This window comes from Rhinichthys klamathensis, unplaced genomic scaffold, assembly GCF_029890125.1.
Source record: "Rhinichthys klamathensis goyatoka isolate OS25496 unplaced genomic scaffold, OSU_Roscu_1.1 h1tg000330l_1, whole genome shotgun sequence".
NCBI lineage: Eukaryota > Metazoa > Chordata > Actinopteri > Cypriniformes > Leuciscidae > Rhinichthys > Rhinichthys klamathensis.
In genome coordinates this window covers 2,466,431-2,527,378 of record NW_026606845.1, presented here as the reverse complement: position 1 = coordinate 2,527,378, position 60,948 = coordinate 2,466,431, and the positions used below count along the sequence as shown (strand labels likewise).

Here is a 60,948-nt window from a genome sequence, read left to right as displayed (position 1 = left end):
TCAGAGACTTGAGACTTGACTTGGACTCTAGCTCAGAGACTTGAGACTTGACTTGGACAGTGTACTTGACAGTGTATCAGTTTGAAATATGTGGAATCTATACATGTGGAATCTTATTTGAGTGTTAGTTCGCCTTTACAAAAGTTGCAAAGTGCACCAAAAAATTCTTACTGAGAAAAAAAAAAACGGTGTTCATACTGTTGAAAGAGTTTCGCATGGTTATTTAGATTCCCTGACAAGAGTTCATACTGGAATGAAGCCACACCACTGGCTAAATCAGTATATCACACAATGAATAACTGGAGTCCAATACAAACAACTTATTCTTTTCAGTTTTTATACAGTCAGTATTTTCTTTATAAAATTACAACAAGTATTTTGGACAAAACAATATTATGAAGATTTATTGAAAGTTTGCAAGATATCTTTCATTTTCTGTAATCAACAAATGTTTATATAATTATGTAGCACATCCTTCTTTGAGGAGGCTATTCTCAACTTCAGAGATGCCGATGTACTGATCCCTGTATTCCCGAGTTTGGCTTTCCTGTTTTGTCGGCCAGTATTCAACCCAGGTGTGCTCTCCCAAGATGTACTGCAGACTAAAACAACAGAAAAGTGAAGACATGAACGACTTGGCGACACATGAATCATTTCCAGTATAAGGGTCAATGACAAAGAAGGATGTACAAGGTGATAAAAACCATTGTATTAAATTTTGTCATGTAGCTTGATGCTAATTGTAGCTCTAATGCACCTGTTGCGCCAGGAGCTATATATATTTAATGATTTTGTTAAAAGAATTCACATAAAGTCCCAAGAATACTTTTTTTGTTTCTTTTCTAGAAAGACTTCAGATAATATGTGGATTAATGTATCGTGGGATGAAAGTGGTATTGATGGACAAGCATTGCAATGGATATAGGCTAACAATGGCTGAATACAAACAAAAGAATAATGAAATTAAGTCTCATTCACAGCAGAAGTGTGAAAGGTTCGTTGTGTGAAAACAATAGAACATGAATTGCGCAGTTCTCCTCGTCAGATATTACTCAATAGACTGCAAATGGGTGTTTAAAGGTCAATAAAATATTTCAGTAGCATCTTATCAGCCTTCTCTAAAAACTCACGACATGGTCTTACAATATGCTTCATAACACACAGAATTTTAGAGATATCATCCTCAGAATTAAACTGAAGCATGACCACACTTGTGGCCTCACTTTAATTGTGGTTATAAGTTGTTATACTACATTCCAATAATATTTTTATACATTTAAACGCTATATTCTTAAAAGTCTTATGTTTGATCTTATGTATCTGCATATTTAACAGTTGGGGTTAATTCAGAAAATGTGTTCATTATAGATGTGTATTCAAGCCATTTTTTTCTAAACTTTATTTCTTAATGCATCTCTTAAATAACAGAACAGAACTTTAAATACATTTGAACAAAATTCTTCACATCACTGAGCCAAAAACAAGCTTGTACAGACTTTAAATACATAAAGCTCAGGCAAAATCCTGTTATTTACAGACACAGAGTGGACACTTACGTTCCTCCGAGCCTTGGCAGGTCAGTGGATTTGCCCATGATGAGGTACGACTTGCCTTCTTTCAATCCCAAATGATCTCTGCAATTGGGACGACCCAAAAATGGTCTGACTCTCCCCTCAACATCCTCATCAGTGCCTACAGGACAGAACAGTGTTTTAGGACACACTTTCACTGCAATGCAAATCAGCCTCATGCTGAATATGTATTTGAGAGAAAAAAACTGCATTTAACAAGAATCAGACAAATTTCATGAGCATGGAGAGACCATTGTACCTTCTTTCAGCACTTGCTCCACCTTCAAGTGAAAGATGTCAGAGTCCTGTGCCAGATCCATCCCCACCACTGAGACTTTATAAACTGTCAAACACACATGTTATATCGTTATCTACATGTAGAGCTGTAAGGCTCAGGTCAAACTTTTTAAAATTGCATTTACACAAGGGTTTAAATAGCCTGGTTAAAACCAGACCATTCTCAGTTGTAACTGAGTTATGGTCTGGCAAAGCGTCATAGACAAATCATTTCCAGAGGGGCGTCACCAACGGACGTCGCGGATAGACCTAAACCCAATCAGAGCGATGAAGGAGATGACGTATGCAGAGCGGCGGAGAAACATCTTCGAGTGTTGTTCTTTGCTCGGTTTTTATCAAAAAGGAAACGTTCAAATCGCTTAAAACAGACGCGATAGCTGATTCGAACGAGTGATGTTCGACGGCGGCATCCATCTTTGTAATGTAGGCTACAAAATCTGCTTCAAAATCCCAGCGCTGTCGTCATCGTGTAAAGCCCGCCCCAACGTTTCTGATTGGTGCCTCGATTTCGACGGATTGGAAATGGGCTTGAATGAGCTCTTTGCCAGACTAACTTTCAGAGCAAATCTAAATTTGCCGGAAGTTGTCTGGGTTTTCCCAGGCTAGCGTTTAAAGGAAGTCCACACAAAAACAAAAATTGTTATCATTTACTCCCATCATGTTGTTCCAGACTTTCTTCTGTAGAGCAAAACATATTTTTTCCCCCCGCAAAAGAAAAAAAGACATTTCAAAAAGATTCAGTAAAAAAAAAAAAAAAAACTCCATGTTCACTGCTCACTGATGATTCAGTTTCAGAGATTGTTGAGTTAACAGCTCAGTGGAAGGGAGTATATTCAGTGAATAACCACATGGATTTGTGTCTGTTCTTCAGTACACAAGTCAAATGTATGGTATGTTTGCCATTTTTAGAGCAGAACAGACAAGGTCATTATAAAAAGAGGATCAGATAACATTAAATAGAATTTTTCATTGTCGATTCCGTTTTTTTTTTTTTTTTTTTTGCCGATTCCGATACCGGTTGTCGATTTATTGTTTTCTTTCTTTGTTTAAGCAAATGTATTGTTTATTTGCTACAGGTCCTTCTCAAAAAATTTGCATATTGTGATAAAGTTCATTATTTTCCATAATGTAATGATAAAAATTAAACTTTCATATATTTTAGATTCATTGCACACCAACTGAAATATTTCAGGTATTTTATTGTTTTAATACTGATGATTTTGGCATACAGCTCATGAAAACCCAAAATTCCTATCTAAAAAAATTAGCATATTTCATCCGACCAATAAAATAAGTGTTTTTAATACAAAAAAAAAAGTCAACCTTCAAATAATTATGTTCAGTTATGCACTCAATACTTGGTCGGGAATCCTTTTGCAGAAATGACTGCTTCAATGCGGCGTGGCATGGAGGCAATCAGCCTGTGGCACTGCTGAGGTGTTATGGAGGCCCGGGATGCTTCGATAGCGGCCTTAAGCTCATCCAGAGTGTTGGGTCTTGCGTCTCTCAACTTTCTCTTCACAATATCCCACAGATTCTCTATGGGGTTCAGGTCAGGAGAGTTGGCAGGCCAATTGAGCACAGTAATACCATGGTCAGTAAACCATTTACCAGTGGTTTTGGCACTGTGAGCAGGTGCCAGGTCGGGCTGAAAAATGAAATCTTCATCTCCATAAAGCTTTTCAGCAGATGGAAGCATGAAGTGCTCCAAAATCTCCTGATAACTAGCTGCATTGACCCTGCCCTTGATAAAACACAGTGGACCAACACCAGCAGCTGACAGGGCACCCCAGACCATCACTGACTGTGGGTACTTGACACTGGACTTCAGGCATTTTGGCATTTCCTTCTCCCCAGTCTTCCTCCAGACTCTGGCACCTTGATTTCCGAATGACATGCAAAACTGAGCAACAGTCCAGTGCTGCTTCTCTGTAGCCCAGGTCAGGCGCTTCTGCCGCTGTTTCTGGTTCAAAAGTGGCTTGACCTGGGGAATGCGGCACCTGTGGCCCATTTCCTGCACACGCCTGTGCACGGTGGCTCTGGATGTTTCTACTCCAGACTCAGTCCACTGCTTCCGCAGGTCCCCCAAGGTCTGGAATCGGTCCTTCTCCACAATCTTCCTCAGGGTCCGGTCACCTCTTCTCGTTGTGCAGCGTTTTTTTGCCACACTTTTTCCTTCCCACAGACTTCCCACTGAGGTGCCTTGATACAGCACTCTGGGAACAGCCTATTTGTTCAGAAATTTCTTTCCGTCTTACCCTCTTGCTTGAGGGTGTCAATGATGGCCTTCTGGACACCAGTCAGGTCGGCAGTCTTACCCATGATTTCGGTTTTGAGTAATGAAACAGGCTGGGAGTTTTTAAAAGCCTCAGGAATCTTTTGAAGGTGTTTAGAGTTAATTAGTTGATTCAGATGATTAGGTTAATAGCTCGTTTAGAGACCCTTTTCATGATATGCTAATTTTTTTAGACAGGAATTTAGGGTTTTCATGAGCTGTATGCCAAAATCATCAGTATTAAAACAATAAAAGACCTGAAATATTTCAGTTGGTGTGCAATGAATCTAAAATATATGAAAGTTTAATTTTTTATCATTACATTATGGAAAATAATGAACTTTATCACAATATGGTAATTTTTTTTGAAGGACCTGTATATGACAAGCCAAACCGGCCTTAAAAAAATATCTGTACCCATTTGAAATTAGAGACAACCACTGAATTTAATCATGATCCAAACAAAGAGGCATGAGCAATTGTCTTTGATTTGAATTATGTTTTTATAATTTAATGCTTAAACACAAAGCATCGCGGCGCTTATAAACAGGCATTATGCATTATATAACAGGATTTATACATCCATTAACTTTGAAAAGAGCAGTGTCAAGAACTTTATTTTTGCATTTCAATGAAAAAAGGAACATTAAGGATTAGAAAAACATGAGGGCGTGTAAATAATAAAAACACATTTACCATAATCCATGCCAGCTTCACAGGCTTTATTCAAGCGCTCCCCATCTCCGACACCTTCTTTCCTCTGGTAACTGCAGTTTTCTGTGTTAAGAGAAGTTAACAGTTCATACTGTTATTTTTCCTAATTCACATTCAAGAGTAAATCATTACTGAATTTTTAACTCCGTTTCCAAGGGTTGAATCTAGATGTAGAGGAGATGATTTCAGTCATAACCTCAACCGTCTGTTCAGCAAATTAAAAGCCAGACTGTTTAAATTTTTTGTTTTTAGTTCTAAAATTAGTAGGGATGCACCGAATCCAGGATTCGGATTCGGCCGAATATTGGGATTTTTAACGGGGTTCGGTTTCTGCCGAACCTCAGAATTTTTTTCCACCGAACCGAACCCTAGGCTTGCACTACGCGCGCTACGTCGAAGTCACCGATCAGTGAATGACATCAAAGTACCGCGTGAACGAATAGAGAGCAGACGGCTCCATGCTTTTGAATTGCTCTCGCGGGACTTTGATGTCATAAACTCATCTGTCTGTGCAGCTCCGGTTCAAGTCGAACAAGCCTGTAGTGTAACGCGTTGTGTCAGGAAGAAAAATAGGGATAGCTCACAGCTAAAGTTATTGCAGAGGCCAGACAGACTCACGGAGGCGATTGGCATCTCACAACTCGCACTTTATTCCACAATCGAACTTGTGTAACTGTCTGTCACACGTTCTACCGTCCACAGCGTTACTTAACAAAATAAGGTAAAAATGAGCATCAAACAGAAATAACCCGCATACATGGGCATGTGTTCGAGGCGCACGGCACATACGGCGCGCAGTTCTTAAAGGGGCCACACCTTATTTCCACTCGTTACAGAAGGTGGACCGTTCGAATGCAGTAGGCTGTGAGAAAGTGAAAATGGAACTCGTGAGCAGAAAAAGTGTTGTTTGGCAGTACTTTCAGTGAAAGAAGGCAATTCAAGTCGAGCTACATGTTCAATTTGCAATGCCGATTTGTCTCATGGACATGGTGGCAAGGACTCTAAATAGGCTACACAACATCGCCGCTGTTAAAATGCATAATGTTGCTTATTCTTTTTTTTTTTTTTACAGTTATAAAAGTAAAAGTAGTGTTTATTATTTACAGTAATAAAATAAAATGAAAAATCCACTTTGTTTACTTCATTAATGTGTTTACTGTGTTAATGGACTGAGGATGAGAGTAGGATTCGGTATTCGGTTTCGGATTCGGCAGAATCTTAACCAGTGGATTCGGTATTCGGCCGAACCCCACAAATCTGGATTCGGTGCATCCCTAAAAATTAGTATATTTTTTTCTGACACTTTGACTGGCATTACTAGTGGACAGTTTGGAATAATAATAAAAAATCTACAACGCTAAAGGATATGGTGTTATTGTGTTCTTATGTGTGCTAATACCTTCTGCACACTGGCACATGTCTCCCTTACACAGTCTGTATAAAGCGCCATCTTCCCGCTCAGGGTGGAAGTACTTTGTACAGCGTGCATCTGGAAAAGAAACACATTCATGAGTTTAATTGATTTCATGAAATGTAAATGCAGTTTTGACCAGGTGTGACATAGTCAGGTGTGACTTATTTTCTGGAAGATGTGTTAATATTGTTACAATATTTGCTGAGAAAAACATCCAAATGAAGATTATTCAAAGGCATCATTGAGGCAGATGACTAAATCAGTGAATGGACTTTGTGCAGGATATGGAGCTGAGAAATAAACGGCCATGTTAATTTGAGAGCTCTAGTTTAATTAAACAGAAGTGTGTGTGTGTTTATGCACATGCACAAAAAACTTACTGGGTGAGTAATATTCATATATTGTGACAGCGGCAGGTTGAAGCAGACCCACATCAAGCATCTTGTGCATTCTGAAGGTGATTCTTTGTTTTTCTATACGCAAAACCTAATAATACAAAAACCAAAGCAAATGTATGATTACATATGTTGTGCACTGAAAGCAACGAATAGTTAAAAAAAAAAATCCAATAAAAAAATGAATCTATAGCTACAATTATTTGTCATAGTTGTACATTCTCTTGTGCTTTAAAATGTTGTGTGAAATATCAATTTTATACTCATAAGTGAAATAATGAGCACTTTGGAACATCTGTCAGCCAATCAGAATCAAGGATTCAAGAATTGCTTATAGAAATATAAAGCAAAGGTCCAAAAAAAATATTTGATGCAATGATCAGGCAACACAGTCTGCTGAAATACCTTATCTAAGTAGAGGATGAGGGATCCTCGCTCTGACAGCACTTTGTCCATCTCAAATTTCTGAATGTATCTCTCCTTCCCTGTGGACAACTGAGGACAAGAAAATGAGAAAAAAATAGCAATACATGATATGATCAAATGTCCTGTCTGTAGATGTTTATTAGATTCCTCATCTGTTTACATATAAGCTACTAGAGCTGAGACGCTCCACAGGGCTCGTGAGTTTTTGTTTCTAGAATAAAATCATTTACACAAATATGAGGCATCAGTTTATCAGCGTAATACCTCTTCAAGATCTTTGCTTTCCACTCTAAATCCTGTCGGTATGCCAATGTCCAGAATTGTCATGGTGGCATCGGTTTTATCGCTTTTGTAGCTGTGAAGGACAGATCCGGAACAAACTTCAGTTTTCCTCCATCAACTAATTCTACATTTAAGGCTGCTTTCACACTAGAGCTTTTTAGTCTGCTTGATGTCAGAATTATTATATTGTAGTATAAAACAGAGCTGATTGTCTCTAAATTATTATTTTTTTGAAGAGCAAGTTGCATCTGCATCATAACGCAGTGAAGTTTGAGTCTCCGCTGGTGTAACGGTGATAACCAGCTGTTGCTAGTAATCGTGTTCATGACGCAACTGTACTGTGGTTGTGGGAAAAAGTAGTGAATGATCGAACTCTGACCAAGTAAACAAACCAAGTGTGAAAACAGCCTAAATGAGCACATGCTGATTAATTACAAATAAAAATGGTTTCTTGACATAAAAATAAACTTATTAGGAAATGTGTTCACATACAAGAAATCCATGGTGAGCTTGTAAGTTTCAATGGCTCCTTCTTGTTTTGCTAAAGGCAAAAAAATGTATAATAATTAACGTAAATATCCAACACACATGGGTATGTTGGAGATTGCACTTTCAAAATGAATGGAAAGTGAATGAACTCTTTGTCAATCTTACTTTCAAAGTCTTGCACCATTTTAACAGTCAGATCAAAGAGTGTACAGTCAGACTTCTTCTCAACAGGTCTGGCATAGTACAGCGTCAGAACCTGAAACGAGCAGCACATCTCAGATTAGATGTTCAGACGCTTTAATCTTGCTGTCGACTAAATAAACGCTCATGAACACTCACTGAGAGAGTGGCCATTCCAGTTCCTTTAGCCGTCACATTGAAGTCCTTGTTGATCTCCACCTGTTGAGTGAACACAGATGCACTCGAGTCAGCAGCATAATGAAATGGAGATATCTGAAGACCTTATTATAGAGGAGAGCCAGTGGGTGGAGCTTGACATCCAGCTCCCCCTCTCTGGACATAATGGGTGGAGCTTGAAAGTACAGCCACACCCTATCTCCATTCTTACCCTTTCCCTAAACCTAATAAGGTTAAGCTCCACCCAATAGGTACACATAGGTGGAGCTGGACTTGGGGAAGCTCCACCCATTACCGTAAAACTTCAAATAATAGTCCGGGCTTTTATTTTCCCAAATCGCCGAACTGCACCGGCTTGTATTTGAGACAGGCGTCTATTTGAGACAGGCCTTTAATTTAGTGTTGAGATGTTGTTCATTGAGTGTAGGCCTAGAGATAACAATCCAAATAGCATAGGCTGATAGACGGAAGGCATGACAGTAGGTTACCACATTATATTACGTTTTATTTATAATTCGAATCTGTTTAACAAATCAGTTAATGTAAGAATTAACCTACTATGTTACCGTATGTCTAAAGGGGGTCACACACCGGACGAGAAGCGACGGCAACGGCTCAGGACCTTGTTCAAAATCCTGCCGCGTTTTATATTAAATTTACATTTATTTGTCTCAAATCGTCGTTATGTATCTATACTGACTTCACCCTGTGCTGCAATATACTTTTAGTTTTACATTCATTAACAGAAATCAGCTGGTTAAATGAAAATTGTTGATGTTAATGGATTTTCAGGTGATAGTATTCTCAATTCATTCAGTTAACGGACGCTCTGAGGTAAAGTGTTCAGACTGCAGACTTAGCAACGATTGTAATTAATTGTACAGTGCACTCATAACATAATCTTAATTCCATAATGTCCTTACACATAACAGTATTGCTGGCCATAAACTGACAAAGTGCGCGTCCGGTGTGCGATACCTCGAGTTGTCATAGACGCGACGCGGTGAGTGCCTTTCTTGCGCTAACAGCTCCGCCTAGATGCACAGGGCTCTCTTGCAAAAAAACAGACCAGGCCTTTATTTAATCAAACCTGTCGCCACACCAGGCGTGTAAAAGAGACAGGCGTCTATTTGGGACTCGGCTATTATTTGAAGTTTTACAGTATGTTGATAGAGGGCTAGCTGGACATCATTTGGCTCTGCAGTGAGCACCACTTGTTTTATTGACCGAACACAACGCTATTGACATAGACAACTAAATGTGATAAATGACGAATAACAAAACTGATACAACAAAAACATCCAATTGACGAGCAGCACACATTTTGAATCAGGTTGATGAGTTAATCCTCACCTTGTCTGATCGTGCAAGATGCACATTGTCTCTTTTAATAGTATATCTGACAGGTTTGCTTCTTCCTGCCACTGACAGCTCCACGTCCAGATTGAAGTTTTGTCGGTCCTTCACCTGCGTGCGATACTCTGCCACGGCCTGGAACACCATGATGGTCGCCTGGAAAGTGCAGAACAGCATTCAAAGACAAGTTCTGCATCTGTTAATCACAGTCAGATGATGAGATGTTAGTGTACCTGTGTGGTGCCAGATCCACCATAATGAGACTGTTGTGAACGCAGCCAGTAAACTGCTTCTCCTGCTTTATCAAAGTCTTTGGCCTTCACAAGTGCCAGCACAGCATAGGCCGTCGCCTCTAGAGAGTGATGACGCTGTCCAGCGACAGTCCAAAGCCTACCGGCTGATTCAAACACAAAGCAGGAATAGAAACAGGACTGTGTTCCATTACTGTTCTTGACACAAACCAGCAGCGATAATTACACTACAAAATTTGATCATTTTTCCATTATTTACACTGGGTTTGGATTAGAATAATTCCATATTGTATAAAGCAAAACACTTTTTGATGACTTGTTACTGACCGTCTCCTTGGGTGGAATGTTTCATCAAGATGTCTTTATCGAGTTTTTCAGCATTGGCCATGGCGTAGGACGTCATCGCAACAGCGTAAGGATTTCTTAGTTGTGGAAGTCGACCTTCTAAGAATACAACAGCCTTCCTGATACTTTCATGCAGACTCTATAAAAGTGTGTGCAAGAGGTTAAACCCAAGAAGAAGAAAAAAAGATAATTTATGAATTAATGTCTTTGATGAACAAAACAGTGGAAGAGCTGTACTTACACCAACTGATCCAGCACAGATCTCTCTGGCCTCTTGCATGGCAATCACAACAAAGGCCGTCAGAGAGGCATCGGCATCTATGCCTCGTACATCACCCTGGAATAAAGCACAAATAAAAATAATCCCAATTTTTTTTTCTAATTAAAGGAAAATTTACACATAATAATAATTTTAAAAAAAAAATATATATATAGATATATATATGTTTTGGCCGTTCATTTACACGACAACGAAATATTTGAAAACGGGTTTCAAAGTGCAAGTGTTTAAAAATTATACCATCTCCGTGTAAACTACAAAATTTGAATTCTATCAGGTCTATCGCACTTGTATTACATTACAGTTGTATTACATGTTCAGATGCAGAGTTTTTTTTTTTTTTTTTTACAAAGTGACATTGCCAACTACTGGCCTGGCAGCACAATGCAGCATTTTAGTAATTTTTGCAGATTGGTCTGAAGAGAGATCATTTTAACGTTGTCATCTGTACGTCAAAAATACAAAGGAAAAACGTTTCAGTTTTTATTACAATGTTGTCATGTAAACGTGCCCTGAATCAGCAAATGTAGTCTGCTAAAATATTTTTTACTAAGCCTATCAACCAATCAGTGGACAACAATTGAATCCATGCATAACTTTAACAAACTGAGTGTCACAATCACAGATTCTGGTACTTCCCTCTCAAGCCGTCAGAGGGCGCCTTCGCCCGAATATTAGCTCCTCCATTCATTACATTCATCTCGCACAGCTGTTCTGACTCCAATCATCTCGTACAGCTGTTCCTCATCTTCTAGGCTTTATAGCCACTACTCACACAGCGCTCTGTGCGAAGTTTTGTATTACTGCTGTGATCAATTCGAAGCATTTTCTCCTGTGTTTCGTCTACCTGGTTTGATCCTATCTTTGTTCCTAGACCACACCAGTTTGCTGCCTGCCTACATCGACCATTGCCTGGATACTGGATTCTGCTTCACTCGCTGCCTGCCTCGACCTTTGCCTGTAGACTGGACTCAGCCTGCTTCTTCCCATAACAACTGAACCCCGTTACGATGTTGTTTCTACATTAATTTGGAGATTAACTGTGAAATTATTACATTATAAAATATATAAAAATCCCAATAGGCTATGATTGCAATTTGCAATGGTAATTGAGCAGTTTATATATGAACACAAGCCTTTAAAATGTCATCATGTAAAGTGATCTCCTCAGAAGAAATTGCCTAGACTTTAAATGGATGGACAAAAAAAATGTATAATATTAAAAATATTTGTATGACAGTTGGTCTATATATGGCAGTTCTTCCCTGTGGTATTGAAAATCGATACATTTCAAGGTATAGTGACAACACTAGTGTAGGGTGAATTATCAAAGGGTGCCTTTACTGAAAAAAGGTTGGGAAACACTGGTACATACAATAATATTTTGACATAATTTGGTGTATTTGTGTATTACGTGCAAGAAGACACGAAAGAGAGCTCAATTCACTATTTATACCCTATATGAGGCAGCTTTTTGTGTGTGAGCTCTGGATGTGTAGCCTGGATGCCAGCCGAACTTAGCCTCGCCCACAACATTTGAGGTTGGGAAGTTCGGTCTGGACTTGATCTGTTGTGGAGCAACTATGTTTGAACCAGAGCTGGTCGGACCAATCAAATTGTCAGGGCGGGCTTTATACGATGATGGACAGATGATCAACAGTAACGTAATCATTCACGTCACCAAAGAGCGCTTGGGTTGAATTTGTTTACAATAAAGGGCTGCCGCTGGAGAATTGAGATAGAAGATATCAACAGCGCATTAATTTTAAAATAGGAACAGAGAACCGTGATCAAGGCATTTGTCGATCGGAAAGATGTTTTTGCCGTCCTTCCTACGGGATTCAACATACGTTACTTACTCCTTTGCTGTGATTAGTTGTAGTCCAATTGAGTGCAGAGGCATTTTCTTTCCTGGTTCGGTTGTAACATGCCCCATAATCATAGCCCAATGGAGCAGTATCAGACTCATATTCTGACTAGAATTTGAGTATGATGACGTCCGGCTACTGGATGTGCCCAGCACAGAAAAAAAAAACTTGCAAGTTCGAGTTCTGTTTCACTTGAATGGTTTAAAACCACATTAAAACGCACACACAGAAATCGATAAGCGGAATCGAAATTATAAATTTCGCAAACCTAGTCATAGTGACATTCAACTTACCACCATCTCTCCATGAATTACAGCTGAATCCTCTTTAAAGGAGCCGTCTGGCAGTTGTTTGTGGAGAACGAGCCACTTGAGGGCACTGCAGAGCACATTTTCCTCTATAGGAGCAAAGTTATTGGCCATGGCGAAGATTTTGGCCACATATGCTGTCAGCCTTTAATAGACAGAAACAAATGCAAATTAGTAACAAATAGTAATTTGTTACTAATAATCATAAAATAATCAAATATGACAGGAGAAACAGGGCATGAAAATACATAAAACAAATTAAATTGATGGAAATTAAAATACCATGTGCTGCTCTGCCTGTTTACCCAGGCAGCGTAGGATCCATCTGATTTACGGTAACCCAGCTGCCGTTGATAACCTTGATGCAAAATAAGTTAAAGAAGAAATACTTTGCTGTTTATTATTTATTCAATTTTCTTTTCTTTTATTTCAAATCATCGTCAAATTCTTTTATATCTATTGTATCCTGCTGACCTGTTTTGATATGATTAATGGCTTCATTACGCTTGTCCATACCAACAGTATCCCACTGATTTGTGCTGTCCAGATAATGAGTGGCAATGAGAGGTAGAGTCATGAAGATCATGTTCTGCTCTCCACATCCATGGGGCTGGACAATAAGGCGACCCATGAAGTCTCCACTGATGGCCTGCTCAACTGTCTGAGAGATCTCTTCACCTGGAAGGTGGAAAGAGGAAATGCAGGCTGAGAATTAATTGTTTGTTATCTTTGTTATGATGAGCTAAATAGTGTTGTCACGATACTAGAATTTCTAACTTCGATACGATACCTTGAAAAATATCGATATTCGATACCATTTTCGATACCACGGAGAAAAAACTGCCACAATATTAAGGGGGTATTTTTTTAATTTAAAGCTAAATATAACAAGTCTAGAACATGACAATGAGGTATATTTTACATGAACAAAAATGTCCTGAGTTCTATTTGTTTATATTTTTTAATTGGACCAGAGCCAACATGATGTATTTTTATTACTGTTATCAAAGATTAAAATATACTGTAACAAAAAAGCACTTAACAGTATCAAATTGGAGGATAGAGAGTCAGTAATGTATAATAATAAGATTAAACATTCAATTTTCAGTTAAAGGCATGTCATTATTGAATTTAGAGATGCCATTGTCTAGCTGTTTAGTTTAATTAATATCTGTGTAATCAAATTGATGATAATAGCTAATGAAGGAAAATTGCAGAATTAAATAATAATTTTTGAATAAAGTTAAATAGGCACCAGTTAATTTACATTTGACGGTTTTGACCACAGTTACAATATTTACTTGTCTAAGATTCCTCAGTCAGATTATGTTAACTTTAAGAATTAAAACGAGACAACACAGACTCTTATCAACAACAATACTAGGCCATCTTGGTTAATGTTTCAGAAAAGTTCAAATGGGAAGAGTTACAGTGTTTCCTTGAGGATTTTTTTTTAGCAGTGGGGGCAGGTCTGTCCAAACAACAAACACCCCTGATGCTGAGCATATGCTGCTAAATAGTAGCCTACCCCTGGAGCCTGTTCCTTAAGTCTGTTTTCACCTATACAATAATTTAAAAAAATGAGTGATGTGAGGGATTATTGATAGTCAAACAATCTGTTGGGTGCCCGCAGCCCGCTCGCGTGTCCGCGCTATCCTCCGACATGCCCGCTCGCGGTGTGTAGCTCGTGTCCGCGCTATTCCCATGCCCGCTCGCGGTGTGTAGCTCGTGTCCGCGCTATTCTCCGACATGCCCGCTCGCGGTGTGTAGCGTGTGTCCACGCTATTCTCCGACTCCAACATGCCCGCTCGCGTCCGCGCTATTCTCCGACATGCCCGCTCGCGGTGTGTAGCGCGTGTCCACGCTATTCTCCGACTCCGACATGCCCGCTCGCGGTGTGTTTTTTACGCGTGTCCGCGCTATTCTCCGACATGCCCGCTCGTGGTGTTCTTAATCAATCAACCAAAGCCGGTCGCGGGGGCGCGGCCCTCGCCATCTTTCCATTCACTTCACTTTTGCTATTTAACCAGAGCGAATGAGACGAGTGTGTCACGTGTGGTGTTTGTCAACGCGCCTTTTGAGAGAAGTGAAAGTGACTGCTCGGTATCGATACTTCGGGAAATTAGTATTGGTACCGTTCAGATATTTCAGTATCGATATTTATCGAAATATCGATATTTTTGACAACACTAGAGCTAAATTGATTGGATAATTGTGGTTTGCTATTGGTTGATCTCATGTCAGTGACTGATTGTCCTGCCCTCTTGCCAGTAAACACAATGTGGCAAGCCGGTGGTGTGATTACTAACGAGCATCACCTGCGCGTCGCAATGGTCCCCCACCCTCTTGAGAGATGTGAGCGCAATCTGTCTTATGCCGAGTTCAGACTGCACGATTTTAGCCCCGATTTTGGCTCGCCGACAGGTTTTGAGAAATCGCCGACAAATGCCCGAAATCACAGGCAAGTCGGTGCTCGTTCACGCGAGTGACAATCACGCAGTGTGAATGAGCAAAGACGCGATCTGAGAGAATCGCCGACGAGTCGCCGACGCCCGTGAGATATTTGGCATGCTAAATATCTGGACCTGTCGGCGATTCACAATCCTGCTGTGTGAATGTGTTCTGACTGAAAACAACATCGGCGATGACCGACAGCCAATGAGAGAGCAAGATACAAGGAGGAGGAGGAGGAGTTATAGACCAGAATATCAGTATTTTAATAGATAGGCCTATATTTACAATTATATCAAACAGAAACAAAGCACAAACATTTGCATGACCAGCAGCAACAGCAGGACATTTGCAAAATTATTTATTTACCCCCAACTCTCTTTGCAAAACACAGTCCTTGCTCCCCTCATCTTCCCAACCATTTCCTGCATAAACTGTTTATTTTATTTTTTTCATTTTCGCTACAAATCAGTGCACAGACAATTTGCAGGCTATCATTTTTAATAACAAATTCAGTGTCGCGCGAGAACTCCGGTCTCACGCACGCGTGATCTTCCGTTATTTCCTATCGCTTCTCGCGTTTGTTTGGTTGTGAAACGTAGTTTGCGGACCAGGCAGAAGTTGTCGGCGATTCTTTCTTTTGTAAAGTCATGCAGTGTGAAACCTCCTGTCGCCGATCCATCGTGCAGTGTGAACACAGCAGCAACTGAATGTTACCCCAGATAGTCATGCAGTGTGAAAACAACAGTGACCCGATTATTTTGAAAATCGTGCAGTCTGAACTTGGCATTACAGGCCCTGCAGAAAGATCTGTTTGAGCCTTTGCAATCAGTGGAGCTTAGTGCCCTTTCCATGAAAATGGCCCTCCAGATTCCGCTCACATCTCTCAAGAGGGTGGGGGACCTACAAGCCCTATCAGTGAATTGTGCCTGGAATTTAGGCCGGCTCATTCTCAATGTTATCCTGAAACCCGACCTGGATATGTGCCCAAAGTTCCCCACTACTCTCTTCAGGGACCAAGCACTCCTGATGAGGGAAACAAGAGCCCCTTCGTGGTAACCAAACCACGCCTTGAGTATCTACCTGAACTGAACATAGGGTTTCAGACAATCTGAACAACTCTTTGTCTGCTTCGCAGGTCAGCAGAAGGGGAAAGCTGTCTCCAAACAGAGAGTGGTCCACTGGATTCTGGACGGCATTCTCTGGGCGTATCAGGCCCAAAATGTACCGTGCCTGTTAGGAGTGAGACCTCACTCCACTCAATGTATTGCTGCCACTTTGTATCACTACCAGACACATGTAAAGTTGCGGACTAGCCTACACCCAATTCTTCACAAGATTTTATAATCTCCAAATGAAACCAGTTTCGTCTTGAGTTTTTGGTGATATTAGGTAAGTCTAGGACAAACTGGCTAGGTGTACTCCTTGCACAAACACCCTTTCCCTCTGTGAGATGATAACGTGCACTCTTTCAATCTAGTTTGAGTTTCCCGTGATTGGTGAACCCTAGGCCACCCTTCTCCATTATTTAGCACTCTTGCGGTAGTCGAGTTTCGTTAAGGAACTCACTACCAGTCCCTTTACTTGCAGTCTGCCCCTTTCAGGTGAGCCTTGTAGCCTGGATAGTGCTCTGTATTTAGTGGTTCCCTAATAGCGACCCCATATGATATATTCTTCCACTGTTCAGTTTCCCTGTCAGTGTACCCAGTGTCTTCCCCTGGAAGGAGCTAGCTCCGTCACCACTCACTATGGCAGGTAGTCTTCCCCTTGGTCGAGCCCACCATAGAGACTTTTACCTATGTAGTACTCCCTGCTGGCGAGTCCATAGGATGTATTTCCACATGTATACCTCCCCTTTGGGTAGGATGTGGTGTCAGTAGTGTTCGTTTCTTATGGTTTTCTTCCGAGACGCTAACTCAGCTCCTCAACTCAAACCTGAAGTGTTTATTGCATGCCAATGGGCTTATATACCTGTATGTCCGGTGGTGTGGCCTGGCATGCAAGCAGGGGCTACCAAGGACGTTCCCTCCATCAGGGAGCGAGTTACTGTCATATATTGGTTGTGCACTTGTGGACTTTTATGTTATTTCCTGTTGTGTGTTTTGCATTGTAGTTTTAGTTAGTTTTTGTCTGTGTATATATAGTGCTTATTTTTCACTTGTGGTTTGTCCGTTGTTGTATAAGGTTTCTTAGTTCCCTTGTGTTACCCTGTTTCCTTGTGTTTTTATTAAACTTCCTAGCATTTAGATTCTCTCTCATGCCTGCTTATTTTTACCTAGCATTACAGTTACCCTACCCAAGACATTTTATCCTAATCAGCTTCTAAAGCACGATACAAGACAGTGCAATGAATCTATTTTTGAATGGGTTCTACTTCTGCAACATATGTGCTTTGTATAGAGAGAACTGGCACAATCCTATTGAGGGCGATAATGGATTGCAGTGCGTGCATAGCTGCGTCCCAATTTAGAGGCTGCATCCTTTGTAGGATATGGCCACACCCTCATAGGCTGTAAAGGGTTGGACCGAGTGCTGTTAAATTGAATGGTCTAGCCCAGTGTTTCCCAACCCTGTTCCTGGAGGATCCCCAACACTGCACTTTTTTTTGTCTCCCTAATCAAACACACCTGATTCAACTCATCAGCTCATTATCACATGGGGATATATAAGGTCTGTTTGATTAGGGAGACAAAGAAAACGGGCAGTGTTGGGGGTCCTTCAGGAGCAGGGTTGGAAAACACTGGTCTAGCGCAGGGAGGACTGTTCTTGTAATCAACTCTTGACAGCTGCAGTTGGCGAGCGACAGTAACGTTTGTACAGCACTTTTTATATTCAACTGCCTGAAAACAAAACAGGGTTCAAAACCTGTCTAAATACATTCACCTTTGTGCATTTATGTACATAGCCTATTAAAGAGGATAATCTATATAAATCTTGGTAAGATATAAATCACCATTTGAACATATAGAAATATATAGATATTTGTATTAATTTTACATTCGTATCATTAGATACATATGATTATTTGAGTAAGTTGAAACCCAATACTTACATTTAAAAGTGTAATCCGGCAATTTCTCTCTAAAAATCCTGTAGGCACCACAGTGAATTCTAGGTTAGGGAAGACCGCATAGGATTCATCTGTTGTATCCTTCATTACCCACGAAAAGAAGGCAGCATTGGAAGGAGCCTTTGAATTGGGACAGCCGTTGTCGTGCCACGGTTATGTAATCGGCCTTCAAATGCGGCCTTAGAAGGACGCAGCTTGTGTGAGGGAGAGTTGAAATTGCGCGCTAGCTAGAATATATTTCTAAATATTGTATGCTACATTACTAAATGGCCTTTTTAAACTGATTATTGACTAATCAATCCTGTGAAGGGCGATAAAGAAGTTGTGAGGGCACGATAGAGAACTACTTATCCATTAATACTCCATATTTTTAAATATTGTATTACTGAATCACCATTTTAAAATGACTGTTGTCATATTTCAAGATTGACCCATATGAATCTGCAGGCTTTGTAATCAAAACTAAAACGAAGGAAAAGTTACACCGACTTAAAATGTTTTAATCGGATGTTGTGTTTACAAATCATACCCTGTCACTAGCAAAAATGTAAAAACACTGACAGTTAAATTAAAATGTTTTTAATCATTTTCAAATGACTAATGTAAAACCCTACTTTAATACCAAGTCCCACAGTTAAATGTGCTAATGTGTTAGGGTTCTGTCACTTCGGTCTAGTTAATTTCTTGGTTTTGTTAATTTCTTGGTTATTACGCTTGCTATATGTGCGGGGCATGGTGTTTGGATCCCGACACGTCTGTCTAGTTTTGTTTCGGTTCTGTGTCGGGATTCAGACATCCATGCTCCGTGTGTTTGTTTTCTGTTGTCAGCGCACGGAATGAGCTTTCACTTGTTCTCGTGCGCTCCGTCTTGTCACGTGAGAGCGCGGTTTCGAGTTCGCTTAAGCCGCCCGCTCTTCCGTCTGCGTGTGTTGTTGTGTCCTGTGTAGCACGCGGTTCGTGTTTTCATCGGCCGTGTCCTTTGATGTCATGTTTTGTCTTGTGCTGTATAGCACACAGCTTGTGTTTTGGCTGTGTGCTTTCATGTTGTCATGTTTTGTGTGAACACATGGCTTATGAGTGTTTTCATTAGCTGCGTGTTCATGTCTCGTTTGGTGTGAGCACATGGCTTGTAATGTGTTTCCTTGTGCCATGTGCTCTCCTGTCAATTGTCTAGCCCCTCCCACCTTGTTACCTGATTATGGATTAATTTGCCCCACCTGTCCTCCCTCGTTACCTGCCTTGTCTGCTCCATATTAAGGCCCTGTCCACACGGACACGGGTATTTTTATAACCGTGACTTTTTTTTTTACGCGGTTCGGCCACACGGAAACGCACTGAAACCGAACATTTTTGAAAACCCCTGCCAGGGTGAGGATTTTTTTAGAAACGCCGGTTACAGTGTTGTCGTGTAGACAGTGAAACCGGGGTTTTTGCCTTGTGACGTCAGAGTGTGCGCCGTTATCCGCTGTGTTTGACGTCAGATTTGCGCTTCTGATTGGCCAACGTGGCTTTAGGGTTAAGGTTTATATCACCGCCTGCTGGCGTGGCATGCTCTTGACCGCGCTTGATAGTGTGTTTTTACGTTTTCATGTAGACGGAGACCGAGCATGTGTGGACGGGATTTTTTTTAAAACGCTGTAGGAAAAACTCCGGTTATAAAAATACCCGTGTCCGTGTGGACATGGCCTTATTCTCCTTGTGTTTGCAGTCCTGTGTTGGTTTGTCGTTGTATGTACAATGTGTGTTTCCCTGCTGCTTCAGTCAAGTCAAGTCGGTCTTGTTTTCCCCCTTGGGGTAGTTTTGTTTGTATTTTGTTTTATTTTATACTTAATAAAAACCCATTTTTCCTGCGATTGAGTCCTCGCTTCATCTCCTCAACCCCACACCTGACATAATGGGGATTAGAAGTGAAGGGAGTTAAAGTTTTTAGCAATCTGTAAATTGATAGAAAACAGCAGCTTGAATTAAGATAATGATACATAAAATGCACCAATGCAGCTTTTTGCATGTTTTCATTGAATTTTCTTATAGCATGGAGATTGAAGATCAAATTACTATTCGTTTTACGGAGACGCATTTATGGATATAGAACATGCAAACTCAATTGGATGAGGCACATGTAGTGACCGAGTGATAAAAGCTCGATTAAAAATTATTATAAACCAGCCCCAGTCCTGCTCTAGAATCTTCATACAAGTACTACAACATTTGTCGTGGACATGATGAACAATTAGACAGATGTAACCAATTGATTGTAGATAAAGGCTTCATCTCTCTTTAAACAAAACATGCATAAAACGTTTAAGAAATAATCATTAAACATTCATGAAAAAATATTTTTTCCTTACCAGCAATCGAGATGTAGGTGTTAGCAGGAGTGTCTGGAACCCGATCCGCTGGTATTTCAGCTCTAATAACTATAGGCTCCTCCCCTGTTCCATTTGGGATGAGAAACAGAGAAGAACAGGAAGACAAAAGAAGAGTAATGATGAGTTATCAGAGTAGTCAGATTTTGTATTGTTTTGGTGAGTATTGAGCTGGAAAAGCAGTTGATTGTGATCTCAATTGGCAGGAACTATAATGATATTCGTAGATGTTTTTGTCTTGACTGGATAGAAGTAAACTGACATTAATTCAATGATTGTATGAAGTATACAGTTTCCATGGTTCACAGTAAATCTTACCATCCTTAACAGGATTGAGCTCCACTTTTGGTCTGTGTAATGGAATCAGCACACCCTCAGACTGAAGGAGAGAAAGAGAGTTAACTACCCGTGGTGCTCTGGATAATCTATTCAAAATATGACAAACATCTATTGATTATTGTGTAACAAATGACCAAATCAAATTAAACAGAATTGCCATCAGACGTACCACCACCTTCAGGGTCTTTCTTATTCCATCAGTGTGGACAGAATCAAATGCTGCAGCTTTCACCTCAATATCATGATTTCCCAGCGTCATGGGAATAATCACATATGAAACCGCTTTGCTGGAGTCTTTGTCAATGTTTACTGTTGTTCTGTATTTGCCTTTCTTACTGGCAAAGCTGCAAACATGTTCTGTCTCCATAAACTCCACACGCACCTGTGAAAACAGGAGAGACACAAATCGCTTCAATATCTTTAGATTCGAGATAGAAACTTCCTCTAAAATAAATCAAATAAGAAAAGTGTGATAGACATTTCTGTTTTAGCAATGCTCAATATCCTACACCTTTTTTCACTTTGAGTCACATAGAGCATAAAATCTGAAATGACTCTCAGAATCCATGTATCCTGTCATTAGTAAATTATTTGACTTAAGCAGAAATGGTTATTACGATGAACATGGTTTTAATGTATACCATAAATCAACATTTATTTTTTAATTTCAAATCTACCTTCTGCTTCTTTGGTGTGTAGTTGTGAATAATGGCCTTGATCTCCAGTTGTTCACCGCGCACAGCTGAATAAGGGATCTTGAGGTCAACGAATAAGCTCTTAAAAACGATAATCTCCTCAGGTTCTGCCACACAGATGCCTTTGAGGAGGAACACAGACACACAGAAGGGTTTAAAGCAGCAGCTCCTGGATGATGAGGATGAGGATGTTTTTCAGATCATGTATCTTGCGTTTGCAGCTTCATCTTACCAAGTGTTGGTGACAGACTGACAGCCAAGATCTGCCAGGTAGTGATAGAGTCTTTCAGGTAGATCACTTTATCTGTGACTGGTGCTGGACTGGGATATGAGGAAAATAAATTTAAAAATTAGAAATGTTCAAGAACTCTTCTAAAGCTTCATAAGCTGGTCTGGTCTGAAACCTACACCATAGTTGGTTTGTTATTAGACATTCCCATTACTCGTTTCCTATAAAAATGTATGAACGACAGTGGATATCATTTCATGTTGTTGATGTCTAATCAGTTTTCTTGCATCTAAAATTAAAAAATTCTAGTGGGGATCAGTGCATAAAATGCATAATATCAAAGATAATTAAGAAAAAAAGACATGCTCTTTGTTCTATGAGTGAGACCTAATTTACAGCTTTAGTCTAAAAGTCTCATACTCACCAATTCTCACACAGATCAATCTCTTCCCAAAGCCAACTCTCAGGGAACTGAGTACGTGACACGATCTCATCAGAGTCTGTATAATAGTCATCTTCATCATCACCTGTTGTAACAGATAAAAACAATAATACATCAGATAATGATAATCAAATAAATGTCATCATTATTCTCTCTGACGACTATCCACTTTCATTATTATCCACAATTACTACTTTCCAAAGTACCCAAGATTCAAAATACCAGTATCAATCGCTGCCATCGGATTCATGCAAGCTGCTTTGAAACAATCTTTATTGAATAAAGCACTATTGACTTGACTTAAATTTGGAAAAATGGACATGGCAGTTGTGAGAGTGCCACCTACAGTTGAGGGAACATCATGAAAACACTGTATAGCCTTTACATTTTGTGACAGAGTACTGCACGAGATGGTAGAGCCACCTAGAAGCTTAAGATATTGCAACAACCTTAATCAATTACTACTTACTGCGAGCCAGAATCATCTCCTCCTCTTCTGTCTTCATGTTTTTGCGGGTTTCCATCTCTTTGCAGCAGTGCAGGAAGGCCTTTCTGCACTCTGGCCCGTCTACGATGTAGGTGGCTCTTCGTTCACAGGTGTAGCCGAGTTTATTATCCCTCATCCCATCAAAGCAGCACTGCTTCAGTTCACCAGAGTATTGACCAGCTGAGAAAATCATGAACAATGACAGGAGTAGGAGAACATGAGAACTACTGGAGGGAAAGACAGAATTTCCTAAAGGCTCTGGATCTTTAACACAGTAAAAAAAAAAAAAAAAACCTTTTCTGATTTGAATGGCAAGGGTAAAAACGGAGTAAATTCCAGTTCCTCACCCAGTGTACTAGTGATCTGCAGGCGACTCTCAGCTCTTCGTTTTCTCTTTTCAGGGACGGGACATCCAGGCACTAGAGGACGATTCATTTTAATAAATTAGCATATTGTACAAAATGATGTAAAAAAAAAAAAACAAGAGCAGCAAGAGAGACACAAGGAACCAGACAACTCAAGTGAAATTTATAGTGCAACATTCAAGACCTGACCAAAGGATGCAACCCTTGGGAATCTCTGTTCAGTAAAAAAAAAAATTACTTATTCTGGTGTTGGTTCCTCCTGCAGTGTGTGACTCAAACATCAGACCTGAATCACTGAAAACCCCCATACTGTCCCTTCCACCTCCTGCCGTACAACCGGTGTCATGCTTCTCTATGACGTCCCAGATCTAGAGGTGCAAAAAAGACACCAGTTACATGCGGTTTAAATCAGAGATGATTGTGCCATGACGTCTGAAGAAGGTCCTTCACCTGAGTCTGAGTGAGTCTGTTCTTGTTCAGGACTTGCACAGCCTTGTCAACCACCACCAGCCCAACTCTAGCTCCAGGATCTCCACTTATCTGCAGCGTGACCTCATCTCCTGTGCCATAGGTATTCATCTTGTTCTTCACCTGAAGCTCGAGCTGTTAAAACGAGAGACACTGAATCAGATCTAGTTGATTAGCACATCAACTATTTCTTGTGATGGTTGACCCACCGTTCCCATGCACGTGTCCTTCACGTCGACCCAGACTGAATCAGACACCACCTCAGACGAGCCCACATGATAATAAGCCAAAAAGCGGAAGGACGGCACCATGTCTTTGGTTACAGGTAGAGACAGAGTCACTAGAGCTTGTCCTTTCCTCTTAAATCTGTTTGCTTGAACAATCTGACCTTTACTTAAGATCTGGAAATGAGACAGACAAGTATAAAAGACTTAAGCACTTTGTATAGTTTCAAACACAAGCTGTGGTAGAAATAAAATATTGATGTAATTGATGCATGGGTAGAACTGGTACATTGGATGAATAACAAATAACCATAATCTTTACCATGTATGTGTAATCTTGATCTTTGACTCCTGGACTTTGTCCAGTGTTGAGATTGACTTTCATTTGATCACCGATCTGAAGCTCTGCAGAATCAATGCCGATGTGAAAGTAGTTATTGGAGCTGTCTTTGGGAATGTAAGCAAGAGCCGTCATCGTCTTCTCTGCCTGCTGTTCGTTGCTTAATTGTAGATCTTTGGTTTTTGCCTGAAATAAATGAATAAATAAATTCCTGCTGATTCACAGCAACTACAAATAACTGTAAACAAACAGCTTGTTCTACATTCATTCAATGCCTTACAGTGATTTTTAGCTCGGAAGATCCTCCTAGAGTGTTGACGGTTACTTTTGCAATACCATTGGCTGTTGTTTGACCTCTGACCTCTCCAGGACTGACCTCCACTTCCACTTTTTCAGCAGGCGTCTGATCAGGATTTGTTACATAGACCTTTTATAAAACCAAGACCAAACAAGAAAAATCATCAGCCATCATCATGTCTTTTAATATATCGTTAAAATGGTTCCTCAGTTCCTATAACCCATCAGGCACATAAAGTCAGTATTTTATACCGAGATATCGAAGGGCATCCCAGGTTTGAAGAATTGTGGTGTTTTTTTGAAGTGGATGGTGTACGGTGACGTCACGATCTGAATGCCTCTCCTTTCTGCTTCCACCATTTCACTGCCTGAAACACACACACACACATACATACAGTATACAATCACACACATGCATGTAAACATACAGATGTACAGTATCTGTTGAGTCTTACCACTTTCTGTTAAAAGACTGACTGAAACATAGATTGATCGTCCAACCAGCTGGTTAATGTTTGGAAAGGTGTTAGTGATCATCTTCCTGGTCAGTTCTGCCTCTCCTTCTCCTTCCCTTATCTATTCATATATGAGAAAGACAATAACATTCGTCTACAAGACAAGGTAAAACTGTATTTAATGTTTTAAGTCGTCCTCTAGGTGAGGAGAAATGAGATTGATCCCAACTTGTAAACTGTTTAATTTCTCTCACCTCAACTTTTTGCAAAGAGGTATCAATACTTGTTTTCTTCTCACCGTCCATCACACCAAACATCACAAACGCATTTCCTTCCACCTTCTGTCCAAACAGATACCTATTAAAGCATATACAATTTCAGCTGTAAAAACTGAATGGTGACGACGACTGTGCTTGATCCACATCCACTTTCAAAACAATACATTTCAGTCATATTAAACAATACTGTATATCTGAGTTGAATAAAAAAAAATTAATGTTAACACATTTTATCGCACCCTCTCTCTCTCTCTCTCTCTCTCTCTCTCTCTCTCACTCGCGCACACACACACACACACACACTCCAGCATTGCAATCTTGACATCGCAGCCTGTTCATTATGCGGTCACACCAAACGCGAATAGAGCGTCAAATTCGCGACTAGTTCGACGCTATGTCTAATGGTGTGTTCACACCGAACGCGAATTAAATTATTTGCGTGAGTAGATTACATACAAAGTCAATGCAAAGACGCAAATAGACGCATCATTCGCGCCGGGCGTTGCGAATGACGCGAATTGGGCAACGCGTTTGCCGCGAATGTCTTCCGCGCAAGTTGAAAAATTTTAACTCGAGCGAATGTTCAAGCATCTAACTAGACGCGTATTTGACGCTCTATTCTCGTTCGGTGTGAACACACCATAAAGCGAATAGGACGCGCGTATAAAGCCAACGTTTGAAGTGAACGCGCGTTCAGAGCTAAGCCGATGGTACAGATTATGTGTCCCTAAAGAACCCGTGTATCTAACAGTAGTTCCGCATTACATTAATTAATTTGAACGCGAGTTTTATTTATTTTTATACCGTGTATTCTCCGTGTAAATTCGTGCACCGAACCGTGACGCCCGTACCGTTTCGGTTCAATACGAATACATGTACCGTTCCACCCCTAATATATATATATATATATATATTTACTTACTCAACAATGGTGACAAAAGTAATATTCAATTAGGAAAAGGAAATTACTAAGACAATTCAGATCATAATTTATTCATACCGCAAACCATGATGGGAGCCATGAATGAGTTTTGATTGTTGGCACCCAGATTGCACTGCAACATGCTTTATTATTGTCACCATTATTGAGAATCACAGGCTGATTCTTGATGCCTGTGTGTCCAAATAAATGTCTTTTGATCAGAACAACTTATAAGAAATATTTTGGATCATATTGAAAATACTGAAAATAGTAAAGTGTAGAATCACAGGCTGCTGTAATCATCAAGGTAAACCTAACTCTCTAAATGAGTTCATTGATTCAGGTCAAATGATGATTATGCCAAAACATAACCAACACCACCTGATCATCTTTTATTGTTGTTTACCTGGCAGTTATAACTTAGTTACAGCAGTCAAACAAAATCTAACATTAAGGATCAAGAGCCCAACTAAAGTAAATACTGATCACAATAATGGTGACTACATGTGATTTTTCTCCTTCAGTGATTCTGCTTGTTAACATCAGGTGTCTTCAATAATGGTCAATCATCACTCAAATTGGCTCATTAACTTTAACACTTCTTCAGTGTTAATTTAATACTCATTTTAACACTTTAACACTCTTGAGTCTGGAGCCAAATGAAATCCCAGGAGAGTTCATTTAACACTGGAGTTTTTGCTGTGGACAGCAACAGTGTCGGCCTACATCTGTACTGTGTAGAATCCACGTGTACCAGATGTGGGCCGACAGACACTATGTTGCTGTCTGGGTTAGTTGCTTTGGAAGTTATACTATCTCAAACACACTGAATCACAGGACCATGTTTTGGTTGCTCATTGTACATTATTTCAGTTAACATACACATCTATTTTAAATCAGTGTGTTCACACAGCATAGATTTATTTTCAATACAATGAAGCAAGAACCTATGTTGTCTTACTTGGCTTCAATGTCGACTGTCAGACTCTCGTCACCCACATAGAAGAATGATCTACTGGGTTTTAATTTCACTTCAAATGTTGGAAGCACTATAAACCAAACCAGAGAATAGACAAATAAATAAATAATAAATTATTGTAGTTATCACATTTTTACACAACATACAATTTTCTGACACACGTCTTACCATATTCTTTGACCTCAAAGTCAGCAGTAAATTCCTTCTGAGGGGTATTGGCGAACTGTGTGACAACCTTCCATATCCCAAGACTGAAAAATACAGAACACATCCAGAAACATACACGTCTGATTTCATAACATCAAAAAGATGATAACTGGCCATGAACAGGGTTTTGCTGCTGTTTATTGATAAATCATTATCCAGTATTATCCTGAAGTACACACCATAGACCAGGGTTCCTCAATTAAAAGTTATGTTTATTGTAAGCATGCACTGCAGTTATGTCTGCTGCTTTAAATGCTTGAGGTTTTTAAAGCAGGGTGGATTCTGTTTGGCTGTCAACCAATCAGAATCAAGAAAGCACGGAAAGTATTTTTTTTATAATCAATCTTTTAGTCTATGCAGTTTTCAGTTGATGAATGAACAGAACTTTATAGAGCGCCTCACATCAAATAAATCACATTAAGCTTTGAGCTTTTTTTTAATGATATTCAAACAATAAATACTGTTTTGGCACTCTTTAATGTGGTTTAATTTGTAGATCACTGTTGCCTCAGATCAAGTGAAGCTGCAGCACGGAGCACATTTTTCCACTTTACTATTAGTTACGGCACGAATGAACTTCAGAAGGTATGTCAAAAGATATGGTACAACTTACCAAAATCCGTATCATGTCTCATTTAATCGCTCGATCAGTGTTTCAACCACGGAAAGACGTCAATAAACCACTTTGAGAACATTAGACAGTGTGCAATTTAACAATGACGCTGTTTTAGAATTATCAGCGATTTCACGCCAGCAACATGATTACAGTGATGTTACACTGACAGAAACATTTGACTTCAGTGCAGACCCTCGGACCAAACATTTGTCTCTCGTGGGCCACCTATTGAGGAACCCTAGCATAGACAGATAAAATGTGTGGTCCATTCACTCAGGTTTAATATCTCAGTCCTGTCAGCGTTTCACACACCTGGCAACCTCAGGAATGGCATATTTTCCGGACTTCATCCCTTTCACTGGATATATCTTATCTGATGAAACTGTGATGCCTTGTGGATTCTTAAGAAACAGAAATCAGTATCAACACTGTGTTTTCTGAGATCGTCAGTCACATGCTCATTACAGCTGATGTCACAAATGAATGAATATGTGAATGTGTGTGCATGTGAACCTATAAAATTGTGTACCATGATCTCCACCGTGACTCCAGACTGACTGAGGGGTTTCAGGTTGGGTGTCAGAGAGAAAATCCTGTATTGAACTGAAAGGGAGATCAAAACAAAAAAATGAAATACTTTGTTTAAAAGTTTTAACTGCTTGTTATTTAAATTTTTACGTATTTGAGACACTTGCCATTTAGTGTGTAAAAAAAATTATACCATAAACAACTTCTTTACTATGCATTATTATAGCCATTATAGCAACATAAAATGCAATAGGCTTGTAACGGCTGAATAAACGATAAAACTAACCTTTAACGGCATAGCTTGTATTCCAACATATACACATGCTTTTTTTTTTTTTTTAGCTTGAGACGGCTTGAGGCTAAATGCAATTTATTATCACTGTCTATTCCAACATACACTCACCTAAAGGATTATTAGGAACACCATACTAATACTGTGTTTGACCCCCTTTCGCCTTCAGAACTGCCTTAATTCTACGTGGCATTGATTCAACAAGGTGCTGAAATCATTCTTTAGAAATGTTGGCCCATATTGATAGGATAGCATCTTGCAGTTGATGGAGATTTGTGGGATGCACATCCAGGGCACGAAGCTCCCGTTCCACCACATCCCAAAGATGCTCTATTGGGTTGAGATCTGGTGACTGTGGGGGCCATTTTAGTACATTGAACTCATTGTCATGTTCAAGAAACCAATTTGAAATGATTCGAGCTTTGTGACATGGTGCATTATCCTGCTGGAAGAAGCCATCAGAGGATGGGTACATGGTGGCCATAAAGGGATGGACATGGTCAGAAACAATGCTCAGGTAGGCCGTGGCATTTAAACGATGCCCAATTGGCACTAATGGGCCTAAAGTGTGCCAAGAAAACATCCCCCACACCATTACACCACCACCACCAGCCTGCACAGTGGTAACAAGGCATGATGGATCCATGCTCTCATTCTGTTTATGCCAAATTCTGACTCTACCATCTGAATGTCTCAACAGAAATCGAGACTCATCAGACCAGGCAACATTTTTCCAGTCTTCAACTGTCCAATTTTGGTGAGCTCTTGCAAATTGTAGCCTCTTTTTCCTATTTGTAGTGGAGATGAGTGGTACCCGGTGGGGTCTTCTACTGTTGTAGCCCATCCGCCTCAAGGTTGTGCGTGTTGTGGCTTCACAAATGCTGTGCTGCGTATCTCGGTTGTAACGAGTGGTTATTTCAGTCAAAGTTGCTCTTCTATCAGCTTGAATCAGTCGGCCCATTCTCCTCTGACCTCTAGCATCAACAAGGCATTTTCGCCCACAGGACTGCCGCATACTGGATGTTTTTCCCTTTTCACACCATTCTTTGTAAACCCTAGAAATGGTTGTTGCGTGAAAATCCCAGTAACTGAGCAGATTGTGAAATACTCAGACCGGCCCGTCTGGCTCCAACAACCATGCCACGCTCAAAATTGCTTAAATCACCTTTCTCTCCTATTCTGACATTCAGTTTGGAGTTCAGGAGATTGTCTTGACCAGGACCACACCCCTAAATGCATTTAAGCAACTGCCATGTGATTGGTTGATTAGATAATTGCATTAATGAGAAATTGAGCAGGTGTTCCTAATAATCCTTTAGGTGAGTGTATATTACACATGCTTTTTTTTTTATTTAGCTTGAGACGGCTTGAGGCTAAATGCAATTTATTATCACTTGTCTGCTTTTTGCCTTTCCAAAAAGCAAATGCAGCCATTTTGTGGAACAATCCAGAGGCCATTCGGACTCCATCTGTCCTATATTTAATTGCCAGTATATATGTGCAAAACTACACAATCTTTATGATGTCATGCTGATGTAACAAATTTAAAGTTCACATTGTGTGTTAATTCACTCTATATTTTCCATGTTTTCAGCACTGATTCGTACCTGTGCTAGCAGGCGTGTAGATGGGCTTGTCTGTCTGTACAAATATATATCCAGACTGGAATGAGACCATGATCACTTTCTCCAGGATTTTGGAAGGAAAATGAGCTTGTAGATACACATACTGCTTCTCCAGAGGATCAGCAGAGAAATAGTTCTGATCATCAGGGATCTAAAGAACAGAAAATGAATTAGTCCTTTGGAAATTTTGACGAAAAAAAAAGTAACAATTTACAAACTGAATTGTACAAGTGCAGATGATGGATCACACACTTACACAAGCAAAAAAAAAAAAAAAAAAAAGTCAAAGTGACATCACCTTTATATCTGTAAGTAACTGGTAATTGTTTTCTGCAGTCAGTGTCACTGTTTTGGACAGTATCTCCTTGTCTTTCTGTGGGTGGTTATTCACTATGATCTTTACATCAAAAGTTCCTCCAGAGTAATCCTGAGCCTCCACAAACACATTCTCTGAGGAACCCACTCTCAGCAAATTAGGAGCTGACAGAACAAACCTGAGGAGATCAAATCACAGCGTTTGACATCTTAAAAATAGATTATTAGTAACTCTATGAGCAAACGGTGTTTAATACTCACAGCGGGTCACACAGTGTGAGGAGGGGTGAGGAGAGAAGAACAACAGTCAGACACAGCAGCTTCACCTCCATCGTGTCTGTTTGTGTGTGTGTGTGTGAACCTGCAGCAGTTCAGATTTATACCCGCCGCCTCTGTGACCCTTACAGTCCAAACTGCTCTCTCTCACTGACACCCCTCTTCCCATCTATTAGGCAACACGTTTGGGAAGGGGAGGATCTTGGAAAGATTTTTTTGCAGGATTTCCAAAATTACGAAAGAAGCGCCAATAATTGCACTTAAAATATTGTGTTTATAAGTATTTGTGTGTGATGAAAAAAATAATTATTATGATGAAGCTGTGTCTCAATATCATGTGCATTTGTCAGCTACCATTATTTATTTCTTAAATAATCTTCATTATGGTTGCAATTCATGAACCCTCTGAACTATAGGCATAATTGCCTCCCTTAAAGAAGATACAGATTGCATTCCAAAAGTCCCAAATAATAATATTCATTAGATAACTGTAAGTGTCAGCTGTAATGTATGTCATTGTGTGTTCATGAGTCTGAAATGCACTTTACTCATTTAACATAGATGCAACTACTGTGAAAAAAGGCATGTTTCAGTGTGTTTGGTCTTTCCTTTCTTCAAAGAAAGCAGTAGAAACAGGGATGTGATTAAACTCTTAAAGAGTTTGAGAGTTCTCAGCAGTGCATTTCAGATTTCCCATAAATCATGCTTCATGTGTAAATACAACCTTTGGTAAATTGGCAGCTGCTCTATTGATCTTTCAGGGGTCGGGAGAACTATTGAACAGTATACTTTCATGAAAATGTGCTCAAGCTGCTCTGGAATGAGGTTTGTTGACGAATGTTTTGCTCAACATTTAACTTTTGTAACACTGGCAGGAACAAAATAACTGGCAGGTGTAGAACGGATCTATGTGCAGGGTTTATTATTGCAAACAAACGAAACATAAAACATTAAGTGCTAAGGAACACAAAGCACCAGGGAACATGAGGATCAAAAGAACACAGACCATCAACATGTACAACAACGAACAAGGAAACACACAGGCTATAAATACACAAGACAACAAGGGACAGGTGAAGGCAATTAGTTGCTATGGAAACAAACAAGGCTAACTATAGAAACTAATAAGACAGGCAAAGAAACAAAGGAACTAAACACAGGAAGTCAGAACACAGGAACAATTGCAAACAAATATACTTCAAAATAAGAGTCAGGGAAACACAAGAACAGTATTCATGACAACTTTATACATTAACTAGCAACATTATCTTTCCCTCAAAATGCATCTATATTCTTTGTAGTCTACTACTACTACATGAGAATAAATGTTAATGATATTTTAGAATGTGCTCCAGGGAGTAACATAAAAAGTTAGATGTTGTAACTCTACTAGACCCAGCTTATTTCTATTGTCACCAACTAAATGAGCAACAGCACATGACCACCACAAACTTCCAAAGTTGAACAGTCAAACATATACATACACTCTGTTTGGATAATGTAAAGTTAACATTCATTATCATAAAATTAACAAAAAGGTAAGTTAAAATAAAAGGTGATCATGTTAAGCTCTGAAGAAATGTATTTTGTAATAATAAATTAAAAAAATTAATTGTAAAGAAATATTACTTAGATTAGTTTAAGATTAGTTTTAAGAACCAAATAGTCCAGTAGCTACTGCGTAGTAATATAACAAGAGAAACACTGCAAGTGCAAGAACTTTAACACATTTATAGGCTGTAGGCTACTATGAGTATTAATCTGCAATATAATTAGGTAGCCTATGTCTTCCTCAATTTTTGAGTTAGGGGTTTGGTGTTTTTCCCAGCAATGTTTTCGTTCTTGTTTTAACTGAACACCCCTGAACATGTTTTATCAAAGGTTTTATGTTTACCATAAAAGTAAACGCAAATTGCTCTAAAATCCACACCAGATGGCATAAACAACAACTCTGAAAAAGACAAGCGCGACACCGCGGAGGAATACAAAGATATGGAAGTAGCACAGGTAAGTCTATGAGATCGTAAATTCCTGAAACGCGTGGTGGTCATCAACCCTGTAGCCTACTTTGCGAATTCTGGTCACATTTAGGCTATCATTCCCTCTTCACTAATCTTCACCCGGCTTATGGAAGTATATTTTGTATTCTAAAAAACGGACAATTTGTGACAGACAGATAATTTTACGGCTGGATCAGCAATTCCGCCACGACTTTCGAAAGCTGGACAAGCAATTTTTTAATTATTAATTTTTGACAGTTTTGAAATGGGATGTGGCGATGGCCTTTGATTTACCAATGTAATGACAAAAAAAAGTATGTTTAGTAGGCCTACAATCTGCCTGGTACTGGAATTGCATGAGTTCCTAGGCTAGCCTACGTGCCATTATTATTTAGGCAGTTTAAGGATGAGTTTGTGTGAGCGCGCGCTTTGGAAATAAAAAGTGGGCGTTGAGATTCTAGAGTGAGTTTCACCTGAGTTTCGTGAGTGGAACAGAACAGGTACAGCGAGTTCACGCGCTTCCGGACGCACAGGTGAGAGAATCGCCGTCATGCGCGCGCGGATCAAACGAGGCTGCGTCGCGCTCTTCGCTTTCACGCTGAGGTCGTGAACGTTTTTGGATTAACAATAATACTATTAACAACAATTCCTCCACTGGATGCCACAACACTTTCTCAGGTGAGTTTAGTTTCTCTTTCAATCGGATGGTTATTCCTCTTACTCAGTGTGTTTTGAGAACAGCTCGTCAAACCGGCTGCGCCTCCGACATTCCGTGACTGACAGTCAGTCATCACGAGGAAATAAAGCTCATTTATCCTCAGCCCTGTCTCCTTAAAAATACATTTATCTCCAGGTAATAGTAATCCTTACACTTGAAATCGCTTTTTAATACATTAAGTAATTTGTAAAGAATATGAATCATTATATAGCTACCAGGTATCAAATTACAATACCTTGATATCAAGGGAAATGTTTTGACGTGCGTAAATGATGTAAAGTGATAGTGAGGTAAACTAATGTGTATACTTTAACTTTTAATGTAAAGCTGCCTGCTTGACTTTAGTTTTGTTGGTGCCTGAGTATAAATCTGCCAGGATCACTTCATAAAGTCAGTTGAGCTCTGAAATGGTCATTACATAATTCATACACTAGTTTTTTCATAGTTTTGATGACATTCTAAGATAAGAGTAAAAAAAAAAAAAAAACGATATAGGCTAACACCTGAACATTGGTGCAATGGTAGTTTGATTAATAAAATAAATATTACAATCATGGTAGTGACCAAAAAGTGTTATGATGGTTGTATAAATTGTATGGTACTTTTCAAGGTGTGTTCACCCAAAATGTAAATTCTTTAATTTTACTCATCTTTGGGTCATTTCCAAACACAATAAAGGATGAATTGTTGCCTACTGGCCAAAATGATTGGGCTCTGAGGCTTTCAAGCTCCATAAGGATGCAAAAATACCATAACATAAAACTCATATGCTGTATTCCAAACCTTCTGAAGTCAAAGGTGGTTTTGTTTGAGCAACAGACAAAAGTTTGAGTCATTTACTAAAAGTCACATGGCTTTGAAACGCTGGGTTTTTGTGGATGTCCTTGTAATTGTAGGTCAGTGTTCTCCCAGACTAATAATTAACCTCGTCAGTCCACAGCCGAACAGTGGACCCTTTTTACACTATCTTCTCATCTGTTAATGTTTGTGTATTGATGTCACATCTCACCTCTATCTCGCTCTTCCTCTATAGGTTCGAGTCTCCTTCCAAAATGACCACGGTGTAGTCACTATTAACCAGGTACTTTGCCTCTCGCGTGCATACGGATGCTCACATCTTGTGTTATCTCTAACAGACACACCCTTGGAACACAAAAAAAGTGCATCTATAGATATTCTCAGTCTGTGTTTGTTTTTACATGTGCGAGTGTGGAGCATCATGAGTTGGGCGAGCGTGTCGGGCTTGTTCATGCCGGTGTTGTTCCTGCTGGCTCTGGCCGTGGTTCTGTTCTCATGCATGCTTCGTAAAAGGAGGCAGGCGGAGGGATCGTACCAGCCCAGTGCAGAAGAGCAGAAACAAGCCAAGAACAACAGAGCTGAGAAACCCGGCCTCACACTCCCACTCCCCAAAGAGGAGAGACTGATCTGAACACAACCCTCAAAAGATGCTCAGGTGAAACCACACACCACTGGTAAACCTAAACAGAACTTTCATTGTAATGGACCATTGCTGTTTAAACGGAGTCCGATCGCCACGCCAGACGCACATTTGTGGAGTCATAAAAGACGAGGAACATCTGAAATGGTGGTGGATATTTATTCAGCGTTTTTGACTGAGATGCGAGAATGCTTTCACTCCCTAATGCACTGTTATAGTTGATAAATGAATTCAAGTATGCCTTAAAAGAGGTCGGGGTATCTGAAGACATTTACCTAAAGTAAAGAAGTCAGATGATCTACATGGATGGCCAAACCAGTTTTTGTTTACTTTATCTGTACTCGCTTTAAGTTTACTCACCTGCGAGTCCATGTGATGAAGACACCAGCTTTACCTCTAAAATAGATTAGCATTACCGTATTTAAATGTCCACATAGGAACTTTGTTGCAGCTCTTTCAAAGGTAGAGAGAAAAAATGTATATTGCACTTGGCCAAATATTGTTTTGTGTTATGTTTGCATTTTTGTAACGTATCAATACTAGGATGTTGTTGATCATAACAATGTGATGAAGTTAATGTGTAAATGTGGTTGATTCATTAAAATGCATCTTTGGGTTAAAAACCTCATCCTTGATTCAGAGCATGTCATTCAGAGCTCGAAATGAACTTTTTTACTTTGTAGCACTGGTGCGCCCAACTTCAAAAAGTTAGGAGCACCAGCAAAAATTTAGGAGTACCCACCAAATTTGACGTTTAGCTCTGCCAGTAGAGCGGAACGACCGGCAACATCCTGGCGATTAAAAGCCTTAATAATCGAACCTGATTTGTTTGCCACACACTTGTCCCTACATATTTTTTTTGTGCTTGGCCGGCACTCTCTCCGTGTTTAACCAAGTTCTCGCGCTTAAAATGTATTGTTTCAGTTGCGAACGCTGTGTTACCTGCAAAACTCTGTCCCACAGGCTTTACAGTGAACGCAAAGCATTGAACCATCAGCATAGCGGAGCCACTCGAAATCTTTTAGCCACTCTCTCCGAAAGCTGAATGAGTCTTCTTTTCAGCTGGTGGATCCACATTAAAGGGATAGTTCACTTTGAAATTAATTTTTGATATGTTTTAGCTTACCTCAAGGGCATCCAAGATGTAGGTGTCTTTGTTTCCACAGTATTTTCAATTTTGATATTTTTAGGTCAAACCGTTCTTGTCTGTCAGTCATATAATGCAGTTCTATGGTCACCACCTCAAAGAGCACGCACAGAGAAGTCCAAATTAAACATGATTTAATGACTCGTAAATGTAAGTACACATTGATGGCCTAAGACACGAAACGAGCGGTTTGTGTGAAAAAACTAACAGTATTTCTATCGTTTTTACCTCTTGTAACGCACAGACCGAAGCGCCGGCGCCCTCAGATCACTTGGATGTGGCTGTGGTTACAATAGGTAAAAAGGATATAAATACTGTTCGTTTTCTCACACAAACCGCTCGTTTCGTGTCTTAGGCCATTAATGTGTACTTACATTTACGAGTCATTAAATCATGTTTATTATAAATGACTAACAGACAAGAAAGGTTTGACCTAAAAATATCAAAATTGAAACTACTGCTGAAACAAAGACACCTACATCTTGGATGCCCTTGAGGTAAGCTAAAACATACCAAAAATTAATTTCAAAGTGAACTGTCCCTTTAACCACATCACCAACTCCAGGATTATTTGTGACTTCAGGTGATGGCTTACAAAAGAAATCTATCAGCGTTCGTTTCATCTTCTCTCTTATTCAGCCTTTTAAATTTTGCGCGGAAGTCCGCTCCCTGTCACGTGACAACGGAGCGCAGTGAAAGGGAGTGGGAGTGATTGACAGCTAATATTAACCAGTCTAAAATCTGCTTTAAAGTTAAGAATGTAAGGATGAAGTTTGATTGATGTAACGTTGGATAGTATGATGGACACCGTGCACCACAACCATTATTTGCACTCGCACAAATGCTCCCAAATATATTTTTTAGGTCGCACAGATTAAATTTCAGGAGCATATGCGACTAAAATGGTCACAATTTCGAGCCTTGTCATTTGAGATGCCATGTGGACCGTTTCTGTCAATGTTTGCTCTCTGATAAGCCTTTTATAAATGATTAAAGATATTTGGATGAAAGGGGTTGGACTTGGTTTATTTGTCAGTACTGGCATTGATGACATTAGTTACTTTTTTAAAGTTAATAATTAAAAATCTAAATGGACCCAATTTGATGCGTGTTTCTGGTCTTAATCTGAACGATTCATCCGTTTACATTATTCCAAAGGGGGAAAAAAGTCCCTCACCAAAAAGTAATAACCTGAAGCTCAAGTTTCAACCAACGGGTACATGAGGCGTTTCATGAGGCGAGTGTCCTTCCACAACCTCAGAGTCTAGTACTGAATGGCAACTTTTCACAATCCAATCAAAACCCAGTGCATAAAATCAATTTGATCTTGTTTGACTCAGAAACGTTGCTTTACAAAAATCTAAATGTGTTGCAAGTGTCTTTTCATGTTGACTCAAGTAGTATTATTTATAATCGTTTTACTCCGATACACTTGATTTATGATGCTCTAATGTTCGAATCGCTTCTTCAGCTCGGAGACCTTAATGGGAGCCGGGTCTTGCTCTTCTGGAGTCGATGTAACGGGTGATTTTGTACTTTGTTCTTCAGTCTGCACACCTGTTTTTGACCCCACATTGATTTTGAAGGTTCTGATGGGAGTTTTCATGGAGATTTCCCTTCCTTGGGAAGCAGAGGAGTCAGTCAAGGACCTAGACCGTAACAGAGCTACGGTAGACGAGACTTTCGGTGACGAAGGTTCAACACTTTTCTCCTCTGGCTCTTCTTCTTTGTCTATCTCTACGTTGAGGACGACAGCGGAGGGGATTCCTCCATTTGCAGGTCCATTTGACCCCAAGTCATTGGTCGTCTTGTGCTCTTTCTGATGTTCCTCTTCTTTGTCAGGTTGTGTCTCTGTCCTCCCTTCAACTATTGTCTCGGTATGCAAGCTTTCCTCCATTGTCTTTGTTTTCTCTTCAACTATTGTCTCGGTATCCAAGCTTTCCTCCATTGTCTCTGTTTTCTCTTCAACTATTGTCTCGGTATCCAAGCTTTCCTCCATTGTCTCTGTTTTCTCTTCAACTATTGTCTCGGTATCCAAGCTTTCCTCCATTGTTCCATTCATTTGTCCATCTTTTTGCAAACATTGATCCTCTTGCACCTCTTGAGAAACCACTTCAGGAACCAGAGAAGTATCTTCTAAACTTTGTAGGTCTGAACACAGACTTTCCCCTAACACGTTTAAGTCCTTCTCTAATACGTTTAGCTCATTTTCCGGCCTGTCAATCATGGCATCAGACTCCTCCCTCTTGCCGCCAGGCTCCTCCTCCTCCCAGCTCATAAGACTTCCGCTGTTTCCAAAAGACTGGCTCAGACTCTCCTGACTTGGTGTGGTGCAACTCTTCTGAAAGAGAAATTAAATGGTGAGAGTGTGTGGACAAGTGTATGTGCTTCTCCTTTTCCACCGACAGGTTCCCGATGTTAGAGCGGACGGCTCTGTTCGACTATTTCAAGTTTTCAAGAAACAGCAGTCGGGTAACACATCACTTAATTTGAGAAGCATTTCTTGTTTATGTTGTTTTCACGCTGCAAAGCCACTTTGGTTTACCCGTTCATCTAATGTTTTAAATGATTACTATGCATTTTAGCCGTTAAATATTTAACCTTTATGGTACAGTGTAGCCATATTGTTTTCCTTCACTTTTTTTAACTTTCAGAAAAACTACAACATAATGCATTGTTGGAAATAAAAGTAACCAGTAATATGCTGTTTTAAGCCACATTACTTTGAGATGAAATTAGTTACTATGATTATTACATTTATTTGAAAGTGTTTACCAATTTTAACACATGAATTGTATTATTTTTAGACAAAAACCAACACGAGGAATCAGAGAGCTATTACACTTAACAACAGTGAGGAGTTGTGCTATATGACAACAATTCCCTAATTCATTTACATATTTTGTTATTAGAGCTATTTTATTCCATAAATCACGTAGGGAAAATATTCCACTGTTAGAAGAACATATGATGCATAACATATAGGGGTTAAACACCTGGTTATGGGATAAAGACTGTAAAATGTGCTCTTATAAGCTAAGACTGTAATGTGGCGTGTTTGTTGCAGGTTGACAGACGCATCGTTTACAAGGATCGTGTGAGAGGATCCAGGCCTTACATGTCTGATGAAGTCGCTGCTGTCGGAGCTGAAGAGGTCGAGACTGCGCGTGCCGTACAGTAAACCCGGCTCTCTGGAGCTCTGAGCGCTCAGGGTGTCGAAGATCTCCCCGAGCAGGTCCATCTCCTCCGGGTCAGCCAAGAGGGAGAGCTCATCCTCGTCCTGTAAGTCGCTGGTGCCAGAACACTGCTCAGCACTTTCTGTTACACTGCAAAGGGAGATGCGTTTTAAAGAGACACATTAAAGGGATAGTTCTCGCAAAAATGAAAATTAGGCCATGATTTACTCACCCTCAAGCCATCCTAGGTGTATATATCATTATTCTTTCAGACGAATGCAATCGGAGATATATTAAAAAAATGTCCTGGCTCTTCCATGCTTTATAATGGCAGTGGATGGTTGTTTCTGTTTTGAAGTCCATAAAAGTGCAACTTAAAGGCAGTGATAGTTACATTAGAGTTTTACAGAGAGTGTTTCACAAAATTAATCTTGTAAAGTAACTGTTTTTTGTTAAACATTGCTTAACAAAAGTACGATGCAAATTATGAAATTTTACCTTAATTTTTGTTTGGCAGACGCTGTTTCCAGTCATTGACCGTTTCTATTTAAACGATCTTTAACCGTTATTTCATTAATGGTAATTGTTGGGCACCATGTGCTGCCTAGCATTTCACAGTTGTTGTTTTTCATGTTTTTTTTAAGTGTATTTTTTAAAGTGTAAATTTCCCCAACTACACTAAGAGACTAATAAAGAGTTAAGATAACTTTTAAAGAATTATACAGGGGCTTAATGGGTTCTTTGTATGGCATTGGTACTATAAACATGTAGCACCACAACCACCCCAAAGAACCACACTGGGCTTAACTGGTTCTTTATATAGCATCATGCGTTTGTGTAAGAAAAAATATCCATATTTAAAACTTTATAAAGTCTGCTGATATTTACGCTACGCCATGACACACTCGCTACTTCTAGCGCCACAAGTTGTGCATTAGGCGTAAGTGGAATCTGTATGTTCGTTTGACCGGAAGTTAGTTATTTTACTTTATAAAGTTTTAAATATGGACATTTTTTTGACATGAATGCATGGCTTTGCTTCAGAAGGCCTTTATTAACCCCCCAGAGCCATGTGGAGCACTTTTATCATGGATAGATGCACTTTTACAGAAACTGAAAACACAAACGGCCATTCGCTGCCATTATAAAGCTTGGAAGAGAAAGGACTTCTTTTTTAAAAATATATGTGTAAAATATGTGTATACGTCTGAAAGAAGAATGCCATATACACTAGGATGACTTGAGGGTGAGTAAATCATGGGCTTATTTTCATTTTTGGATGAACTACCCCCTTAAACGGCAAATCTTCATGCATGCGTTTCCTCTCCTCTCACCTGTCCTCATAGGTGTCGTCGTCCTCTGTCTGTTCCTCTGTGTCCTGTTTGCTGGGGTGTTTGCGTGCCGGCCTTCGTGGTCGAGACTGAAAAACAGCATATTAGAAAGTAAAGTGCATGTGCTGTACTGTGGATGAACACACGGTGGAGCCAAACTGCTGCAGTTTTCACACTCGGGTGAATTAAAGGATATTTGAAATGGATAATTTCCCAAGTTGCTGCCTTTGATGCAATAAAATATTAAAATCATGCATTGATTTTTGTATAGTATAAAGGTATGTAGACATGTGCTTTCAGGTGTCACTCACCCTGCCAAAGTGCTGTGTGATTGGTAGACGGTTCTGAAGGCAATCTGATTGGATGAGGCGATACGTGTGCGTCCCACACACAGACCCGCCCCGCTGTAGCATGTGGGATTCTGTCTGATCCTGAGAGGGAAAATCCAAAGGTCCAACGTAAACTAACGTGAATTAACTCGCTTATGTTGTGCACAAAGAGGAACCACATGCCATTTACAGAATATAAACTCACCTTTGATGACAGGAGGTTTTTCAGCCCAAATTTGCTTTGATATTTGCTCTGAGTGAGACATTAACAGATTTACGTCATGCATGTACAACACATATGGAAACTTTATTGATGGAGAATATGCAATATTTAATCATGCACAACAGCACATTATAAACGAATATAATGGAAATATGAATTACATTACCCTTCAGAAGTTCGGGGTCAGTATTTTTTTTCTTTTTTTTCTTTTTTTAAGAAATTATTCTTAATCTTAATTCATTATTCTTAATCATTAAATTGATTGAAAGGGACAGGACAGACATTTATAATGTTACAGAAGATTTCTATATTAGTTAATTAAATAAATGTTCTTTTCAACTTTCTATTCATCAAAGAATCCTGAAAAACAAAATGTATCAGTTTCCACAAGAATATGCAGCACAACAGGTTTCATTGATGATAATCAGAAATGTTTCTTGAGCATCAAATCCTCATATTAGAGTGATTTCTGAAGGATCATGTGACACTGAAGACTGGAGGAATGATGCTGAAATACAGCTTTGATCACAGGAATAAATTACACTTTAACATATATTCACATAGAAAACAGATATTTAAAATTGTAATACTTTTTCAGAATAATACGTTTTTTACTGCATTTTTCATCAAATAAATGAAGCCTTGGTGAGAATAAGAGACTACTTTCAAAAACATTAAACATCTTACCAACCCCGAACTTTTGAATAGTAGTGTACATGCAGTATTTACTCACTGCTTTGTTAGCCGTAGACTTCCACGTCACGATCAGCGCTCCTCCCCCTTTCTGTAAAGAGAGATTTATTTATTTTTTAAATCCAATTTTGTGTGAAAGCAGCTTTTGACAGTCCATTCTTCTTGTACGTTACTGTACTATATCTTTTTTTCAATTTCAAATGTATCATGTAGATATGCTGAAAACTCCCTGAGTGTGCCTTGTATGCACACTGCAGATATAGTAAGAGTAGTATGGTAGTCTTCCAGAGTCACATCTTGTTAATAGTTTGAGTAAAACGTACCTTTAAATTCCCCACCCACTGCCGACGCAGTTTAGAGGCGCCTGAGAGGAATGGGGAGCAGAGGGATGTTAAAACGAGCACTCAAGTAAACGAACCTGAATCTCTGATGGATGTAAATACACACCTGACGAAGCTCCGCACTGAAGCACCTCTTCCTCAAACGCATCCTCCGGCTCTTTGCCCTGGTTCAGCATTTCCAGCCGGCCGTCAATAAACTGAGAACAACATGAGATTATGATGGAAGATAATATGCAGTCACGTCATTGGTTACACATTTAAGTCTGTTGGTAAATATCTTTTTTAATCTGGCCCTCCATTGTAAAGTTCAAATTTAATTTCACATCAGGTTCGAATATGATGATGCACAAGTTGCCAAGCTATTGTATGACTTCAGAAAACTTTAGATATAACATTTGGCTTCATTTTTAAAGGTTTTATGGTGCTCTTTTTGCAGCTCAACGCAAAAGAGCAGCTTGAACAATCTTCAAAACTTGAAAGAAAGAAAAAGAAAGAAAGTGTGTTTTTTTTTAGAGTCCCAGTTATGCTATTTTTAAAGGTTCCTAATTTCCCTAAGAAGTCCACAACAGTAGGTTTACATGCAACCATCGTAAATTTTTTTTTTACATTTTTTCTTAATATACATTGCATCATCAGCACTTTTCTCACAATGTGTGAAACAGTTTGATCAAGGATTCGGCCTCTTTACACCCATCCTTACTGAGAGCCTGCTCTGATTGGTCAGATGGCCCAGGCTGATGTGATTGGTCTACTCTGCTCTGATTGGTCAGATGGCCCAGGCTGATGTGATTGGTCTACTCTGCTCTGATTGGTCAGATGGCCCAGTCTGTTGTGATTGGTCTACTCTGCTCTGATTGGTCAGATGGCCCAGTTTGCTGTGATTGGTCTACTCTGCTCTGATTGGTCAGATGGGCCAGTCTGTTGTGATTGGTCTACTCTGCTCTGATTGGTCAGATGGCCCAGTTTGCTGTGATTGGTCTACTCTGCTCTGATTGGTCAGATGGCCCAGTCTGTTGTGATTGGTCTACTCTGCTCTGATTGGTCAGATGGGCCAGTCTGTTGTGATTGGTCTACTCTGCTCTGATTGGTCAGATGGGCCAGTCTGTTGTGATTGGTCTACTCTGCTCTGATTGGTCAGATGGCCCAGTTTGCTGTGATTGGTCTACTCTGCTCTGATTGGTCAGATGGCCCAGGCTGTTGTGATTGGTCTACTCTGCCCTGATTGGTCAGATGGCCCAGTCTGTTGTGATTGGTCTACTCTGCTCTGATTGGTCAGATGGCCCAGTTTGCTGTGATTGGTCTACTCTGCTCTGATTGGTCAGATGACCCAGTCTGTTGTGATTGGTCTACTCTGCTCTGATTGGTCAGATGGCCCAGTTTGCTGTGATTGGTCTACTCTGCTCTGATTGGTCAGATGGGCCAGTCTGTTGTGATTGGTCTACTCTGCTCTGATTGGTCAGATGGCCCAGTTTGCTGTGATTGGTCTACTCTGCCCTGATTGGTCAGATGGCCCAGTCTGTTGTGATTGTCTGAAACTAGAAGAAGAAGACATATTATGAAAGCAAAATGGCCCTCAAATTTGACCAGTGCATGAAAAAACAATGGTTTTGCCTGTAGTGTCTTGCCTGAAGATAATTCCTGACATTGTGCATACCTATAGACTAAACACATAATATGCATGTGCGCGCCGTCACCGTTTTTACAGATTCACCTTTTTGAAGTTTACATGGAGATGATAACGTTTTTCACCTTGTAACTTATTTCAAAGTTTGCGTTCTCGAGCCACCAAACACTGTTGTCGTGCAAACGAATGGCTGTAAAGTGTCACTGTAATTTCACTGTAAAGTGGCTTTGAAACAATCTATATTGCTAAGAGCGCTATATAAATGGTGACTTGACTTGACATTGTGAATGTGTGAGTTTGCAGTTACCTCTTTAAAACACTGCAGGTGAACCGCGCTCTCCAAAAACTCGCGCATGCTTTGAGACTTATGACTCAGAAACGACTCGTTGCAGAACACAACCGGCCCTTCCTTCAAAGTAAGAGAGGGGAACATTGAAGAGAGCATTTATAAACCTGATGCTAATGTTTATGTAAACGAGCGTCACTCACGGCCGGCGACTGTAAGGCATCTCTGTATCCGCCGAACAGCAGAGCCTGCGCGCGGAGGAACGCGTGCGCGACCCCTGACCCCGCCGACGCCGCCTGTCTCTTCAGCCTGACCTTCAGTCCCGCCACCTGCAGAAACAGTGTTTGCCGTAAAGCTTCAGCCGCTGCGTGCCAGAGTCCTGCGAGGACGAGCAAGCGAGTCTCACCACGTCGGCCGGGATCTTCTTCAGGTCCTCGTGGGGCGACTCCAGCGTGTTGGTGTCAACGTTTAGTATGACCACGTCCTCCAGAGCTCGACTCTTGACTCTCTGTCGCACCAAAACACACAGAAGGAACCGTAATGTGAGCGTTTATGCGACACAAACTGTGAGAGAAGACGATGAATGAGGGAATCGTCGTACCTCCGCCAGGCTGGAGTGGATTCCAATGAGGTACGGCATCGGTGCGCTGGAAAACGAAGGTGAGGTGGTGGTAATGGAGGATGTGTTAATATTATTAGTTAACATTAATATTATAGGCAATATATAATACTGAGGGCCCCATGTTATTTATTTATTTTTTATAAATGTGCACCACTTTGGGTCAAACTCAGTTTCTTTTAAATGTGCTATATAAATAAATTTTGATTTGATGGTTGTGTGTGTGTACATGTTTCTCTATTCCGGTGGGGACTTAAACCTGAATGCACACAGACTCATGGGGACTCGTGTCACTGTGGCCTAAATCACAGTCAACAAGCTTATAACTCATACAGAATGAGTTTTTCTGAAAATGTAAAAATGCAGAAAGTTTTGTGTGATAGGTAGGTTTAGTGTGTGTGTGTGATGGGTAGGTTTAGGGGTTTTGTGTGTGTGTGTGATGGGTAGGTTTAGTGTGTGTGTGTGTGTATGTTCATGTTTATATTACATTGTGGGGAGTGGACCAAATGACCCCACAAGTATAGTAAAACCTGAAATCACCATTGTGGGGACCAGCCAGCGGTCCCCATGAGGAAAACAGCGTATAAATCATAATAAATAATGTTTTTTGAAAATGTAAAAATGCAGAAAGTTGTGTGAGATGGGTAGGTTTAGGGATAGGGGCAGTGTAAGGGGACAGAATATACAGTTTGTACAGTATAAAAACCATTACGCATATGGAGAGTCCCCACAAAGATGTGTGCGCCTGTTTGTGTGTGTGTGTGTCTCATACCAGCAGTAGTCCAGCAGATGAGGTGGCAGCACTGGAATGAAGATGTGCTGCCAGTACATGGGGAAGAGCATCCCGTTACACGCGTGTACGCAGGCCGTGAGCTGAACACACAAAGCACTGAAGTTTTAATGTTTAATGAAGCCGTGTCCTGACTAGATCCAACACAATAAGTGTCTAGCATCAAGTGACTTTTCTGCCTTAAATGAAAGAAATAACATTCACAGGCAATGATGTTTAATTGAGTTTTGGAATTTATAAATTAAAAAATGTATACATTTATCATGGATATTAATAGAACTTTAATCTGAAACATTTTAGTTTGTTAAAAGGTTTTTAAGGAGGTTTTTTTTTTTAATGTTCCATTATTTATTACTATGAATATCCATGATACATAATGTTTTTGTGCCAACTTTGAATAAATGTTCTATTACTATGTGTTACTGGAAGAATGTTTGTTCATAACTTTAATAAAGCCTTCCCAGAATTAGCCAAAGTTACAAGAGCATTTACTGTTAGCTGGGGATACGGGTTGGAACAACATGAGGGTGAAGGATGTTTTTCAGTGAACTATTCCTTTGTTTCACATTAATATTAATGCATTTTGGTATTCAAAGCGAATTACATTGCAGTCAAGTTATGCATTTCAGTACGGTACATGCATTCCCTAGGAATTGAACCCATGACCTTGAGTTGCGTCCCAAATATACTCTATGTACTTATGCACCGTGTACTCATCCGTGTAATGTGTGAATTTTAAAAGGTTATTTTTTCATCACATCAAAGTCTGATGCCAAAAAGGCATACAATAGTGCACAAGTGCGTGACTTTTGGTGTTGCTAGCGCCATACTCTTCTGTTTTCATGTTCAGTTTTAGTAGCCGAAGCGAATCAAGGCACTGAAGCGTCTTCTCTAAACTCACCGTGCTGAGTTTACTGCAGTAAATGAGGATCCGTCTCTCGAACAACATGCTGGCGTAGAGCTGGAGGAGATTGCCCACGTCCACCGCCACCACCAGCTCCGTCAGGTTCCTCTGATACACACACACACACACACACGCTTATAAGAACCGAGAAATGACCAGGCAGATCAAATCCACACATTATTGAAATCATAGAATAGAAACGATGGGGAAAAACTCACACTCTCTGGAATTGAGGGCAAGGCTTTGGGATCCGGCGCGATAAAGTACGGGATCTGATTCAGAGGAACAATATTTCACAAAAGTGCCCAACGAAATTGCATGTTTGGTTAGCAGCTACCACATGAAAGTCGTTAGGCCTTCTAGTTAGTCTGTCTCAAGGGTTTTAGGTTAGATGAACAAAGGTTTTGTGATTGATTTTGTGATAAATTCGAGTTCTAGTTAGTGTTTTAGTTAAGCATTGGTCCGTTTTGTGATTAGTTTCAGATGCTGGATTGGGTCAATCCCGTATTATGGCATGCATTAGGATTAATTAGACGCTGGAGTGAAGGTTTAGTCCGGTCGGCTCGTTGTACAGCGGGTCAGGGACTCACCCCCTCTGACTCCTCCCCTTTAGGGGCGTGTCCACAGATGCCAGGCATCTTGCTTCCGATCACTAGCTTCCCTCCCTCAGTGAAGAACAAACGACCCTGATTGTGATGTCACACGTGATGTCATAAACGGAACTTCCAGCAGCCAATCGGCACTTACCATCTGCAGCGTGATGGAGCCGTTCGCCGGCGGGACGGGTTGCTTGTAGAGAACCGAGAGCAGCTCTTTCATCTCGTTGGTCTGCCAGGGTGTGCAAATCAACAAAACGGCGTTAGACACATTAACGGGCCAAAGTTTCAAATCATTTGGAAAATGTTTGGAAAAAAATGTAGGTTGGCTGCATTTATTCGATTTGAAAATACAGTAAAACGGTAATATTGTGAAATATTATTACCATTTAAAATAACTGTTTTCTATTTTTCTCATTTTAAAATGACAAGAAAAAAGTATAATTTTCCACAAAAATATTAAGCAGCAAAAACTGTTTTCAACTTTGATACCATTATTAAACATTTAAAACCAATAATAATTTAGCTTCAAATCAGGATATTATTACAGAAGGATCATGTGACACTGAAGACTGGAGTAGTGATGCTTAAAATTCAGCTTTGATCACAGGTATAAATTACACTTTAACATATATTCATAGAAAACAGTTATTTTAAATTGTAATAATATTACTAATTTACTGTAGTTCTGATCAAATAAATGCAGCTTTGGTGAGCAGAAGAGACTTTATCAAGATCTACTTTAACTAGATTTGTCCGTTTAACCCTCACCTGTCCTTTCGTCGAGTAGTCCGCTAGGTTATTCAGGAGTTTGTAGAAGACCTCAAACCATGGCAAATGACTGAGAGAGAGAGAAATCGCACTGCTAAGGCTGTTTATGTACTTATTATGAGTTAAAACTAAGAACTTAAAGTAGATCATAACTCTAACGTTCACCATTTATTGCAAATAAGTGAATCTAACGAGACATGAAAACTGGGCTTGGTGAATGTGTTTAGCCAACGGCCATGAGATCAGACTGTTGATCATTGAAAGGGGCTTCATGGATGAGAACCGGTCCTCAATCATGTGCACTGAGTGAAACGGTGTGTTTTGCGTGTGTGAGACCTGAGGATGCAGAAGCAGGTCTGAGAGCTGGACGTGAGTCTGCAGAAACCGAAGCGCTGGCATCCCTCCAGATCCGTCAAGACGAATGCGAAGTGCTGCACGGCAACCGTGTCCTTCGCCCTGGCAATCGGACGGGTCATAAAAGGTCAAAAGACTGGCGTGTGCATTACTATATTCAATAATAATAATAATAATGAGTGATTTTCACCTCTCTATGTCATAAGGGAAGCAGAAGCGAGGCAAGGACTGCAGAGACTCCTGTGTGAGAAGACGTATTATCACTCAATATTCGCAACCTATTTTACATGCAGTGTGAGATATTTCTGAGCTCAACAGGAAGACTGCAGTGGATCATGAAGAGTGTGTGTTTGCAGAGGATTGTGGCGGATCTGAGGACACTTTTGGACCCAGATGGGGAGGCTAAATGTAAAATTACCCGGTAAGGCCTGTTTAGTTTAATATCTATCTTCATTTTTTTCTATTATTGGTGTAATCTCTATTATATTAATAGTCTTTAAAATACTTTTCACTGTTGTATACAGTTTAGAAAGGCTAAAACAATGACTAAGTATATATTGTTATACTATATATTGTAGCAGAGCTGAAACAAGTTTGTTATATTTTGAGGAAAGATGAAAGAAAGAAAAATAATTCTTTAAAAATGTCAGCTAAATCATGAAAAATAAGACTTGGAACATGTTTTAAGAAGTAAATAGGATAAATTCTGAAATTTTATCAATTATAAAATTGATTATAAACAGGTGAAACTCGAAAAATTAGAATATTGTGCTAAAGTTAATTTACTTCAGTAATTCAACTTAAAAGGTGAAACTAATATATAGACTCATTATTTATTATAATTTTGATGATTATGGCTTACAGCTTATGAAACCCCAAATTCAAAATTAGAATATTGTGAAATTTTCATAGCTGTAAGCCATAATCATCAAAATTATAACAAATAAAGGCTTGAAATATCTCACTTTGCATGTAATGAGTCTATATAATATATTAGTTTCACCTTTTAAGTTGAATTACTGAAATAAATGAACTTTTGCACCATATTCTAATTTTTCGAGTTTCACCTGTTTTTTAATGTAATATAATTGTCCCCTATTTTAAACCGTTGCTATTAAGTTATATTAATGTAAATAAAATAAAATAAAATAAATTATTAAAAATAAATGGTAACACTTTAGTTTAGGGTCCAATTCTCATTATTAACTAGTCGCTCATTAGCATGCATATTACTAGGTGTATTAGTACTTAAAAAGCACATATTAATGCCTTATTCTGCATGACCATATTCTACATCCCTTAATCCACCCAATACCTAAACTTAACTACCTTACAAACTATTAATAAACAGCAAGAGTCACAGGTAATAGTGAGGCTTGCATCCTAATCTAAAGTGTGACCAGATAAATAAATAAAAGGAAGAAGGAAAGAACCACAGTGATCGTGAGGACTAACCTCATCATTAAAGTCTTCAGGGAACTGAAACAGCACACCAGGATCTACTCAAACAGAAAGAAAACACACACACACACACACACACACACGTGTGGGTCAGGCACATCAGTTCATTTCTCAACTAGAGGATGTGGTTAAAGTCAGGTCACAGTTATCCACAGAGAGTAACCAGACCAGTTGAGCCCGACCTCATCTCTCTTTAACCCTGTTAGCAGAGGACAGCGCACTAACTAGTTCCCCTGCTTTTCTCTTTCTGATGAGTGTGTATCGGCCCGGGTGTGTGGTTTTTCTGGTTCAGTCATGTGACAGGAAGAGCCATTCTCAGAAAAGACAGGCTTCTGTGTGTGTGTGTGTGTGTGTGTGTGTGTGTGTGTGTGTGTGTGTGTGTGTGTGTGTGTGTGTGTGTGTGTGTTTATTGCATCAGTTAGTCCCTATGTGTGTGTGTGTGTGTGTGTGTGTGTGTGTGTGTGTGTGTGTGTGTGTGTGTGTGTGTGTGTGTGTGTGTGTGTGTGTGTGTGTGTGTGTGTGTGTGTGTGTGTGTGTGTGTGTGTGTGTTTATTGCATCAGTTAGTCCCTGTGTGTGTGTGTGTGTGTGTGTAATACCCACCTTTATCTCTGGCGATTGGACATGAGGCTTGAAAGCACCAGTAGAACGTTTTATCAGGGTTTTCTCTGAGAACAACAAAACCATGAAAAAAAAAATAGTCATCATAACAAAACAAGCATTGAAATCACAGTAGAAAAACATTACAGTTCTGATGTGAAAAGCAAACGCTGTCAGAATGACCGACGACTCTGAGTGGATCACACACTCTGCTCATACACTCTTAATAAAGCTTGATGCGAGGAGCAGGATGTGGTCGACTGCTGAAGTAGAGAAGCACATCGACAGAAAATACTTCTGACTGAGCATTTCAACCGGACTCGACTACATTCATGCAAACGCAGTGATCAACAGCATGTTTGTGGCTGGAAATGTTGCATTAATTACAAAATGATCAGTCAATTGCTCTTGAGAGAATTTGAGAAATGTTCAGATTTTTATGTATGGCTTTTAATGGGAGATCAGCACAATTTTAGAAAAACCTGCGAATGAAAAGTGTCCATCAGCGATTGAGATATAAGAGATGATATTCATGATAGATGTGGTGTTGAGGGTGTTGATAGTGACTTTCAACACCAGTGAGAAACTTCATACGTCCACTGAAGAGTGCAAAAACACCTATGGGTTTCCGACACTATGAGACTTCAGCAACGATGAAGAAAAGTGACGTACGTCATACAGATAACTTTTTATTATGTTGTTTAATGCAATGACGTTCAGGCAGATTTGAGTGTGGCTTGAAGCAGGTTTGAGGCCACTGTGCGTTTTCTTTTCTTTTCTTTTCTTTTCTTAAGGCAGCTTGAAATGAAGGATGGAGAGGTGATGGACATCATCTCAGAGGACACCTGTCCAAACTCTCCATCTGCAGATCTCATCATCTCGACACTCGCTCTGGTGCTCGGGTTTATTCGCTGAATCGTGATGGAAAGCCTCGCGTCCGAGAACGACAGAGCGAGGAAGAGGAAGTAAGCAGGAGACCGCAATGTGAGCAAACAGAGAGAAATCGAGAGGCAAACGGAGAGAGAATCTTACTTTATCCTGGAGCCCATGATGCTCTTGTGTGTCGGGGCCCATTCGGGGTGTTCAGGGGCCGTCAGCAGACCAAAGTCATCAGATCCTTAGTTCACATCGACACACACACACTCTTCTGCACACACACACATCCTCACATCAAACAGCCAATTCCGCCGACTAGCACTCAACTCAAGACAGCACTTCCTGATCTCTCTCTCTCTGTGTGTGTGTGTGTGCTCTTGTTTTTATTACATTGTGAGGACCAAATGTCTCCACAAGTATAGTAAGACGTGAAATCACCTACATTGTGAGGACTATAGCCAATGGTCCCCACAAGTCAAATTGATTAATGAACATAATTAATGATGTTTTTTAGAAAATGTAAAAGAGCAGAAAGTTTTCTGTGATGGGTTGGGTTAGTGTAAGGGGACAGAATATACAGTTTGTACAGTATAAAAACCATTACGTCTATGGAGAGTCCCCACAAAGATAGTAAACCAGACGTGTGTGTGTGTGAGAGAGAGAGACCTACATGACGTTTGCTGGCCTATTGACTATAATATCCACTTTATAATCCCATATTCTCAATAATAACTATATTTTGCCCTCTGGTAGATCGAGTCTCATCTTTAGGTTGAATCACTTCAGAAAGCCATTCATTTTACTTAGACTAGTAAGTGAGCATTTTGAAATAATAAAAAGTGCATACAATGTTACATATTTATAACATGTTAAATGTTTTTTATGTGGTTTTATTTTATAGTGTTGTTGTTATACCTTTATAATATATATATATATATATATATATATATATATATATATATATATATATATATATATGTATAGGCCTCTAGCGAATGTGAATGTGTGTTTATTCATATAGGATAAAGTCACACTTTCGCCTAGTGATGGTTGAAAACATAAACACATGGAAGAGGAAATACAAGAATGGACTTCCTCTATTGTATCTCTGCTGTTTTGCTCTCATCATTTCTCATATGTTTGCTCTCTCTCTCTCTCTCTCTCTCTCTCTCTCTCTCTCTCTCTCTCTCTCTCTCTCTCTCTCTCTGTGTAACACGGAAGGGCGATCAATATGGATGGGCTGAGCAAATGGGTAACTTTGTGTGTTTGTAAGCGAGTAAGTGTGTCTGTGTAAATGGGACACTCTTCTGACAGTTCATTTGACTAATATTGTCATTGCATTGAAGTACATCCGAGTTCTTGGTACCAGTTTATTTGTGCAAACTGGCTCCCTCTAGTGTTCAGTGGAGGAACAGCATGACAACTCGCTTTTGGAAACAGTAAAGAAATGAAGGTGAGTAAAAAATAATTTGAGGAATATTGGTAGCACTTTATTTTACAGTCCTGTTCCCCATGTACTATACTTATTTTAGTGATTGCAATAACTCGTTAATGTACTAGCCCTGGACCTAACCTTAACCCTTGTAGTTAACCAGTAGCCTAGGCTTTCTCAGGTAAGTACGATGTAAGTAGCATACACATACTGTAAAATAAAGTGAAACCGTAATATTCCTAAGGACGTTTTCAATTTCATTTGGCAACTTTCTACGGAAGCCCATTTTAGAATAAACAAATAAGGTAGGCTAATAGTGACTTTATTTGTTTAATTGCAACTCAATTCCTTGTAATTGTGACTATTTCTTATTTATAACCTTTTTTTTTTTTAACAGTAGCCTTCCATATTTATTTTGTGGAAACCAGAAATCATTAAATCTAATATGCTGAAATGTGTCTATTAACGCCATCTTGTCTCGTCATTCAATTAACAAAAATGAATCAGGTGAATGATAGGCTATGTTTTCCAATGTAAAACGGCTAAATTTGACCAAAAAAAGTCGAATACTTTTACTCATTTGGTAGAACTCTCATTTAACATTTCTGTCGCAAACAGTTGTCAAATATTAAATGTTTAGCTACTTCTTACCTCAGCTCGCACTCGCTGACCGTTAACTGATCGCGCTTAAAATTCAGTCACACATTTCAAACCTGCAACAAGTCATATTTTCCCACCTCAGGAATTAGACCTTTTTTTATTATTTTTTGCTTATTTTATTCTCAACCCCGTAACGGACAAAATGGAATTGGTTTAAAAAAGATTTTAGAATAATTTTGCACAAAACGTTTTTGCTCATGTGTCCCTCATAACAATTGAAAAACTACAAAACATTTATGATCATTTTCCCATTTTTATGGGACTCTATAGTTAAAGGTTCTCTAAGCGATCCTGGGTGACGTCACTTCTTGTTGACGTTCGAACTATTGTCAAACAAAACGGAGGCTAGCTAGACCCTCCCTCCTCCTCATCCGCACACTAACCCCCCAAACCCCGCCCCCAAACCCTTCTTGTCGGTCATTGGCTGGAACAGTTTGTTATGTTTTGGGGAGCGGGTCGCTGCAGTTTGTTTTTGGTGCTGTTTGTGAAGCATGGGCTGTCTACAGAGATCGCGTTTCTTTACAGTGTGTTCAGGGGACAGGCAGCCAGCGGATAGTGAGGAGATGTTTGCTGTATGTGACAAAAAATGTTTTGGCCTAAAAAACACATGACATCGCTTAGAGCACCTTTAAAAATAGACAAATTGTGTGTTTATGGTCTTTATTTTTTGTACAAAATAAAAATGGTTTTCAATTTAGATGTTTACCTCAATTGTATTGTGTTAGTCTTTAGGTGGTAATCAGTAAGAAATGCCTTCATTTTTAATCTTCTTCCCTATCTTTTTTCCAAAATAATAGTCAAGTTGAGAATAGTGTGATTGGTTTAAACGGAGACATTGCCTTCAATTTTATTTTTTATTTTGTGTCTCAGATTGTGCCCTTTCTTGGTCAACAACATGTATCTGCATGCACAGCAGCGTTTCTGCTGCTGATGTGGCTGCCATTTCTGCCATAGGATGATTGTCAGTGTTTAGGTGGACGTATTACATCAAATATTCTATTTATAACAAAATTATCAGCTGTCATGTCAGTATATCTGTACTGGGACCATGACCTTTTTTTTTTTATTAAAAATATTCATAAATGAAGTGAAAAAACTAAACCCTGAAACAATGAGAAATATACAGATATGTGACAGGGTTGTTGTTTTTTTGCTCAAAATGGCCGCCCACTGCTCCTCATGTAGTTTAGAAGAGATCATAGATCATATATGGCAGCAATGAAATAAGTACATTGTTATGGATTAAAATAACATTGAAAAAATGGGGTCGAGTTGATAAACTTGACAGTACCCTCCCTATAATACACCTCAAAAATATGATTTTAAAAATATGAAATTACTTACCATCTTCTGCGCCATTGTTAAAGAGACCTGAATGATGTCATTTCTGGTAAATATGTCACATATTGATGGAGCCTAAATTATTGGCATGACATGGTTGAGTTTAGACTGAGGGACATAACTTTATAGTCTGTTATTTATAAAATATCTTGCATTTTTTAGAAAATTATTTTTCACAAGAAAATAACAAATAAATACAATATTGGCAAAAATTATAGACACTTTGCACATTTTCTTTAATATTTTCCAAAGTCCAAATGCAGTGAAGTGCCTCAGGGACATGTACAATAGAAATAACATTATTTTATGATAAATTATTTAAATGTGCAATAATTTTATTCATTATAATGGACATACCAAATTAAGGATAGCTTTTAACATTTGATTCTGGTGAACCACCGCTTTATAAAAAGTCTGGGGGAAATAAATATTACCGAATCCCAGGAATGACCTACTCATAAAATCATGATGACATTGTTACATTTATTACATTTATTTCAAGAACGTTTGGTCTGTTGAGTCACACAGCACGACTTTTTTCAGTTTTGTCACGTCTTTATTCAGTGAATCCATGGTCATTTTAACAAAATGAGGAAAGGGCTAGAATCACAGAAGAGTTAGAATCACACAAGAATTTGAATGGATTTCCTTTGCTTAACAAAACTGGACTGAGATATTTACTACTCAACAATATTATTGATCCGACTGCACTAACGCAGAGCTGGACGATGAATTTAATTTTGTTTGCAGAACTGCTTAAAAGATGAAATGAACAAATTTAATAATTGATGATCTTTACAACGAAACTGAATCAACACTGAACTGACTCGAGCTGAACAACAGCCGGAATGCATCATTTTCCCATTATTACTATAAAGCTGCTTTGAAACAAACTGTATTGTGTAAAGCGCTATATAAATTATATAAATAAAGGTGATGAGACTTGACTTGACTTGAGAGGAGATGAATCAGAAGATGGCGGACGAGATGGCGATCAGGCGGCCTCTTCTTCACCCTCCTCCTCGAACTCTCCCTCCTCGGCAGTGGCTTCTTGGTACTGCTGATACTCGGACACCAGGTCGTTCATGTTGCTCTCGGCCTCTGTGAACTCCATCTCGTCCATTCCCTCGCCGGTGTACCAGTGCAGGAAAGCCTTGCGGCGAAACATGGCAGTGAACTGCTCGGAAATGCGCTTAAACAGCTCCTGGATGGCAGTGCTGTTACCGATGAAGGTTCCCGACATCTTGAGCCCGCGTGGCGGGATGTCGCAAACCGCTGTCTTCACATTGTTTGGGATCCACTCCACAAAGTAGCTGCTGTTCTTGTTCTGGATGTTCAGCATCTGCTCATCCACCTCCTTCATGGACATGCGTCCGCGGAAAACGACGGCCACGGTTAGGTAGCGTCCGTGGCGCGGGTCGCACGCTGCCATCATGTTCTTGGCGTCGAACATCTGCTGGGTGAGCTCGGGAACGGAGAGCGCGCGGTATTGCTGGCTCCCCCTGCTGGTGAGAGGAGCGAAGCCGGGCATGAAGAAGTGCAGGCGAGGGAATGGCACCATGTTGACCGCCAGTTTGCGAAGATCAGCGTTCAACTGTCCGGGGAACCTCAGACAGGTGGTGACGCCGCTCATGGTGGCCGAGACGAGGTGGTTAAGATCGCCGTACGTGGGCGTGGTAAGTTTAAGCGTGCGGAAGCAGATGTCGTACAACGCTTCGTTGTCGATACAATAGGTCTCGTCTGTGTTCTCAACCAGCTGGTGGACGGACAGCGTGGCGTTGTAGGGCTCCACGACCGTGTCCGACACTTTGGGAGACGGCACCACGCTGAAGGTGTTCATGATGCGGTCGGGATACTCCTCGCGGATCTTGCTGATGAGAAGCGTTCCCATGCCGGAGCCGGTTCCTCCTCCGAGCGAGTGCGTGAGCTGGAAGCCCTGAAGGCAGTCGCAGCTCTCAGCTTCCTTGCGAACCACGTCCATCACAGAGTCCACCAGTTCGGCGCCCTCCGTGTAATGACCCTTAGCCCAGTTATTACCCGCTCCGCTCTGACCTACAGAACGAGCAGGACACAAAATCCATTAGCGTTTTATGATGCAAAGTTATTAAGGGGTTAGTTCACCTAAAAATTACATTTCTGTCTACCTTTACTTAACTTTATGCTGTTCCAAACCCATTAGACTTTTATTATACTTATATGATGCACAGATTGAATTAATGCTTTTATTCACATATAAATATTGATCAGTGAGCATAAACAGAAGCTCAACCAAATCTGCTTGACGTGTGAAAAACAAACCTCTTGCAGAAGCTCAAACGTAATGCGTAACACATGAGAATGAATCTCATTGGTTCTTTCAGAAGCTCAAACGTGATGCGTAATACAAGAATTAATCTCATTGGTTCTTTCAGAAGCTCAAACGTGATGCGTAATACAAGAATTAATCTCATTGGTTCTTTCAGAAGCTCAAACGTGATGCGTAACACGCGAGAAAGAACCTCATTGGTTCTTGATGAACTCAAACGTGATGCGTAACACGCGAGAATGAACCTCATTGGTTCTTTCAGAAGCTCTAATGTGATGCGTAACACGCGAGAATGAACCTCATTGGTTCTTGCTGAAGCTCAAACATGCTGTGTAACACGAGAAAGAACCTCATTGGTTCTTGCTGAACTCAAACGTGATGCGTAACACGAGAATTAACCTCATTGGTTCTTGCTGAACTCAAACGTGATGCGTGACACGCGAGAATGAACCTCATTGGTTCTTGCTGAACTCAAACGTGATGCGTGACACGCGAGAAAGAACCTCATTGGTTCTTGCTGAACTCAAACGTGATGCGTAACACGAGAATTAACCTCATTGGTTCTTGCTTAACTCAAACGTGATGCATGACACGCGAGAATGAAACTCATTGGTTCTTGCTGAACTCAAACGTGATGCATGACACGCGAGAATGAAACTCATTGGTTCTTGCTGAACTCATACGTGATGCGTGACACGCGAGAATGAACCTCATTGGTTCTTGCTGAACTCAAACGTGATGCGTAACACGAGAATTAACCTCATTGGTTCTTGCTGAACTCAAACGTGATGCATGACACGCGAGAATGAACCTCATTGGTTCTTGCTGAACTCAAACGTGATGCATGACACGCGAGAATGAACCTCATTGGTTCTTGCTGAACTCAAACGTGATGCATGACACGCGAGAATGAAACTCATTGGTTCTTGCTGAACTCATACGTGATGCGTGACACGCGAGAAAGAACCTCATTGGTTCTTGCTGAACTCAAACGTGATGCGTAACACGAGAATTAACCTCATTGGTTCTTGCTTAACTCAAACGTGATGCATGACACGCGAGAATGAAACTCATTGGTTCTTGCTGAACTCAAACGTGATGCATGACACGCGAGAATGAAACTCATTGGTTCTTGCTGAACTCATACGTGATGCGTGACACGCGAGAATGAACCTCATTGGTTCTTGCTGAACTCAAACGTGATGCGTAACACGAGAATTAACCTCATTGGTTCTTGCTGAACTCAAACGTGATGCATGACACGCGAGAATGAACCTCATTGGTTCTTGCTGAACTCAAACGTGATGCATGACACGCGAGAATGAACCTCATTGGTTCTTGCTGAACTCAAACGTGATGCATGACACGCGAGAATGAAACTCATTGGTTCTTGCTGAACTCAAACGTGATGCGTGACACGCGAGAATGAACCTCATTGGTTCTTGCTGAACTCAAACGTGATGCGTGACACGCGAGAAAGAACCTCATTGGTTCTTGCTGAACTCAAACGTGATGCGTAACACGAGAATTAACCTCATTGGTTCTTGCTTAACTCAAACGTGATGCATGACACGCGAGAATGAAACTCATTGGTTCTTGCTGAACTCAAACGTGATGCATGACACGCGAGAATGAACCTCATTGGTTCTTGCTGAACTCAAACGTGATGCATGACACGCGAGAATGAACCTCATTGGTTCTTGCTGAACTCAAACGTGATGCATGACACGCGAGAATGAACCTCATTGGTTCTTGCTGAACTCAAACGTGATGCGTGACACGCGAGAATGAACCTCATTGGTTCTTGCTGAACTCAAACGTGATGCATGACACGCGAGAATGAACCTCATTGGTTCTTGCTGAACTCAAACGTGATGCATGACACGCGAGAATGAACCTCATTGGTTCTTGCTGAACTCAAACGTGATGCATGACACGCGAGAATGAACCTCATTGGTTCTTGCTGAACTCAAACGTGATGCATGACACGCGAGAATGAACCTCATTGGTTCTTGCTGAACTCAAACGTGATGCGTGACACGCGAGAATGAACCTCATTGGTTCTTGCTGAACTCAAACGTGATGCGTGACACGCGAGAAAGAACCTCATTGGTTCTTGCTGAACTCAAACGTGATGCGTAACACGAGAATGAAACTCATTGGTTCTTGCTGAACTCAAACGTGATGCGTGACACGCGAGAATGAACCTCATTGGTTCTTGCTGAACTCATACGTGATGCGTGACACGCGAGAAAGAACCTCATTGGTTCTTGCTGAACTCAAACGTGATGCGTAACACGAGAATTAACCTCATTGGTTCTTGCTGAACTCAAACGTGATGCATGACACGCGAGAATGAAACTCATTGGTTCTTGCTGAACTCAAACGTGATGCGTAACACGAGAATTAACCTCATTGGTTCTTGCTGAACTCAAACGTGATGCGTGACACGCGAGAATGAACCTCATTGGTTCTTGCTGAACTCAAACGTGATGCGTAACACGAGAATGAAACTCATTGGTTCTTGCTGAACTCAAACGTGATGCGTGACACGCGAGAATGAACCTCATTGGTTCTTGCTGAACTCATACGTGATGCGTGACACGCGAGAATGAACCTCATTGGTTCTTGCTGAACTCAAACGTGATGCGTAACACGAGAATGAAACTCATTGGTTCTTGCTGAACTCAAACGTGATGCGTGACACGCGAGAATGAACCTCATTGGTTCTTGCTGAACTCAAACGTGATGCGTAACACGAGAATGAACCTCATTGGTTCTTGCTGAATTCAAACGTGATGCGTAACACGAGAATGAACCTCATTGGTTCTTGCTGAACTCAAACGTGATGCGTAACACGAGAATGAACCTCATTGGTTCTTGCTGAATTCAAACGTGATGCGTAACACGCGAGAAAGAACCTCATTGGTTCTTGCTGAAACTCAATCGTGCTTTGTAACACGAGAAAGAACCTCATTGGTTCTTGCACATGAAGCAAACATGCTTGAGCTTCTGTTTACCACAACTGCTGTGAGAGTTGATCAATGTTGAAATATGTGAATAAAAGCCTAAATTCAATCATGCTAGTGAAATCCATACAGGTAGGAGTGGTGCAGAAAATGCTAAAAACAGGTAATTTAGTTGTACCTTCATTCTAATGTTGATCAATCTAAATGATTTTAAATTAGCCTGTCAGTTGGTACTAATTAGCATAATACAATAGAAATGTATAAACTATAATACGAATGATAAGAAAAACTCAAATTAATCAAATACAACATTTTTGTTTACAAGGCCATTAGGAGTCTGTGTCTTTCATTTAAAATAAATTTAAAGGGATACTCATGTTGTTCCAAATCTGTATGATATTCTTTCTTGTGCAGAACACACACATATATATATATATATATCTAAAAAGAATATATTTCAGGGTACAAAATAACACTGGACCTTACTGACTTCTTTCTAAACTCACTAGTGTTTCACTGAATAAAAAAGTAATAAATAGTAAAGGCAATAATGTAATTAAAATTGTCTGGCCATCCCTTTAATTTAACTATAAAAATGTCTGCACGGGTTTCATTGAAAAATATATCTGAGATATTTCAACATTCAGAAGTGAATCAATGTATAACAACACTAAAAAAATAAATCAGATGTTTGCATGCAATGATATAAGAGTGGAGGGGGTTTATATACCAAAAACAAAGTTGTCAGGTCTGAATATCTGTCCAAAAGGCCCGGAGCGGACCGAGTCCATGGTTCCCGGCTCGAGATCCACAAGGATGGCACGAGGGACATACTTTCCCCCTGAGAAAACAGACAACCAAAGAATGCACCTCAATATAAGGACTTAAGTTGTTTGTATGGAGATTGTGTCTACAAGTTAGGGTTAATTGTAATAAAATAAAACATTTAGTATTAAGATGGGAGTGTTCTGTGATATACAAGGGCCCTGAAATGGGTCAATCCAGGAATCAGACATTTGACATTCCCTATGGTAAACGGTGGTTATGTGCTTACCAGAGGCTTCGTTGTAGT

At 40.0% G+C, this 60,948-nt stretch overlaps 3 protein-coding genes across 6 annotated transcripts in view; all 3 read right to left on the bottom strand.

Moving 5' to 3' along the window:
• Positions 1-426: 426 nt before the first annotated feature.
• Positions 427-31,009, bottom strand: LOC130105836 (complement C3-like). 2 transcript variants are annotated; one of them, XM_056272035.1, is made up of 41 exons: positions 30,880-31,009; positions 30,602-30,797; positions 30,286-30,454; positions 28,388-28,461; positions 28,171-28,259; positions 27,204-27,286; positions 27,018-27,105; positions 25,111-25,213; positions 24,857-24,977; positions 24,654-24,769; positions 24,385-24,531; positions 24,087-24,290; positions 23,750-23,941; positions 23,523-23,675; positions 23,311-23,440; positions 23,055-23,126; positions 22,690-22,887; positions 22,203-22,305; positions 21,782-21,870; positions 21,532-21,671; positions 21,024-21,236; positions 20,834-20,894; positions 20,498-20,581; positions 13,103-13,306; positions 12,911-12,986; positions 12,614-12,773; positions 10,414-10,509; positions 10,155-10,311; positions 9,810-9,973; positions 9,574-9,732; positions 8,203-8,262; positions 8,029-8,119; positions 7,867-7,915; positions 7,357-7,447; positions 7,072-7,161; positions 6,652-6,757; positions 6,257-6,346; positions 4,840-4,920; positions 1,831-1,914; positions 1,557-1,692; positions 427-602 (listed from the first exon to the last, which is right to left on the bottom strand). In XM_056272035.1, the coding sequence occupies exons 1-41, from the start codon at positions 30,948-30,950 to the stop codon at positions 461-463; spliced, it is 4,932 nt and encodes a 1,643-aa protein (XP_056128010.1). In that variant the 5' UTR covers positions 30,951-31,009; the 3' UTR covers positions 427-460. The 2 variants fall into 2 exon arrangements, with proteins under 2 accessions (XP_056128010.1, XP_056128011.1); XM_056272036.1 differs by having other exon boundaries at positions 22,215-22,305; positions 30,880-30,965.
• A 6,604-nt stretch (positions 31,010-37,613) lies between these two features.
• On the bottom strand, positions 37,614-51,518 carry dennd1c (DENN domain containing 1C). Of its 3 annotated transcripts, none has more exons than XM_056272038.1 (23): positions 51,326-51,518; positions 50,297-50,361; positions 49,690-49,733; positions 48,425-48,474; positions 48,217-48,336; positions 47,881-47,950; positions 47,261-47,341; positions 47,104-47,178; positions 46,732-46,785; positions 46,511-46,621; positions 45,592-45,692; positions 44,802-44,847; positions 44,607-44,708; positions 44,404-44,529; positions 44,222-44,323; positions 42,397-42,487; positions 42,273-42,313; positions 41,990-42,040; positions 41,239-41,286; positions 41,016-41,135; positions 40,708-40,793; positions 39,316-39,523; positions 37,614-38,535 (listed from the first exon to the last, which is right to left on the bottom strand). In XM_056272038.1, the coding sequence occupies exons 1-23, from the start codon at positions 51,340-51,342 to the stop codon at positions 37,645-37,647; spliced, it is 2,700 nt and encodes an 899-aa protein (XP_056128013.1). In that variant the 5' UTR covers positions 51,343-51,518; the 3' UTR covers positions 37,614-37,644. The 3 variants fall into 3 exon arrangements, with proteins under 3 accessions (XP_056128013.1, XP_056128012.1, XP_056128014.1); XM_056272037.1 differs by having other exon boundaries at positions 37,614-38,538; positions 51,326-51,516; XM_056272039.1 differs by lacking the exon at positions 47,104-47,178 and having other exon boundaries at positions 37,614-38,538; positions 51,326-51,516.
• Positions 51,519-55,565: 4,047 nt separating this feature from the next.
• The window catches only part of zgc:65894 (uncharacterized protein LOC335798 homolog), a 6,761-nt gene continuing 1,378 nt past the window's right edge, over positions 55,566-60,948 (bottom strand). Inside the window, exons 2-4 of the mRNA XM_056272051.1 lie at positions 60,931-60,948; positions 60,607-60,717; positions 55,566-56,654 (exon numbers count right to left, since the gene is read on the bottom strand). The exon at positions 60,931-60,948 is cut by the window's right edge and continues 91 nt beyond it. Coding sequence (XP_056128026.1) covers positions 55,597-56,654; positions 60,607-60,717; positions 60,931-60,948 — 1,187 coding nt within the window. The 3' untranslated portion in view covers positions 55,566-55,596. The remainder of the gene's footprint in view (positions 56,655-60,606; positions 60,718-60,930) is intronic.

Bases quoted from the DNA above. Each gene is read 5' to 3' on its own strand.
- LOC130105836 (XM_056272035.1), bottom strand. From the start codon at position 30,950: ATGGAGGTGAAGCTGCTGTGTCTGACTGTTGTTCTTCTCTCCTCACCC. The intron at 28,260-28,387 runs GTACACAATTTT...CTGTTTCTTAAG, and splicing joins GAGTCACGGTGGAGATCATG to AATCCACAAGGCATCACAGT. The intron at 27,287-28,170 runs GTGTGTGAAACG...TGTATTTTTCAG, and splicing joins GCCATTCCTGAGGTTGCCAG to TCTTGGGATATGGAAGGTTG.
- dennd1c (XM_056272037.1), bottom strand. The intron at 41,287-41,989 runs GTGAGTAAATAC...TGTCTCACTCAG, and splicing joins AGTCTACGGCTAACAAAGCA to AGCAAATATCAAAGCAAATT. The intron at 38,539-39,315 runs GTAAGGCCTGGA...TTTCTCTTTCAG, and splicing joins GCAGCGACTTCATCAGACAT to AAGAGTTGCACCACACCAAG.